The sequence below is a fragment of the Odocoileus virginianus genome, chromosome 23 (assembly GCF_023699985.2).
Source record: "Odocoileus virginianus isolate 20LAN1187 ecotype Illinois chromosome 23, Ovbor_1.2, whole genome shotgun sequence".
NCBI lineage: Eukaryota > Metazoa > Chordata > Mammalia > Artiodactyla > Cervidae > Odocoileus > Odocoileus virginianus.
The window spans coordinates 15,627,042-15,697,233 of NC_069696.1; the positions used below are offsets into that span (position 1 = coordinate 15,627,042).

The 70,192-nt window shown below is 58.6% G+C and overlaps 1 protein-coding gene and 1 long non-coding RNA gene across 3 annotated transcripts; one reads left to right on the forward strand and one right to left on the reverse strand.

Moving 5' to 3' along the window:
• Positions 1-33,142: 33,142 nt before the first annotated feature.
• LOC110130237 (uncharacterized) lies at positions 33,143-54,745 on the reverse strand. Of its 2 annotated transcripts, none has more exons than XR_011483087.1 (4): positions 54,659-54,745; positions 40,347-40,796; positions 40,145-40,258; positions 33,143-34,429 (listed from the first exon to the last, which is right to left on the reverse strand). It is a non-coding gene; the product is annotated as an uncharacterized lncRNA (long non-coding RNA). The 2 variants fall into 2 exon arrangements; XR_002311784.2 differs by lacking the exon at positions 54,659-54,745 and adding an exon at positions 41,347-41,428.
• Positions 54,746-54,924: 179 nt separating this feature from the next.
• Positions 54,925-55,680, forward strand: LOC110130188 (palmitoyltransferase ZDHHC3-like). The gene has a single exon (XM_070453061.1). It carries the CDS (start codon positions 54,925-54,927, stop codon positions 55,678-55,680), a length of 756 nt encoding a protein of 251 aa, XP_070309162.1.
• Positions 55,681-70,192: the final 14,512 nt, after the last annotated feature.

The following is a 70,192-nucleotide window of genomic DNA, read 5'->3' on the forward strand; positions in this document are numbered from 1 at the left end:
GTGACAATGAGACATTTCTACGCACTTATTTGTTGTGGTTCAGTCGCTCAGTCGTGGCTGACTCTTTGCAACCCCGTGGACTGCATCATGCCAGGCCTCCCTGTCCTTCACTGTCTCTCGGAGTCTACTCAAACTCACGTCCGTTGAGTTGGTGATACCATCCAACCATCTCATCCTCTGCCATCCCCTTCACCTCCTGCCCTCCATCTTTCCCAGCATCAGGGTCTTTCCCAATGAGTCAGCTCTTCGCATCAGGTGGATTGGAGCCCACACACCTGTGAGAATGGCCAACACTCAGACACCGACAACGCCACACACTGGCGAGGACGCGGAGCAGCAGGACCCCTCATCACCGCTGGGAGGGACGCAGCGGTGCAGCCCCTGGGAACAGTTTGATGTTTTCTACAAAACTTCACACTCTCGCATATAATCCAGCAATCACCCTCTTGGGAATTTACCCAAAGGAGTTGAAAAATCAAGTCCACGTAAACACCTGCACGTGGACATTCATACAGCTTCACGCATAATTGCCAGGCTTGGGGGCAGCAAGATGCCCTGCAAGGAGAGCGGGTGAACAAACTGGGTCCATCCAGGCAACGATATTAACCAGCACTTCTCGGACTGAGCTCTGGAGCCGTGACAAGACGTGGAAGAACCTTAACTGTGGCATCAGGCGAAAGCGGCCCGTCTGAAAGGGCCACAGGCCAGCCGAGTCCATCTCTGTTAGGCTCTAGAACAGGCTCAGCAACCGACAGACAGCAGGTCCGAGGGCACCTCCATCCTCTCAGGTTCCTTTTGTGGCTCCCAAGGGGACCGTCCAAGGCCCTACCGAGATCCGTGAGGCCTGAGGGACACGGTCTCTGCATTCCTGCCACTCTCATCCTCCCCAGGGCATCTTGGGCCCCGCAGCCACCTGGTGAGATGATGGAAGAGACCCGAACTAGCTTCTAGATTTTGTGACAAATTAACATGGAGTCATAACAACCTGGTTATCATCTCTCGGCATCCATGGGTCAGAGCTCTGCTGTGGCTGGGCTCTCTGCTCAGGTGTCCCAGCCTGAAACCAGGTGGTGGCCTGGCTGGGGTCTCGTATGAGCCCTTCTGGGGTCCTCCTCCCAGTAATTCAGGTCGCGCGGCTGTGGGAGCAAAGCCCCCATTGACCAAAGGCCACCAGCTGCGTCCAGGCCAGCGGGGAGCTCTGCCCCTCGTGAATTGCTCCCAGCTGGGCCAGGGACTCAGAGCTGTCTCCTGGGGCTGTGGTCAGGTGAGGGGCCCACGTCTCCAGACACCCCAACAAGGCCCCCCGACGAGGATGATGCCCAGCCATTCACCCCTCAGTGTCGGGCCTGGGGTCTTGCTCAGGACAACGTAGGAGGCAGTGGGGGTCAGCAGTGTGAGCCTGGGCAGATGCACACTGTCCCCGACGGCCCCCACCCCGAGCCCAGGTGGGCAGCTGCGTCACGGGCGCAGCGAGGGGCCCTTCAGGGCGGTCAGGGGAAGTGCGAGAGATGGGGACCCTCCTGGGTTCCTGGGGGGCCCAGCATCATCCCAGGGCTCCTTGTGAGGGGGCGGGGGTCAGAGCCAGAGAAGACGTGCTGACAGGAGGGGAACGGCTTGGGGGCCCCTGAGCTGAGGACGGGGGGTCCTGGGGGCTGGGAGGCTGAGCGTGCAGCAGGGCCCATCCGCCGGCTGCAGGCCTGGGCCCCTGGGCCCCTCCGGAGCCTCACCCTCCTTACCGGGGGCCCAGGGACAGCGCCCCAGCCCCGGGGCAGGACCCTCCTCGGGGAGCAGCGGGAAGAGCCGTGTCCCTGCGGGGGACACAGGGAGGCTCTGCTGGGCTGCCCGCCGTCCGCGGGGGCTGGGCTGACACTGGTCCATGCCGCCTGCCTCCATGAGCCCCCGAGGGAGCAGTTCTGCTGTCAGAACCGCGCCTCTGAAACCAAGCGACCGAGGACGTTAGACCCAGGAGGTCTGCACACCCCTAGGTCCAGCCACCACCTGCAGCGTCACCGCCAGGTGATGAGCCCACAGCCGGGTGTGGCGTCCTGGATGGATGAGAAAGGGCAGCGGCGACTTCCTCCTCTCTGGCCTGGCCAAGCGGCTCCCCCACCCCCAGCCCTGCCCCTCACCTCTCCCCTGCCCCCCCACCTCTCCCCTGCCCCCTCACCTCTCCCCTGCCCCCTCACCTCTCCCCTGCCCCCCCACCTCTCCCCTGCCCCCCCCCTGCCCCCCTCACCTCTCCCCTGCCCCCCCACCTCCCCCCTGCCCCCTCACCTGCCCCCTCACCGGCCTGGCCCCCAGACAAGTCCCATCTATTCCGAGGTGAGCGCTGAGAACCAAGCTGTTTCACAAGCCACCTGCTCCCTTCCCTCTGGCTAGAAATCTCGCGCCCACTAAGAGCATAATTACCATAATATCTTTGCAGTTCATCTCATAATTACAAAGATAATGACAGTTTAAGACACATTATTTGAAAACGTTAACCCTTTCAGACTGACTAAGGAGCTGAGCGCTGAGGACCCCACCCTGGTAGACCTACTCATTCTGTTTCAGCCGCTGCTGGCAGAGGCAGGGGCCCCCGAGCGCCACTCCCAAGGGGGCCACACCCCTCGTGGAGCAGCCCGAGCGATGGCTGAGGCCGGAACACAGAAGGACTTTGAAATGCAAGCTGTGCTGCTGTGGAGGAGGGGCCCTGGTGCAGTGGGTGGTGTGCACCGGGGCAAAACCCCCCCTCCAAACCCCCCCTCCAAACCCCCCCTCCAAACCCCCCTCCAAAACCCCCCTCCAAACCTACCCTCCCCACCAGCACGACCGGACAGCACAGAGGCTGGAATGAAACGCAGTCCACCTTTCCATTAAACTTAGTGAGAACATGTCTTTTACTTCATGGTGTTTTAACTGATGGCAGTTTCAGGGACGAATTAGTGGCGGACGTAAAGGCACAAGAAGCTGCTGACAGGCTAGTGGGGGCCAGAGCCCGGCGCACATGAGCCTTGGTTCACCCAGGACCTGGTTCTGGGCGGGACTGTGAACCTGGGTCTGGAGGTCTGGATTCCAGAGCCTGGGGACATGTGAGCCTCAGTTCACCCAGGACCTGGTTCCGGGCAGGGCCCCTGAGCCTGGGTCTGCAGGTCTGGATTCCAGAGCCCGGGCGCACATGAGCCTCGGTTCAGCCAGGACCTGGTTCGGGGGGCGGAGCTGGGTCCTGGGTCTGGATTCCAGGAGCCGGGTGGGCGCCACACGGACCCGGTTCCGCCAGACCTGGATCGAGGACGGGAGGCCCCTGACGCTCTGGGTCTGCAGGTCCGTTCCAGAACCGTCGTCGCACAATGCTCTCGGCTTCATCCAGGAAACCTGGGTCTGAGGCGGAGGAGCAACTCGAACCTGGGTCTGGAGGTCTGGATTCCAGAGCCCGGGCGCACATGAGCCTCGGTTCAGCCAGGACCTGGTTCTGGGCGGGGCCCCTGAGCCTGGGTCTGGAGGTCTGGATTCCAGAGCCCGGGCGCACATGAGCCTCGGTTCTCCCAGGACCTGGCTCGGGGCGGGACTGTGAGCCTGGGTCTGGAGGTCTGGATTCCAGAGCCCGGGCGCACAAGAGCCTCGGTTCACCCAGGACCTGGTTCTGGGCGGGGCCCCTGAGCCTGGGTCTGGAGGTCTGGATTCCAGAGCCCGGGCGCACAAGAGCCTCGGTTCACCCAGGACCTGGTTCTGGGCGGGGCCCCTGAGCCTGGGTTTGGAGGTCTGGATTCCAGAGCCCGGGTGCACATGAGCCTCGGTTCAGCCAGGACCTGGTTCCGGGCGGGACTGTGAGCCTGGGTCTGCAGGTCTGGATTCCAGAGCCCGGGCGCACAAGAGCCTCGGTTCAGCCAGGACCTGGTTCTGGGCGGGGCCCCTGAGCCTGGGTCTGGAGGTCTGGATTCCAGAGCGGGGGTGGGGCGTCCACAGCCCCGGGGAACCCGGCTTCCGCCCCAGCCCACGGCTGCAGCGAGTCGCAGACGAACACCGGGAGGCCCTCCGGGTGACGCTCTGCCTTGACCGGCCCAGTCCTCCCAGAATCCGTCCGTCTGCAGACACTGCTCCTCACGGGCACCTTCCATCCTCAGAGAAGGGATCCTGGGGGTCTGAGGACCCAGGAGGAAGTCAAGACTCGACTGCCCGGGACTCTGTCTCCCCAGGAACTCCCCATCTCCTCTGGAACACCCCATCTCCCCAGTAAGGGCGGAGGTAGAAGGGAGAGGGGAGGGGTCAAACGCTAGGAATCTTCCCACGAGGGTCCCCGGGGCCAGAAGGAGGACCTGGGCCCCACGGCGAGTGCAGAGGAAGGTCATCAACAGAACGCACAGAGGCAGGCGGGCAGGGAGCCGGCTGGCTGCCAGGCGGGAGGGCGCCCCAGAGCTCCAGGGCGGGCGGTGCCCAGATGGGGCTGTCACAGCGGTCAGGAGGGCCCCGGGGCCTCGGGGAGAAATCGTGCCCAAAAGGTGACTTTAAGAAGTGTGTTCTTGGCTTTGGAAAAAGAGAGAAGCCAGCAGATTGCTCTGGTTCCCTGTCTCTTCAGACATGAAGGAGACACACAAAATGTGCAAAATGTTCTGGAAAAAAGACCAGCCCCAATCAGAGTCAGATGCAGAGTCATCACAGGCCTCAGCCAGGAAAGCTGGGGCTGGCAGCTCCTCCTGACAGTACCACCCAGGGACCTCCAAGAGCCCGGAGGATTGAGGTTCCCAGGATGGCAGGGGGTGCTGGTAAATTAGAGACGGTCCGGACAGGATGCCAGGAGCTGGCAGGGACTTCAGAGCCAGACGCGGCCCGCCGTCACCACGGCAGCTGCAGGGCCCCATGAGGCCACTTTCCTCCTGGACGAGGACACGGGGAGGGTGATTCTGGAGGGCACCTCTGAGGCACAAGCCCTTCCCCAAGCACAGGGCTCGCCAGGACACGCTGACCTCAGTTCTAGGGGCCACACGTCCAACACACGCCAGCCACCCAGCCCTGCAGGAGCCACCGCCTGGGAGGTTTAGTAATTTTCCGTGAACATTTCCGACTTTGGCGTCTTCAGGAGAGTGCAGTTGATTTTGGTTCAACATCCTGTGGGGAAATTAGTTCATTTTGCTAAAGTATCTTAATAATTACAGTGACATCAAGGTTAATTGCTTAATCTGGGCTGCCACCGTGCAGGCCGCCAAATTCCCCGCGCAATCTGCGCTGTAATTAGTGCCAGGGCCGCCGCATTTAGACGCTGTTTTCACTGGAGCAGCAGAATCAGCAAGGTGATCCTTGGGCGTGACCCAGAGGACTTCCGGGACAGGTGCGCATCGGATCCACGAGGCTGCGTGGCCCGAGCTCCGAGGGCGATGGACCGAGCTCTCCAGGTCGCGGAAAGTGCCAGAACAGCATTCCCGTCCCCCCACCGGAGCAGGACGGGACCCCCCCACCTGAGCGGGACGGGACCCCCACATCCCTTTTCAGGCTGTTCCTCCTCGGCCTCGGGGGGGCGGGGCACGATGACCTGAGGACTCCTGCTGACCGTGATCACAGACGGGGCCGGGATCTAGAGGCCGCTGTGAGAAGGAGGCCACAGGCGGAGCTGCGATGACCCCCCCCCCACCGTTATCCCAGACCCCCAACGGGAAACGGCGCAATGGGACTTGCCAACTCCGCCCCCAGCCCCACCCCGGACGCAGGTGACCTCGGGGCTTCAGAGTGAAGGGGCGGGGCTGGGGGCGTGCCCACCCGCGGTGCCCCAAATCACCCGCCCTCCTGGGAGGGGCCTGGCGCCCACCTCCCGGAGCGCCAGGACCTGCTCTCAGCCGCTGCCCTCTCTGAGGGGCCCGGCCCACAGTGGCAGAGGGTAAACTGGGTGCGCGTCCCCGCAGCCCATGACTAACTTCCTGGTGAGGACCCTCTAGGCGAGGTCACCCTGCGAGCTTTATCCTTCCGCCCCTTCCTCCACCCCACCCGGGAGCGGCCCGTTGCGAGGCTGTGACGGAAGGCAGCCGTCCCAGTCCCCGGGGGGCCCCAGCACTGGTCCCACCGTCTCGGGGCCCCCGCACCCCCTCCTGGGATCACACATCCCTGCAGGCAGCACCCTCCTTATGACCAGCCATGCTCCTGGACACCTCCCAGCACCCTCCCGCGACCCTACCTGCCCCAAGATCTTTGCAGAGTCCAATTTTTTGGTAAAATACAGCTGTGTTGTTGTATGTATAACCTCCTCAGAGCTTGAAATAGAAGTGAAAGGTAGTGTCCGTTTCACCCCACCCGTGAGAACAGTACAAAGCTCCACCGCTTGGGTCCTTGGAGGCTCACACATGTGGTCAGGAGGCTCCATCATCAGAATCCGCCTGACTCTAAGCTTTTCCAGCTGAAGGGTCCAGAAGACACGCGTTTTCCCCAGGAGGGAAGAGCCAGTGTCCTCCTGCCCAGGAGGGTTCAGGTGATGGGGTACGGGGCGGTTCCCACGCCCTTGACGAGGAGCCACATTAAGCTGTCACGAGCAGAGCCCGCTGGGGACCGGGGGGTGGCCAGGTGCGAGGTTCCTGGGCCCATCCGTCCACTCCATTCCTCCCGGGCCACAGACCCTCTGTGTACCTCTGACAGCTTTCCTCTGGACTGCTGGTCTTTCTCTTATTCATTTTTAGGAGATCTTGACATGTTTCAGAGATCGTGCCGCCTTCTCTCCAAAGACAGCTGCCTTCACTCTCTCCTCTCGAGCTCCAGCTGGCTGGCCGGTGACCAGCAGGACGTGGGGAGCCCGGGGCGGCAGCCTCCACGTTCTACCCTTGGAGCCCGAGCCCCCATCTGGGAGTGACCCCAGCCTCTCACTGATCCCTGCTGAGTCGCAGGACAGAAAGTGGCTGTTCCGAAGGCCCCGTGAATCTGAGCAAACCCCGGGAGACAGTGAGGGACGGGAGCCTGGCGTGCAGCCGTCCACGGAGTCGCAAAGAGTCGGACGCGACTGAGCGACTGAACAGAGGCAGCAAAGGCCGGCGCTGTGTCACACACCTGCTGCTGCTGCTGCCACGTCGCTGCAGTCGTGCCCGACTCTGTGCGACCCCATAGACGGCAGCCCGCCAGGCTCCACCATCCCTGGGATTCTCCAGGCAAGAACACTGGAGTGGGCTGCCATTTCCTTCTCCATGTGACACACCTACATGCCGCCAAATCAGACTGAACCCCGTGGGGCAGACGTGTGGCAAATACCTTCCCTCATTTTTTCCTTTTCATGTTAAGTTCCTGATGCTGTTTTGGGATGAAGCAGTTTCTCACTTTCAATGACGTCACTTCGTTTTATCAGGGCCTTTCCTTATTGCTTATGTTATTTGTGTTCTGATTGAAAAATCTGTCATCACTTCAAAGACATAAAGCTTTTCTGCGATCCTTTAATTCTTACAGTTTTTATTTTCAGTTAATCTCATAATCCTCCTGGAACTTATTCAGTGTGTGATGTGAGGTAGGGGTCCAACTGGATTTTTTCCTTATAAATGATCGGTGCTCTCAGAGCACTTGCTGAATCACCCATCTATCCTCTCTGCTCTGTGAGGCAGAATAAGAGGACTCATCTCCTTTGCTTCAGTGTTTCAAATTTCTGCTCACATATCATGTTCAGTGTTTTCTTCTCCTTTCTTGCATTATTTTGAAGGATTGAAGCACTTCAGGCTTCCCTGTCCCTCACTGTCTCCCAGAGTTTGCCCAAGTTCATTTCCATTGAATCGCTGATGCCATCTGACCATCTCATCCTCTGTTGCCCCCTTCTCCTCCCGCCTTCCATCTTTCCCAGCATCAGTATCTTTCCCAAAGAGTTGGCTTTTCATATCAGGTGTCTAAAGTATTGAAGCTTCAGCTTCAGCATCAGTCATTCCAAAGTGTATTCAGGGTTGATTTCCTTTAAGATTGACTGGTTTCATCTCCTGGCTTTCCAAGGGACTCTCAAAGTTCTCTAGTACCACAGTTTGAAAGCATCAATTCTTTGGTGCTCTGCCTTCTTTATATTTATAAATGTTACCTTGCACATGTAACAAACTATAATTTTAATTAGCATCTTTATCATGTTCCTGAACAAAGAAAGATCGTAGAATGGCTGGATTCCAAGTATCAACTGGCTGATACGGTCTTATTTTTGTTTAGGTCTATCTCATTTTCAAATTCTGTCATAGACATTATTTTACTGTCATGTTTGTTTGCAATTTGCTTTGTTAATATTTTCATCTTGCATCTCAGACTTTTCTTCCAGGGCAAAGTTTTCTCCTTCCTAAGTACGTCTTTGAGGCATTCCTTTAAGAGGGTCTCTTTTTTGAAAAAACTTTAATTTTAACTGAAGGGTCATATGCATGCACTAAAGTTGAAAACTCATAAATGCACAACTTGGTGGACTATTTTCAAAGTGAACACACCCAAAGAACCATCACTCAGGTGAGAAACATCACAGAAATACCTGCCACCCTCCCTTTCTAGTCTCAGGAGCCACTCTCTCCCCAGAGGTCTCCACTACTGTGATTCTATCACCATAATGAAATTTCTCCTTTTCTGGCATTTTAAGCTCCAGATTAACTGAGATTTTGAGATTGCTTATTGTACTATTAGGTTTACTTTACAGTTTTTAACAGTAATTCATTGTAGGAATATGCTAAAAGCTGTTTATCCACTCTACCACTGCCTGATGAACATTGGATTGGTTCGGTTTGGGTCTATTACAAACAATGCTGTTGATAATATCTTTGAATGTGTTTTTGGTATTTTCCTATTGAGTATATGCATAGGATAGAACCAGTAAGTCATATATATGTATGTTTACGGCCTTAGCCAGTATAGGCAAACAATTTTCCAAATTGATTGTCTCCACTGACTTCCCATTATCAGTGTCTAAGAGTTCTAGTTGCTCCAAGTTCTCACCAACATTTCCTGTTGTGGTTTTTTCATTTGGGCCATTCTGGCAAGTGTGTGTGTGTGTCCTATGTGATATTAATTTTCATATCTCGGATGACTTACAGGATTGAGCATCTTTTTATATGTTATTGACCATTTTGGATGTGGAACTCAGCCTGAGATGCCTGCTCCTACCTTTGTCCTTGTTTATTATTAAATAAATTGATTTTCTCCTACTGATGTGAAAAAGTTCTTTGAATCTCTGAGAATCCAGTCTTTTGTTAGTTTCCTGCACACACTGTTTCCTGCTTTGTGATTTTGTCTGTCACCCTCTAAGGTGTCTGTTACTGAAGAGAAGTTCTTAATCTTATTGAAGACCAGTTCGTCAATCTTTTACTTTATGTTTAGAGATTTTTGTGCTTAAGAAGTCTTTGCTTGCCCCGGGTTTATGACACTATTTTCTTATTTTATATCTTAAAAGCTGTATCGATTTGCCATTCACAAAGTGACTTTTATAATGCTATAAAATAGGGTCAAAATACAAATGTTTTCCATTGGGAAAAATATGGATGAGGAGGTATTTTCTCCAGCATCATTAGTCTAAAATTCCTGCTCCTTCCCCAGTGATCTGTGGTGCCCTTCATTTTTTCCCTAAGCTGAATGTACATATACACGTTCATCCGCTCCTGAGCACTTTATAATCTAGTTGTCCGTCCTTTCACCACAGTTTTGATGACTGCAACTTTATAATACATGCTGGTATCTTACAATCTCCAACTTTGGTTTTAATCTTCAAAGCTGTCTGTATGTTTTTAATCATTTGCCCTTCAAACAAATGTTATAATCAATTGCTAATTTCCACAAAAATATTATAGTGGAATTTTACCTGGAATCTTTTTGTACCTGTACAATTTGTCCATAGATCAATAGATATATATACAGTATTTAGTCTCTCGATTTTTAGCAGATATTTTAGCATTTTCATTGTAAAAGCTTTCCACATATTTCATAAGATTTATTGTTACTTGAAGTTTTGGATGATACTGTAAATGATGTCACTGCCAAATTTTCACTTTCTCCTTTTATTGTTGCTGATATATAAAAATATAATTAAATTTTGACTACTGACCTTGTATCTAACAAACTTGTTAAATTCTCTTATTAGAGGTTATTTTACATTTTCTACATGTCGTCTGCTAATAATGATGGTTTCCTTTCTTATTTCCATTCCTTATTCTTTTATTTTACTATATTTCACCCAGTTACTATTTATACATTCATTCATTCAGCCAAATTCTTTTCCAAAATGGCTGTACCATTTTGCATTCCCATCAGCAGTATATACGATTACCATTTGCTCTGTATCTTTGCTTGCACGTGGTATAGTCATTATTTTTCATTTTAACCCTTCTTCTTGGACTGCAAGGAGATCCAACCAGTCCATCCTGGGGGAGATCAGTCCTGGGTGTTCATTGGAAGGACTGATGCTGAAGCTGAAACCCCAATACTTTGGCCACCTCATGCAAAGAGTTGACTCATTTGAAAAGACCCTAATGCTGGGAGGGGGTGGGGACAGGAGAAGGGGACGACAGAGGATGAGATGGCTGGATGGCATCACTGACTCAATGGACATGAGTTTGAGTAAACTCCGGGAGTTGGTGATGGACAGGGAGGCCTGGCGTGCTGTGATTCATGGGGTTGCAAAGAGTCAGACATGACTGAGCAACTGAACTGAACTGAATGTGTGGAAACCACCCTTATGGCAGAAAGTGAAGAGGAACTGAAGAGCCTCTTGATGAAAGTGAAAGAGGAGAGTGAAAAAGCTGACTTAAAACTCAACATTCAAAAAACTAAAATCATGGCATTCAGTCCCATCACTTCATGGCAAATAGATGGGGAAACAATGGAAACTGTGGCTAACTTTATTTTTCTGGGCTCCAAAATCACTGCAGATGGTGACTGCAGCCATCAAATTAAAAGATGCTTGGTCCTTGGAAGAAAAGCTATGACAAACCTAGACAGCATATTAAAAAGCAGAGACTTTACTTTGCTGACAAAGGTCCATCTAGTTAAAGCTATGGTTTTTCCAGTGGTTGTATATGGATATGAGAGTTGGACTGTAAAGAAAGCTGAGTGCCAAAGAATTGATGCTTTTGGACTGTGATTTTGGAGAAGACTCTTGAGAGTCCCTTGGACTGCCAGGAGATGAAACAAATCAATCCTAAAGTAAATCAGTCCTGAATATTCATTGGAAGGACTGATGCTGAAACTGAAGCTCCAATACTTTGGCCACCTGATGCGAAGAACTGACTCCTTGGAAAAGACCGTGATGCTGGGAAAGATAGAAGATAGGAGGAGAAGGGGACGACAGAGGATGAGATTGTTGGATGGCATCACTGACTCGATGGAAGTTGTTGTGACTGTATCTGGAGATGGGGTCTTGAAGGAGAAAATTAGCTTGAGCAGGGGGCCCGGGTCTAAGAGGACTGGCGTCCTTCTCAGCAAAGGAAGAGACACGAGAGCACCCCCTCGTGTGAGCACTCTCTCTCCCTCTCACACACACACACCGGGACAGAGAGAGAAAGGGCCCCGTGGGGACACAGCAAGGAGGCACCACGTGCACGCCAGGAAGAGACCCCTCACCAGGAATCAGCCCTTCAGGCGCCCTGACCCCGACTCCCGGGCCCAGAGCTCAGAGCGAGCTGAGCCCTGTGCTTGTGGAGTTGAGCGGCGGCAGCCCGCAGGTGGACGTAACGTCTTTACCAGTTTAACGAAGTTTCTTCTATTCCTGTTCTGTGAGGTCTTTTAATTATGGATGGATACTGAATTTTGTCAAATGCTTTTCTATTTCACTTGAATGGCCAGATGCTATGTGATTGATGAGTCTCACTGGTTGGTTATTTAATGTTGACCCAGCTTTGAATTGCTCTGTTTTGAGCAAACTCCCGGAGATGGTGAAGGACAGGGACGCCTGGCGAGCTGCAGTCCATGGGGTGGCAATGAGTCAGACACGACTGAGCGACGGAGCAAGGACAAGCCTTGACTTCCTGGATGAGCCCTCTTAGCCACAGTGAAGCGTCAGCCCTTACGCATCTCCCCAGGTCCTCCAATCTACCTAGGAGATTACGCTCACGCCACACATGTGCACGTGCACACACAAACACGCACATGCACACATGTGCACACATTCACACGTGCACACACATACACATACCACACACGTGTGCACATGTGTGCGCGTATTCGCACAGGCACACAGAGAAACAAACCACACATGTGCGCATATTTGCACATGCACACACATGCACACAGAGTGAGAGGGCTGGAGAGCGCTCCTCTACACTTTCTCGCTCTTTCTCTCTGACTCTCCACTTCTCACCAACTCAGAAGGCTCACCCACTGGGGTGGGGTTGGAAAGACCGCTTTTACACCATCTTCTGCACCTTTTCCTGCTGTGTAACTCACCCTGGTTTCGACTTTCCGAACATTCTTTTAACCCAAGGAAAGAAAACCTCTGGCAAATCAAAGCTCCTTGGCCCTCGGGCTGTGGACCCTGCTGTGACGTGAAACCAGTGCTGACTCAGGACCCAGGCCCCTCGCCCCCTTCCCCCCTTGAGAGCGGTGTTTGCGCAGGAACCACACCCAGCTCAGCAACAGCGCCGTCCGGAGAGGGGCCGGGAGGAGGGGGCGCGATGGAACGCCAGAAGGGAAACTCAGTCTCTCAGCGCCTGGCCTGGCCCTGGACATGACGGGTGCTGGTGACCCACGTCCTGGTAGGGCTAAGCTCTGCCCCGTTTCTCTCATCCACTCACTCATTCATTGCTGCATGTTCTTGTCCACCCGTCCATCAAGTGCCAGCAGGGTCTCTGGGATGAAGCTGCCAGCAGGGAGGAGGCAGGTACCTGGCCGTGGTGCCTCCTCTGACCTTCCCTCCCAGGGAGTTTCCGTATAAACCAGGCGACCATGCACACTCCTGTCTGGGTCAGAACACGCCCTCCTGTGCACACAGGTTCCCCGGGGCGGCCTCTGTTCAGAGAGGAGGAGGACAGGGCACCTGACGCTGCTGCCCTGGGGGGCCCATGTCCCAGGCGAGGACACAGACCTGGGAATTGCAGCGACACTCATTAACGGAGATGGACACAGAGGTGTGGAATCATGGGAGCTTTCTGGGCATATCCATGGCGACAGAAGGCAGCAAGCAGGAGGATCCTTCCACAGAAAGCAGGGAGTTCATTTAAAATCACCCCTGTCTTTTCAGGGGTTGAGGGCACTTCTGGGGTCATATGGCGAGCTGATGTCTTGATGTCCAGAAGAATCAGTGACTGCACCACGGCCAGAGGGGACTCCGCTTCTGGGGGACGCATGTCTCCAGGAAAGGGCTCTTCCAGAGGCGAGAAGCAGTTGGCCTCTGTCTCCCACGCGAGGGTGCAGGCACCCCATGATGCAGCCTGCCTCCGTCCAGCTGCAGAGATGTGAGCCCACAGCCCCGTCCATCCATGCTGGAGCCCACGCCGTCACCCTCTGATGCTGTGAGTCCCAGAAAGAAGCAGAGAGGAGCCAGGGTGCTGGCGGGGCTGCCCCACCCGAGGCCACAGTGAGGGCGAGAGGCAGCTCTGGGAGCTGGGGGTCGAGGACGGGCAGCCAGGAGGCCCGAGGCGCGTGGCCTGTCCCCAGGGGGCAGAGCAGGAGGATGGCCTGCCCGTGGCTCCCGGTGGCCTCCTGACTGGTGGCTCTTCAAGCTCCCGGGTGACAGCTGATCAGTGGGATGTTTCTCCCCCAGACGGCCGCACATGGACACGACAGACCCCGCGTCCCACCGGTCCACAGGCCACGCGGCCCATGCTGGTCCCCAGATCCCTGCTCTGGTCTGTGACCCGGGCTGGCTGCAGGGTGGCTCAGTCAGTGTGTGAACCCACTGGGGTAACCAACGTATAAAGTGCTCCATGGACCCGGGGTGCATCAGCACGAGGCCGTGGGGCCCGTGAGGCCGGGTGGCCGGGGGCCGGCACCAAGCGTGCGTGTGGGCATGTGCGTGACCCCTCCGCTCGCCCGGGGCCAGGTGGCAGGCTCGGCGGGAGGCAGAGGAAGGGCAGCTGAGCAGACTCTAATGAGCTTCAGGGCTGCATTCCGGGGACCTGACGGTCAGTACGGGGACGACAGTTAATAAAACGCTCTACATGCTCGGGAGCTGCTAAAGGAGTAAGTCTTAGGAATTCTCACCGGACGCGCGGAGGCGGAGGCCTCAGCCAGCCCTCTGCCATAAGCCTTCTGCACCTGAAACAGACAGCATCGCACATCCGTTACAGCTCAGTCAACCCCAGGGAGGTGGGGTCGCCAGCCTGCTAAACCCACTCCCCACCACATGGACCGGAACATTCGGTCGCCCAGCAAATAAAATGCAAATGTCAAAGCTTGGCGCCCAGAAGTGGACGACACGTCCCCTCATCCCGGCCATTGTCTGCAGGAGCCTGTGTCCTGGTCCGACCCACTCGGAGCCTCAGCTCGTGGTCCCCTCCTTTCTGAGATTTCCCTGGGTCTAAGAAAACCACGAGGAAAGGAAAGCCTTGTTTCACAGAGGCATCCTGCCGCTGTGTTTGCTGCAGATACAGCTCGAGCATCACAAATGAGCTCTTTCTTCGTCTCTACTGAACTAAGTGAAGCTGATCCTGCTGTAACCTCTGGGCTCTGTTCCGGGGTGGACTCCTGACAAGGTCCCCTTGCTGGCTGGGCCGTCGGGTGCGCCCCTTCCATGGAAGCGGTGGGTTTCGTATTTCCAGGACGGCATGTTTGTTTTCAGTGTTCTTGGCTGGTTCCTGCTGTCTCTACCTGCGGACAGAGAGAGGGAGTGATTTTAAAGCCCTTTCCAGGCGACTCCGTTACCTGGCTTGTCTGAGTCTGGCGTCACTGTTTTTCCCTCTGAGTGTCTCCCTCCGTCCGCTCTGCGCGGTCGTCTGAACTGGGGCTGGGAACCTTGTCCTCCTGGCTCTTCCGCCGCCCTCCCGTGCGGGGGTCTGGGGTTGCTGGGTCCCTCGAGGTTGGGGTCCCCAGCAGAGCTGGCGCCCAAAGCCCAGGTGCACATGCGGTGGCTGCCCCAGACGTGCGGTGAGGGAAGCAGGTGAGACCCCGCGTCCAGTTCGGGCCCCACGGACGTGGCGACGTCCAGCAGCCTCTGGACCCCGGCAGCGGGGTCTGTGTCCTCAGCCCGGCAGGGGGTGTCGGTCCCGCAGCCCCTGAGACGTCTATCCTGACTCTGGCTGCGGCACGTTTCGTGTGTGCTTGCGTTTTGTGTGCTGTCAAGCCCTGCAAAGTGTCTGCAGCCGAGGAAACCCTCGAAGCACAGCTCACAGTGCCTTCGTGAACCCAAGTGGCTTTTTAATTGAAGATAACAAGTAGGGAAGTAACAGGACTGTTGAAGTTACAAGTAACAAAAAAAGGCAAGTGGTTCTGGTAAGCTAAGACGAAAGACAGAAGTGGGAGCATTAACAGAAGCACAGACAGGAAGATGAAAGCGGTGCCGAGCTCCTCTGCCTTCAGGTGGCCAGTCGCTCAGTCGTGTGCGACTCTGCAGCCCCATGGACCACAGCATGCCAGGCCTCCCTGTCCGTCACCAACTCCTGGAGCCTGCTCAGACTCATGTGCATCGAGTCAGTGATGCCATCCAACCATCTCATCCTCTGTCGTCCCCTTCTCCTCCCACCTTCAATCTTTCCCAGCATCAGGGTCTTTTCCAGTGAGTCAGCTCTTCGCATCAGGTGGCCAAAGTATTGAAGTTTCAGCTTCAGTATCAGTCCTTCCAATGAATGCTCAGGACTGATTTCCTTTAGGATGGACTGGTTGGATCTCCTTGCAGTCCAAGGGACTTTGAAGAGTCTTCTCCAACACCACAGTTCAAAAGCATCAATTCTTTGGTGCTTAGCCTTCGAGTGCTCAGTCCAGCTCTCACATTGGTGCAAGACTAATGGAAAAACCACAGCTTTGACTAGACAGACCTTAAACCTACAAGTCAGGACATCTCCAAAAAGGACATGTGCAAGCAGCCAGGCCTCACGCCCCAGGGTCTGCGTCTCCCCTGGTCCAGGCTCCCAGCGCCGCTGCCCCAAGGATGCCCTGCAGGAGGAACCAGCACCCCAAGCCCCCGTTCTCCTCAGAGCCCCTGGGCGTGTTTCCAGGAATCTTTCAGGGGGAAGCTCCCATCTTTATCCCCCATGGACCCGGCACAGCCAAGCAAGGGACCCGGCCTGGCAGCCTTCAGAGCAGAGGAGACACGAGTCTGGTCCCGAGTCCCGGGGGCGCTGCGTGCAAGGCGGGCAGTGGGTTTCCCAGACCCACCGACGCGGATTTCCGTTTCAGAGCGCACAGCGAACCGTGTTACCAGTCCATGTTTATTCGGTGATTAGCATGCAGTCACCCTGAAGCGCTGTAATTGCAAACGCTGTTTCCTCGTGTGCGGAACATGCCGTGATCTGTTTGTGTTGCCACGTGTAGTCTGCATACTGGCTGATGTAAACACGAGGCGCATAACTACCATACAGCAGAGTCAGCTGTGGGAGCCCCAGGTCGGCTCCCCCGGGATCTAGGGGAGGCGGCGCAAGCTGGAGGAGCGGGCTCGTGGGGCCCACGGGGTCTCCCTGCAGAGGGGTTGGCGGGGTCAGGGCTCAGGTGGGCGGCCGGGGCTCAGGTGGGCAGCCGGGGTTCAGGTGGGCAGCCAGGGCCCAGGTGGGCGGCTGGGGCTCAGGTCAGTGGCCGGGCTATGCAGAGTCAGGGCAGGAAGCCAGGCAGGAAGGGCCCAGGTGGATGTGGAGGCGGCCTGCCCAGGGCAGGCAATGGGGCAAGGCTGGGGGTCCGCCTGCTGTTCTGGAAGCCTGTCTGGACAGCCGTGGTTGGTCCCCGGGCACGCAGGGGGTGGGCAAGGGTGGGGGCCGTAGGCAGAATGCCGGGGATGGCCCCAACACCCCAGGAGGGCAGGGACCCCAGAATCGTGCCTGAGCCAGCCTCCCGGAGTCCCGGCTGCCCCCCCACCTGCCCCCCCCGCCCCGCCCTGTCGGCCGCTCCCTCCATGCCTACGCTCAGAGGCCTGGGTGTCTTGCGAGAGTCAATCTTAATCCACGGCTTTGAAAGTTCCACCTGCTGTGTCACCGAGCGGAGCTGCCCGGGGGCTCCCGGAAGTCGGCCGGCGGCCGAGGCTCCCAGCTCCCAGGGGCTGCCGCTCGGCCTGCGACCCCCAGCCTGCACACCGCTCGCCCTTTCAGGGCAGGAGGGGCCCACAGGGGGAAGGACACCCCCAGGCACCCCTGCCTCCACGTCCCGCCAGGCGGCCAGAGCCTGCTCTCTCCTGGACAGAGGAGGAGGGTCAGCATCTCCACGCGTGATGAAGGGGTCACCCTGAGGGCGGCAGGGAGCCAGCGGGGCCTGTGTGCTTGCCAGGGCAGGGCTCCTGGAGGAGCCCACGTTTGCCCTGAGGCCTGAGGGTGATGGAGACGATAGGGACTCCAGGAGGCAGAGGGTGTCCCTGGGTGAGAGCCAAAGGGATGCCCAGGGCCGTGGTGTGGACGGGGGTGCCCAGGGTCTGTCAGGGTGTCTAGCTCCCCCTGGGATCCCCGGACCAGAGGCGAAGGGAGGCGTCAGGCGTCCTCCTAGGGCAGGGCTCCCGCAGCATTTCCCAGGAGCAAAAGCAGCAAAAACATCGCCAAAAAAGGGAAAACGGCCAGTCTTTCGAAGAAGAATAATTAATTGAAGGCAAATGGGAAGCCCTGAGAGTTTTGAATAAACGCGGAGACGCAATTATAAGAGCAAAATATTATCATTTGTCCAACGTGATTATTTTCTTGGAAACAGCCAATGATTAATAAAGCACATTATAAATATGCTTTTGTGCCTCCAATTTCATCTCTCCAATCTAATTAACATGCAAGGGAATTGCCTTTTTGGTGGGTAAAGACATTTAAAATATATATTTCATGAAATCCAAGTTATTTGTCATAAGCTCCAAGAGGAAAAAATAAAATATGAAGAATGCTACAGCCATTTAAATACTTTATTACACAACTGCGCTCAAATAAATAAGCTCCTCGGGGCCTGCAGTGCCTTGGGGCCCCTGGGACACACAGCCCGCAGGCAGCGGCACGCCTGCCAGGGAGACCCCTCCCACAGCCAGGCGGTGGACGGGCCCCGTCTTTGCCCGCGTGTCTCTGTCTGGGCCGCGGCCACTGACCCGGCTCCTCGCCGGCTGAGCTGCAGGCCCCGGGCGATGTCGAGACCCCCACGAGCTTGGCAGGGGCGAGAGGGAGAAGAAACTCAGAACCGAGGAGCTAGAGACTCACCTGCAGGGACCCAGGTCCCGGAGGAAAAGTGGAGTTTAGGGCGGGGGTGGGCATCTGAGGACAAACCGTCCACTGGGGTCTTCTTATTCCAGGGAAAGGGGGGTCCAGGGCGGGTCAGGGGTCGTGCCCAGGGCCGACCCGTGTCCAGTGCTGCCGCCTCCAGAAGGACGGACGTCAGCCCCGCCCCCTTGGTGAACTGCTGTCATAACTTTGAGTGGACAGCGGGCGCCTGAGACCAGCCATGAGCCGTCCAGCAGACACGACCTGCCCTCTGGCCAGCCCCGCGCCGTGCCGCTACGGCAAACACGGGGGGAAGGCGTGAGGATGAAGGCCGCCTTCCCCTAGCTCGCCCGGGAAGATGAAGAGCATCGCGGGCCCTCGTCCTTCGGGCCCCGGGGCGCTCCCTGGACTCCAGCCCGGCGACGGCTGCTCCGCAGCCTCCTGAGGGGCCTGCAGGATGGGGCCGTGGCTCGGGGCCATCCCGCCTTCCGCTCTCAGTAGATCGAGGGCTCCTGGTCAGCGGGGCTGTGTCCTGGGTCCACCCAGCCTTGCTTCGAACCCTGCCTCCCCCGTCCTAGAAGGTGCGGTGTGTCCACAGCAGCGCTGGGCATTCTGCAGGCGGCCTCAGACCTGCGGGAGGGGCTGTAGAGACCCCGCTGCCCTGGGGAACGGGGCCCGAGACCGCCAGCTACGTGTCAGCCGACGGGCCGCGGGCGCACAGGACGCCTGGCCGTGTCTGGGGGGTTCCTGGACGAGATCACGTTTGAGTCGGTGGCCACCGTGAGGAAGACTGCCCCCCCACCAGGGTGCGGACCTCGTCCGTCCCCCGCAGGCCTGAGCAGAATGGAAGGGAGCCTGCTCTCCGCCTGCCTGTCCTGAGTGGGGACGCGTCGCCGCCTGCCCTGGCACTCAGGCTGGACAGCCCACCTGCACGCCTGTGTCCCCGACAGCCGTCCGCCGGTGCCAGGACCCACAGCCTCGCCCCCTGGGACAGCCAGGCCCTGCAGGGGGCCTGTCGCTCCTGTTTCTCCATAGAGCCTGCGGGACCTCCCCTTCGTCCCTGAGAGGGTGACTCTAACCACCGGCTGGGTTGCACGCTTGGCCACGGGCCAGAGGTACCCCTGGCTGTCCGTTTGCGAGAAGACACCCAGGGCTGCTTGTCTGAGGATGTGCTTCCACCCTGGGAAGTGGTGAGTGAACCCGTCTCCAGTGGCCACAAGGGCAGCCTTGTTAAAACTCATGATGTAAACACACTTTAATTTCTTAAGCGGCCTCGGAGGCCTGGCCCCAGCTGTTGACACTTCAGGGCGTTTGTCTTTAGGTCAGAAATCCTCTCAGCCACTGCCCCGCTGGCATCTTGAACAGGCCTCCAGCAGAAACCCTCAAAACGGTGCAGAAACATCTGTGCCGCAGCAAGAAGCGCCAGGCAGCGTCACCCCCATCACTGTGTGGGATCTGCCACACCTCGCCCGCCCTGTCCCCACACATGTGGTGGGCGTGTGCTCAGACCACCTTCCTTCCAGGGGACGCAGCGTGTAACCACAGAACTGTCTTCTCGTCCACGAGAGCAGCCAATTCTGTGAAGGCCGCTTTGGGAGACAAGCCCACTCAGGGGAGGATGTGCAGATGAGGGCAGAGAGCAGCTGGGCATCGGGAAACTGTGTGGACGCGGGTGGACCGGGCGGGAGCTTGCCCCGGGACCAGCGCCAGGCGCCCCGACGGCGGCACCCAGCCCCGCGCAGGTTCACCCCGCGTCGCTCCGGGGGAGGTTTCTGTGGACGACGTGTTAATAACTGCGCTGACGGGGACGCTCTTCCCTGGTTCCTCAGGGCCACACTGACAATTCTGGGCAGGAGTCAAAGAAGATGTAAACAAATAGATCACGCGCTGTCTACAAACAGGAGCTGTTCTCAACGTAATTAAATGTGCATTTCATAAGCCACGTGGGGGAAGCACCCATGTCTTCAGGACACGGCGCTAATGCAGACTCGGGTTCCCGTCAGTGGCATGTCCTTCGTGCAGCCCGAGGCCCACCGGCTGTTCCGGGCTGGACCCTGTTGCCCTGGAAGTCCTGCACTAGGCAGCACCTTCCTTGCAGATTCCCTGGCCGAGGAGCCGACCAGAGAGACGGTCACCGAGGGGCCATGCTGCGTGGACACGTCCCAGGACCCCAAGAGGCAGCTGCTCACTCTCGGGGCGGCACGGGGTCACCCTCTCTCTCTGGGTGGTCACGGTCTGTCCTCGGCACACACCCACGTGTGGAGCTGAACCGGGAAACACTGACATCACACCCAGCGCCTTGAGGATGCTCCCAGGGAGGCCTTGCCCCCGTCCACCCACACTCGGCGGGTCCCCCTGGACCAGGAGCTCCCGACGCCGACGCCAAGTGGCTCCTCAGAATCCCTCCCCCAGGCCCTCGGGTGGACAGAGCCCCTCCCAGGGCAGGGGCTGCCTGGAAAACTGCCAGGGATGCACCGGGACGGGGCCTGTTTGTTACGCAGCATGGCTTGGCCATGCAGACTGGTGCACGGCTTTAGAGCTGGGTGAGTAAACCGCACCCAGATGCTGCTGTTGGGGGAATAAAGTTATATTGGTCTCAGCCACACCATTCATTTATCTTCCTGGCTGCTTTGGACAGGCAGTGGCCGAGTTCAGACAGGGACCCCAAGGCTCACAAAGCTGAAAGCACCCCCTATCTGGTTGTCTGCTCCTTCTGTGAAAACACAAGCGCCTGGCATCTGCTGGGCATGGGAGACGGGCAGCTCGTTCATTCCCGGTAACCCACAGGCCATGCCATCCACCCCTCACCTCCAAGGCAGGCTCCTAGAGGGGAGAGCAGTGGCTCCCAGCCCCAGACAGAGCACCACCCCCCGCCCTCCTGGCTCCTTCAGGACAGGGCCCGTCACCTGCATGGACTCAGGCTCCGTGAGGGCCACGGGCCAGATGCTCCCTCCCCAGACCAGGGCTCAGGGCACCCACAGGCCCCACCCACAGGTCAGGGGGGATCAGGTAGGTTCAAATGGAACCGGGGGCGGTTGGCTGTTTTACCAGGAACCTGGCCCCAGGCCTCATGGGGCCACCTCTTGGGCAGTTGTGTTCGTGGACAGGAGAGCATTTGTCTGAATACGGTCCATGTGAGCTGGCCTCCAGGGGCTCCGAGCTGGGGTGCAGACCCTCCATCGGGAGGGGTCCCGACTGCAGCCCCCCACAATCCACCCTCTTCTGTTTCCGTAAGTCAAGCAGATGTGGACGCACAGGTGACCATGGCCAGTCCATGAAGCTCTGTCCCAGGAGGGGGAGGCTATCGTCCTCTGCCTCTTCAAGCTGCCTGGTCCATCCAGCCTGCGGGCAGGGCCATCGCAGCCAGACATACGCCCACACGGCCTGAGACCAGCCCCCCGGAGGCCTGGGCTCTAAGAGTCTCGGGGGACAGTGTGGAGGGGGCTGGCGAGCGGTCTCAGGGCCGACGCGCCGGGTAGGCCACTCCTGTGCCTGGAGCAGAGTGGCCAGACCCTCACTTATCATCGGCCCGGCTCTGCCCAGGGCCCCTCATCTCCCCCAGTGGCTGACGGCCCCTCCTCTCGTTCAGATTTCAGCCTGCCCACCCACGAACGCATGGCAGGCCCGCTGTCTTTGTGTTTGTCTCAAGCGGGAGACGATAGAAGAGAGAAAGGAATTCATGCATCAATAATTTAATATAAAAACAGAAGAAAGCAAGAGAACACACAATCCACACATGCAAATGTGGCTAAAATTCATTACTTACGAGATGAAAAAAACTATTAATTAGGAATCAACTGTCCTATTTTCAGGCAGGAGTAGACCTGGGACATGATCCCTGTGTCTTTACATAGCAGTCTTAGGAAGACATAACTTCCGTAAGAAATATATCAAAAAAAATTAACAAGAATTGTCTCTGGGCAACTATATTCTGGTTGATTTATTTCTAAGTTTCTTCTCTGTGTATTTCAATGTTTTCCAAACCCTCTATAATGAGCATTTTTCAGCTCTATAACAAAGGCATGTTTTAAAATAAGGGATAAGTCAAAGTCAAGGTGTATTCATTACTGTGTCGGCCTGGGCGAGTCCACCAACATCTCACCACAGACTTCTCCCCACAGAATTTTCAAGGGCAGGAGAAACACTGCCAGCCTCGTTGCGTGCTCCTTCTGAATTTGAGCTCCATCCTCCTCAGCACGAAGGTGACCCCGGCAGCAATGGGGGCCCCAAATCTGAGGTCAGGAACCACCAGCTCGATGGAGGAGGCGTCCCCAGAACACAGGGGTCTCATCCAGGAAATGCAGGGAGGAGAAGGGTGAAGCCATGCCTGGAATCACGTGCTGGAACCTGCATCCCCAGGGCGAGGGTCCAGTCCTGGGAGGCGGGGCGTGGGGTGATGAGGTCATGAGGATGAGGCCCTCATGACCACGATTCGTGCCCTCGTTGCGTGACAGACACCAGCAGGCATGTGAGGGCACAGCAGGAAGGCCCAGAATCGGGCCCTGGCCAGACCCGGGAGCTGCAGCACCAGGAACCCCGACTTCCAGGCTCCAGATCCTGAGAAAGTAGACGTTTCCGTCCACGAGCCGCCTGGTTATGGTGTTTTGTTGCTTCAACCCCAAAGGGCCAGGACAGGTGAGGCCCAGCCACCCTCCACCCAAGGACCTTCTGGTGCCAACACTGGTCTGAGACACAAGCAGGATGTTCACGAGTGTTCTGACAGCCGTCCAGAGTGCGCCCGACGCCCGCAGGGGCAGAGGACCGGAGCCCGCCGCACACCCCAGCCTCCCCGCTGGACCCCCCTGTGGATTCAGGCCGTGTGGACAAGGACACTGCTCATCCTGCCGCCTTGCGAGAAGTCGGGGCTTGTGCTGGAGCCCACCGAATCCAGCCTCTGGGGCTGACGGGCACAGTCCCCTGTGGCGTCTCCTGGTGGCCGCAGCGTCAGGGACGTGAAGGAAAGGAGGTCGCGCCCCCAGGGCAGGGGGAGAGGGACGGGTCTCACAGAGACAGAATCCAGAGAAACTGCATCAGCCAGAGACCGGGAGGAAGGGAACGGCCCTGGGATTCTTCCCAGAGCACAGCCTGATCCCGCTTCACAAGCAGACGCTCTCCTAAAAAGACAGCATGGGAAGACGCTTCCCAGCCTCTCGGGGTGGTCTGTGAACCGGGACACATGTGGCCGCATCTTCGGAGAGCTGGTCCCACACTCCTTGACTCCTCGGTAACACGCAACTCAGATGGCAGACCCCAGAGACGCGGGGCGCTACCTGGAGGTCAGGAGGGCGGCCCAGACCACATGCTGGCCGGACAGGGCCTCCACCTGGGGGGTGGCCACGCTGCAGGGCAGGAGCCCCTCCCCCAGACGCCCAGAGTGGGTCCAGCCCCTGTGGACGCAGCTGAGGGGGCCAGACCTGCAGGATATCCGGGGCGACAGCCTGGGGGTGTTTCAGCTGCAGCAGCAGAAGATCAAGAGATAGACCCAAAGCAACAGGAGACCAAGACCAGGGGGTGAACATCCGGGTCACAGAGGCCTGACTCACAGGAAGACCCTGGGGCCGGGGGGTACGCTGCCTGAGACAGAGCAAGGAGGCCGGGGACCCCACAGCACACACACCCCCAGGCTCCCCCAGTCCCCGTCATCCTCCTCCCCCAGACACGACCCGACCCCTTCTCCTCTCGGCGCACCCACAGGGAAACGGGTGCCCCCTGCTCACCACGAGGCCTGCAGCACGGACTTCACGTTTCCTGTGTCAGACGCCCACCCCCAGCATCCCGTCCCCAACGCTGACCAGACCCCCACCCCTGAGCCTTCATCTGCGGTCTGCACTTTCACACACCCACCTTCACCTTCTCCCAGGGGAGCCCAGGCGCCCCCGGGAAGGTCACTGTCCCCACGCCCTGGTACCCGGCCCACCTCCTGCATCCAACTGCCCACGCCAGGCTGTGCCCTCAGACTGTCTGGGTCACCCCCTCACCCAGAGACCCCGGTCCCTCCCCACCTCTGCCCAGTCATCAGACTCAGAGGGAGACGCAGCCACAGGGACGTCCGTCCAACACGTGGGCTCCCTCCTCCCCACACCTGACCACCTGTGCTCCACTGGAGACTGACATCACAGCTCCCCGGGGTCACACCCGGTCGTCACCACCGTGAGCAACACCTGAGCGCCTCTGAGGCCTGAGCACCCAGCAGGCTGAGCAGGGCCGGCTGTCTGGAGATGAGCCGGAGAAGACGCTGCCCCCCACCGCCCGAGTCGTGGGGGCCTGACAGCTCCGCAAGGCTCATCTCCCGAGAGAGGCCGAGGACGGGCAGGCAAGTTTGTCCTCCCCGCACCTGACGTGTCCCCGGAGGAGCAGCCCAGCACCTCCCGGGCACACGGGGCGGATGCCCCAGGAGCGGTCACATGGGGGTGTCCACAGAAGGCCGCCCTCAGGGGGGCTGCCCAGCCCCACTGCTCAGGGTCCAGGTCCACCGGCGGGCAGGGTGGACAGCGCACCCTGCCCCGTGGCCAGTAGCCACTCCAGGCCATCGGCAGGCGGTGAGCAGGCCCTGACCCCGGGTCTCCCACCCACATGCCCAGCCGCGCCCAGATAACCCCAGGAAGCCAGCAGACGCCCCTCGGAGCTGTTTGCAGTGGGTCATCTGGAATCTTCCTCAAAGACTGATCTCGTCCCGGGAGCAGACCTGAGTCCTGGCCTCAGGCACCCAATGTAGACGCGCACACCGCACCTGCTTCAGGCTCACGGCCTGCAACGCCCATTTATCAATAAGCAGAAATTACCTCCTTGATAAATGAGGACTCCTAAAGAACTTTTCACTGTTTCCATTAATTCTGGAGGAGAAAACCCTCCCCCACTTTTAAGGCAACTTCTTAATGTAAACGAAGTGCTCAATTAGACAATTTTTGAGCTATTGAAAATGAATTCTGCTTTAAAAGAACAAATAATCACAATATTAAAATTCACAGCATTTCTAATACATCAACTAATTCTTCCATCATACTCTTAGAAAAATGGATTCACATAACTTATTAATGCGCCACCTCCAACTTCATTCATAAATAAGTCATTGCATCTCAAGCCCCATTTGATGGATCGGAAAGGTTGTGAGAGCTCCATGCTCTAGGAAAGCAGTGGGTAAAAAGGGGCCGTGGCATCTCAGGACCAATGTGGACTTTTGTAGGAGTTACGTTCCATGCCACCCCATCAGAGACCATCATCCTCTTCCTGGGTCAAGGGCTCTGTCCGTGGGTGTAGCCTCGGCCATTCCTGGCAGCAGCCCAGGCTGTGGGACACACTCCGACCTTTCCTAGGAGGAGTCACAGACAGGACATCGCTCTAGAGGTGGCATGACAGCTCAAGTTGTAAACCTGACCTCTGCACGCCCGACCTCTGCCCACCCGACCTCTTCCTGGCCTCTTCCCAGGACCCTGCTCTGGTCACCCCCTTTGGAGGGAGGTCCCTGTCCCAGGCCGTGGAGGTCTCCCCTCCTGGCCCCCTCGATCGCACACGGGACGTTGCCAGTGCAATTCTGGGACTGAAAGCAGACGCGCCAAGGACCACCTCGGCTCTCACGTCCCCTCACCCTCCAGTCACTCCTCTGGGGGCCAGCCAGGCCAGGTCAGGGGCTCCATCCATGGGTATAGCCTCGGCCATTCCCGGCTGTAGCCCAGGCTGCGGGACGCACTCTGGCATTTCCACGGAGGCGTCACAGAGAAGAGAGGAGGCTGCAGCCCGCCAGGAACAGGGGGTGGCCTGTAATCCCCAAGATTAGCGGGAGTCTCGCTGCACTGATGCTGCCCGGGCAGGTGTGTCCCCTGTGCCCCTGTCATCTGTCTCGGCCGCCCCTGGTCACTCCCGACGTCCACAGCTCCGCCACCCCCACCACTGGGGTTCGACCAGTCTGTCCCTGGTGGTGGCGTGCGCAGCCTCGGCCTGGACCGACGGCCCCTCCCTCACGGCCCGAGGGCTCCGCCTCCTGCCCCCTGGGGCCCTCTCCTCCCGGCCAACCCGCCATCCATCCAGGCCCCTGCATGTCCCTGAGTCACCTGCACAGGTTCCCTGTGACGGGGGCCTGGTCAGGTCACAGGTGACCCTGGATGGGCTGTTCTGTCCAGAGCTCAGAGGAGCACCCCCACGCCAGGAGCTGCACCCCGACGGCATGGTCCACACAAGCGCCAGCCCCGCCCCAACCCCCGCCAGACTCTGAGCTCCACCGGGGGGTCTGCACTCTGCCTGGCCAGCCCCCAGCTCCGCCGCAAGCCCCAACAGGCACGGGGGTCTCTGGGGCCCTGGGAGAACTGGGGTGAGGCTGGCCCCCACCCCCAGGCAGGCATCAGAGAAACATGACCACCCCTCCCCGGGCAGCGGCCCCCCATCCACAGATCCATGCCCGCCCTCAGGGAGTGTGGGGGCCTGGGCCACCCCGGCCCTGGCTGGGCGCGGAGGCCGCTCAGAGGGGTGGGCGGGGACAGAGTCTGCTGCCTCCGGCCAGGGAAGGACCCAGCTGCTCTTCAGAAGCTAAATCCGCCGTCTCCTCTGTGACTTCTGGACTCCACTCCCACCCCAGGCTTTGTGAAAGTCTCCTCCAGCTCTTTAATGTCTCAGCACGGCCGCTGTGGCTCAGCTTCTCTCTGTGACTGTGCCGTGGGGACCAGCCCAGATAATCACTCTCACACGGTCCAGCCCATCTTTATTCCCTCAGATCAGAAAGTCCCTCGCTGAGGTCGACCAAATCCCCGTGGATGTGGGGCTCGCGGCCACCTGAATTAGAGTCCAGCATGCCCTTCTTATGTGGTGAGTCAACTCACTAGAAAAGACCCCGATGCTGGGAAAGATTGAAGGTGGGAGGAGAAGGGGAGACAGAGGATGAGATGGTTGGATGGCATCGCCGACTTAATGGACATGAGTTTGAGTAAACTCCAAGAGATGGTGAAGGACAGGGAGGCCTGGCGTGCTGCAGTCCCTGGGGTCACAAAGTGTCAGACACAGCTGAGCGCCTGAACAACAGCAGCAATGCCCTCCCACCCACCCCACCCCCGAACCTCCTGCTTAAAATCCTTCCCAACTCCTGACCTCCCCTCTCCAATGCCCTCTGAGCCTCCATCCCAGGTCAGGGGGAAAAACAGCCAGGCCCACAGGTGAAGGTCACAGCCCAGGGCAAGGGCTCCCCAGGGGCCGGACTACCAAGGACCCCCTCAACACACTTCACCATCCGTCTGGCACAGTCGGGGTCACCCAATGAAAGGACAGGAGTCCCAGACCTCAGTTACCATGGGGAGACATGATAGAGAATGAATGAAAGTAAAATAATCTCTTGTCCTCTTCTAATCCTCAAGTGATCGAATGCGTAAGAGTTTGTTCAAAAACCCGATAGCGGCGGCCGTGTGTTTGGTGGTTGTGGAGTTGGGATAAGTGACTAAGCAGGGACTGGGGACATCCCCGCTGCAGGCGCCTGCACCCCCAGGAAGTGGGGAGGGCTGTGCGGAGTGGACCTGTGTTCCCGGTGAACGGATGTTGCAAACTCCAGCCTGCCAGTTCGCGCTAAGGTGCTCAGCCGTATCCGGCTCTTTGTGACCCCAGGCACTGTAGCCCACCAGGCTCCTCTGAGCATGGAATTCTCCAGGCAAAAACACTGAAGTGGGTTGCCATGCCCTCCTCCAGGGGATCTTCCTCCAGATCCAGGGGATCTTCCTGAACCAGGGATCAAACCCAAGTCTTATGTCTCCCGCATTGGCAGGCAGGTCCTTCACCACCAGCACCACCTCAGAGGGCCGTCCCCGGTGGCTCAGCTGGTAAAGAATCCGCCTGCAATGCAGGAGACCTGGGTTCAACCCCTGGGTTGGGAAGATCCCCTGGAGAAGGGAACGGCTACCCTCTCCGGCATTCTGGCCTGGAGGATTTCATGAAAGCCCATTGCAAACTCCAGTGCAACCACCAAAAAGTTAAAAAAAAAAAAAAAGTGCATTAAGATGTGTAAGAGAGGAGAGAAAGTGGAGTCACGTGAAATGCTGTTAAAAGCGGAGCCCATAGAAGGAAAGAGAAAGATCCCAAAAGAAACCAAAAGGACAGCGTGTCGCGAGCAGGGAGGAAGGCGGGGTGGGAGCCCCCACATTAGTAAACGTGCGGGTCCGAGTTCACCAAGGCCGTCCAGGCAGAAGCCCGGGGGTCAAGGGGTCAAGACATGACTCCCAGCCCCACTTCTTCCCAGAGCCCCCACTAGGAGAGGAGTCGGTGAGGACATGGCCCCCTCCCCACACCCAGCAGGGCCCATGAGAGGCCCTGGACAGTTCCTTGGCCTCCAACCTCCCTGCCCAGTGTCCTGAGGCCACCGACCCCCGGCCAGCAAGGGACCAGCCTGGGGAGAAGGCGCCCAGACCCTCTGCTCCCCTGAGGGTCTGAACCAGGCGCTGCTCACCTGGGCCTGAGCACCCGGGAGCAGCACAGGCCACGACAAGGGCCCCGGAGGCCCCGTGGCCGCCTCCGGCCTCCCCTCCACCCGCCCCGGAGGCCCCGAGGCCGCCTCCGGCCTCCCCTCCACCCGCCCCGGAGGCCCCGAGGCCGCCTCCAGCCTCCCCTCCACCCGCCCCGGTGAAGCCGCCCCGGTGCTGCTCTTTAGAGCTCCCCAAGCCCAGTGTCCTTGGAATGAGCAGCCCTGGAAGATAATCAAAGGAAATATGCCGCTGGTCGGGGCCCAGCTTCCCTCCTGCAGACAAACAGGTGAGGTTCAGGGCAGGGCCTGAGGGCTTCGCCCCCAGTGAGAGGCTCGTGAACCCACGTCCAGGACCGAAGCGGGGGTCCGGCTCCGGGCGCAGTGGGGCCATGAGCTGGGGCGTCCGCCCACATGGAAGGCCTGCCGGCCCCCAGCACCTTCCGCGCCCTCGACCCCGAGCAGCTCCGGCTCCTGCAGACGCGTCCGGGCTGGGGGCTCCTCGGGACGGTGGGGCAGAGCCTCAGCCGCCGCCCCCGGGTCGAGGCCAGGAGGGTCTTCCCTGCTGGGATGCCGGCGAAGGACCGTCGTCGAGAAACAGCGGATCCAGCGTCACCCAGGGCGCCGGCCACAGACGCAGTCACGTCGCAAGGCAGAGACGCCCTGTTCCCGTGTTTACCCGGCCTTAACTCAGGACCCCCGAGCCCTGGATCAACCGCAGGTTCCGCGGATCACGGCGCGAGACGAAAGCAAAGTCAGGGCGGCAACGCGGGCAACACGGGGACACAGCGCCACCTGCAGACGGTGCGGCGCCTCGCAGGGTCCCGGGTCCAGGGGCCGGAGCGTCTGCCCCGGGGAAGGGCAGGGGGCTGCCTCGCTCAGGAAACCCCCGGAATCGTCTGCAAGGAGGAAACTCGGAATAAGAGCCTTTATCTAGCAGAACGTGGTTTTAGCTGCCTTTGAAGAGCAGCTCAGCTGACGGCCGATTTCAGGCTCAGAGGTGAGCTCCCGGCTGGCCCGGGGGGCTCACAGCCTGGAAGTGCCCCCAAGGCCCCGGGACCCCCACCTGAGCTGCTTCCGGTCGGGGGGAGTCCACCCTGGCTCCCACCTCAGCTGTAACGCCCCCCGCCCCGCCGCACGCCCAGACCAGCAAACGCGGACCACTGCTGACCCACCGCGGCCCGGGCTCCCGCAGGAGGGGCCCAGCTGGGGGGCTGCGGGCACAGCTCCCACTCACACGTGAGGACCACGAACACAGCCCCCCGAGTCCCCTTGCGAGGGAGCGAGGCTGAGGTCGCCCGGAAGGCACAGGCTCCCCACATCCTGCCCCACCCCCAAACGTGCCCTCGGCTGCAGCAGCGCTGAGTTTCCTGACAGCAGTCTGACCTGGGGCGCGGGAAGCCGACACAGGGCAGGACCCGCCGCCCACTCACTGTCCTCACAGAAAGCAGAGGGTGTCGGGGGCCCAGACCCCCACCCGCTGTCCCCAAGGATACGCCTGGGCCCTGGTAGCCCCCACCCCACCACAGAGACCCCGGTCTGCAGCGTAGCCCCCTCGCCCTGCCCCTGAGGCCTGCAGCATTCCAGGTCAACTCCAGGGCCCACCGACTTTTTGCCTGACAGCTGCTGCATCCACACCCCTCAAGGGGCCCGAGGGAGACCCTCACCCTGACCGGCCCCGGGAGGAAAGCTGACCGCTGAGCGTGTCCGCCCAGGACTGTCCGTCCTGCAGTGAATGCGCAGAGGAGGGGAGGGGAGCTCCCGACAGACCCCTGGACACCCAGGGCCGCCCCGTGCAGGCAGGAGCCCCGACCCGTCTCGCAGAGTCCGTGAGCCCAGGCTGTGTCCCTGCAGGACTCAGCGGCCTCCCTTCCTGGCAATCCCCCCCGCAAGCGCCCCCCAACCCAGTGGCCCGACCCCCGCCCGGGCACCAGGGGCTCAGACACCTGGAAACGGGGGAAGTAAACTCCGAGGTTACAGCGGGGACGCTGGTCTCAGGGAGCAAACTCACTCTGTTTCCCTAATGACTCCATTTACTACCTACTGAGAGTTTATTTGAATCTCTAGTGGTTTGAAAATTTCTCTACTTTCCTGTTTATCAAGAAACACGATTCCCAACAGAGTGGCTCCAAGCTTACAGGCCGAGCTCGTATTTCACTGGACCTGCAGGAGTAGGGGGCGCCCAGACCACCAGACCCCCCAGCTTCCAGAAGCTCTGTGGGGCCTCCTCACCACCTGGGGACACAATGTCCCCAGGCCCCCCACCCCGCGGTGAGCAGGCTCCGGGACCATGGCCCACTCTGGACCTCTGCCCCCTGCCCACCCCCTCCCCGGTCTGGGTGTGAGCCCCCTGGGGCATCTGGCTGGGGGTCTGTAGATGTGCGCTCCCCGCGTCTCCATGTTCCAAACAGCCTGTGCTGAATGCAAGCATCCCGTCCTCCCACAGCTCATGAGCAGACTTCCCATCAGCTCTGATCTAATCAGCACAGAGAGGGGCAGCGACTTGCCCGAGGCCACACAGCCCTCCAGCAGCAGCCTGGCTCCGGAACCAGCTTCCCAACGGTCCCCTGAACTGCCCCGGGCTACGCAGCCACGGGCGAGCTCTGGGCGGGGAGAAGGCCTGAAGGTCGCAGTCCCTGCCGAGAGCTGCCAGCAAGGATTGGGTGCGGATGCGGCAGGCGCAGGGGGACGCAGCGGGTGGGATGGGGCCGGGTGGAGGCTCCAGGAGGGGAGAGATGGAGGACAAGCCTGGAGGCGCATGGGGACCCAGAGGGCGAGCGCTCAGGGCTTGAGAGCCACAGAGTTGGTGATAGGGGACTCTGGAATGGCAGAGCCTGGGACGTGCGAGAAGGGGGGCCCCCCGTGGAGCAGCCCGAGTTGGAGGTTCTGCCCGGAGCTGTTCTGACCCCAGACTTGCGCTAACCCTGGCGCTGGCGGGAAACGAGGCTTTGGGTTGTAATAAATTGAAAACAAAACTTAAAGCTCCAGCCCCCTGGGTAAAGTTTTCCTCGGAGTTAATTTCCAAGATAAATTGTTTTGGAATTGTGTGGTCCATCTCCCTAAGCCCCTACTGTTTCTCTGATTAGACATTTTCATCTAAATGGACCTGGAGTCTGAATGGCACCTCCATCCCACCCGTATTGACATCTGCCAGGGCCGCTGGCTTATGGGGAAAGTATGAATTCCTCGCCGATGGCTTTGCTCAAATTGAGCTGTGTTCCCAGCGAAATTAGATGAGGCCCTGGGCTGTCTGGGGGACGTTCACTCAGCTCGGGGTTTAGGGAGCGATGGGGCTGCAGCAGGACGGGGCAGGGAAGGCAGACGCCCTCCTTCGGGAGGACGGAAGGGGAGGGGGGCCCAGGGACGAGCGCCCAGCTCCCGCCACCCTGGGGAGCCCAGGACAGGCTTGTGGGTGCCCCCATGTGCAGGCTGGCCCGCCCCACAGACTGGCTTCCTGCAGCCACAGGCCTCGTCGGAGGGGCTGCTCTGAGAACGTTTTCTTTAAGGTAACAATTCCTCGGTGAGACAGGAACCCACCAGCTGACCAGCAAAATCTGTACAGAAGCTGGGTGCCCAGCATCCCGCCAGCGGGTGGACAAGGGCTCCAGGGAGGTGGTCTCAGAAGAACCTCTTCTGCACCTGGAGGGGTGAACCGCCGACCTGGCAGGATTCCAGGAAGCTCAGGGGCCAGGCGCACATGGGGGCACCCACCCAGCCTCCCGCCACACGTCTGGGCAGCTGAGCGGCAGGAACGCCGACGCGGCCTCCGGCTGGGAGTCGGAAGCTATGCACAGTTCCAAGGCTCTGAGAAGTTCCTCGGGGTCCGGACCACCTCCCAGGTTTCACTGTTAATGAAAAACAAAAGGAGGGGGGATGGGAGAGGGAAGTAACAACTCTGACGCAGGTCAGATCCATAACCAGGGACACGAACCGGGACTCGGGGCTCGAAGCACAGACTGGCTGCCGCTCGCCAGCCCACCTGAGCGACGGACACGCAGGGGGATGGTGCCGCCCGCATCACTCCCTGCAAAGCCTGACCCTGGCTGGTCCCCGTGAGTCCCACCCGGCACAGACAGCCGAGCGTGTGGTTGTGTCTGACGGTCAGAAGAGGAGTCAGCCACGAGCACGGGAGTGCAGCAGAGAGTGGGTAACGCGGGGCTGCAAGTGAAGTGAGGAGCAAGTAAACACACGGAGTCACGGAGAAGACGGCCAGAGGATGTGCACGCAGCAGCCGGGGAGACGCCGGACGTGCGGCCGCAGGGGCCAGCGGGGCGACTCGGCCGGGAGGAAGGGGTGTGATGAGGACAGGTCCAGAGAGAGTGGTGCCTGCAGCACCCTCCACCTCAGAGGAACTCAGAGACCTCCCGGCACGGGAAGAACCACAGACACAAGCCTGGAAGCTGGTCGCAGCTGAGAGAAGGGACCACAGCTCCCCGGATGGGCCCGGGACCCAGGTCGTGGGACTGGGCTGGGGGCTGGTGGCCCCAGGCAGCTGGGCTTGGTGAGGTTATTAGAACAGAAACTACCTCAATTCTCAAGGTGTCCAGTGTTTTAAATTAATGACCGTGAACTGAGCTGCTTTCTCTTTCCTCATACGTGGTAACCAAGAGGAAAACTGAAGGAGTCTTTGGGCCTAGGAACAAGAACAGCAGTCTCAAAGGCCCCTTGCTGAATCGTCTAACTGCGGAGAAAACGAAGCACAGCTTTAGTTCCATCCCGATGCTCCAGGCCAGCTGCATCTATCTGGGACTTAACTCCCCCTGTCCGGAAACCTACCACCCCCTCCACCCGCCCAGAAGACTCATCACCCCCTGCCCAGCTACAAATGTCATCTCAACAAAAGAATACTCAAGATATCCCGCCTGATCGACGTTTCCCTTATTGCTTCCACAAACCTCCCTATAAGTATGAAGCCTCCCTGACCCCTCTCAGCGCTCAGCCTGGTCGTCAGGCCGACTGTCGCCCCTCCTTGCCTGAATAAAGGTAACCTACTTTTGTTGAGGTCGTCTTTCCTTTTCTGCCTCGCCGAACTATACCCTACAAAGACAGTGTTTAAAGTTTTGACAGAAAGTCATTTGCTCAGTTCTGGCCCGTGAGAAACAGCCGTGTCTTACGCTCTTGTGTTGCGTGCAAAGTGTGGACGGCTCCCGGCCAGCACACGGCTTGTGTGTCAGCCTCCGGGCAAGGGTTTGACATTCATTTCCCACTGGAAGCTCAAAACAGTCTCAGGGGAATCCTGACCGTCCCCAATTCACAGATGAATAAACTGAGGCAGGAGAGCTGAGGCAGGGGCAGCAGACACACTGGAGGCCTGGGGAGCGGCAGACGCCCGAGGTCTCTCCTGCGCACGTCTGCGGGTGGACCGCCCACACCTGAGTGGGGCTCCCGGGCCCTGGTCCCGAGCTTGTTCTCTGAATATTCGTGCCTGACACCCTGCCCTCAGCGCCCTTCAGCCAGAACAAGGGTCCAACAGGCCGCAGTTCAGTGGCACAGAGACCTCCCCTGTGCACACAGGCCACGGGGCCGTCAGAACCTCACCACTGGATTAGACCCTCAAGTGAGACCACAGCTCTGCACACGAGATTCCATCCACGGAGTGACTTGGTTACTTCCTGCGTCACAGCCGTCCCTTCTTGGAACTTTCGAAGTCCTACTGACACGTTTCGCGATGGATTTGGGGACAGAAAGGACCCATGTGGGGACGCCGTCTCTGCGACAGGGAAACCGAGGCTCCGCCTGAGGCAGCCCGCCTTGTACCACGTCCCATCTGTTCTAGAATCTCCCAGCCGGCTCCAAGGACAGAGTCCTCCTCTCAGCCCTGCGGGAAACAGAAAGTTCAGAAAGATCAGAAGTCAATTAAAATAAGAATATGTTGTTTTGAGGGGACTTCCCTAGTGGTCCAGCGGTTAAGACTGCACTTCCAAGGCAGGGATTTCAGTGTCGATCTCTGGTTAGGCAACTAAGATCCCACATGTGAGATGCCAAAAAACTAATAAACGATTATCACTGTCACCCCAGCTTCCCTCCCCCACAGCGAAAAGGGTGTGCTGACCGGTGTCTCAGGGTCACTAGACAAGACTGGCTTTGACCTCCTCCCAGCCCCAAGATCCCTCCTCAGCCTGCCCCGTGCAGACCCCGCTTCCTGGGCACAGGGGCCTCTCGGACGCACCTCCTGCCCCAAACCCACTCTCGGGCTCACCTCCTGCCCCAAACCCACTCTCGGGCTCACCTCCTGCCCCAAACCCACTCTCGGGCTCATCTCCTGCCCCAGACCCCACTCTCAAGTTCACCTCCTGCCCCAGTCCCCACTCTCGGGCTCGCCTCCTGCCCTGACCCGCTCCCGGGCTCACCTCCTGCCCTGACCCACCCCAGGCCCCAGGCGTGCCCCCACCCGGCCTCCTCCGCCCTCCTGCTGCTTCCCCTTCCTCTCTGTTCTCAGCTCTCCCTAATCACCCAAACCTTTCCTCCTCCAGGAAGTCCCCCTGGCCTGCACCTCCCCAGCCAGGCTCCCTTCTGTGGCTGAGATCCTGCCATGGGCTGGGGGGCAGGAGGAGGGTCTCGGCGCTCCCCGGGGGCACCACCACGTATCTGTCTTCAGCCCCCCACACTCAGCTTCTGGGCAAGGAAGACGGCTGGACAGGCGCTTCCAGGGCCACCCCCTGCGCGGCGGCTCTCTCCTTTCGCCTCCCTGGGCTCTGCCTCCTCTCGGGGTCCATCAGTGCCCAGAATAAACCGTGCCCCATTCTTGGAGGCTGGGCGGTCCACCCTCAGAGGACCCCCGGTGGACTTGTAAACAAAAGAACAGCTGCCGCAGAGCCATGGGAGCGGTCAGCGAAGGCCGACGGCCGCCAGGCGTCAGGTCCCGCTCGCCCCTGGGCCGGCCCGCGGTGTGTGCTGCAGCCGGAAGTCTCCGACGGGCGTTGGTGAAGTTCCTGAGTGGCCGAGGGCACGGGGCAGGCCTGCAGGTCACCCCGCCCCGGCCGAGGACGCCCTTGTCCATGTGTCCCCCCAGCCACGGCACCTGAGCTTGGCTGCCATCCAGCGGGACTGTGTGAGCCAAGCGCGCCTCGCTTATTCAATTGCATCTGTAACTCTGAGTTAATCTGCTCCGTAATTGGGTTTTTGCAGGTGACGCTTGAGATCATTGGATTTACAGGGTCTGTGTTCTGTCTCCAGCCTGCTGTCACCGACACTCACGGGGGCTTCACCCACCTGCCCCTCACCCCCCACGCCAAGGCCAGCGGGGCTCCGAGCCAAGGCTTTCAGAGGGTCACAAAGCTGGTGGGCCCCCTGGCCGGCTCCAGGCCTTCCCCTCACGGCCTCCTGTCCCCCGGCCCTGGCAGATCCCACTCCTGGGCTCTGCAGGTGCCCCGGGCCTCCAAGGCGTGCAGCTTCTCTGCCCCGGCTCTCCCAGGGCATCTGGTCTGCAGGGCTCGGGGATCCCTCTGCCAGTGACCCCACCTTTGCCCACCTGGCCGAGCCCAGAGCCCTGGCCTCTGACCCGGGCAAGAAGCATGGGCGCAGACCCCAGGCACGCGACCGTGCAGCTCCCAGGCTGGGTCTCTCCCGCCTCCCCGCTCCCGCTGGGCCTCGTCCCTTGTCTCCACACCCAGGCCCGGCACCGCCCTCAGCTGCCCCTGACTCCCAGCACCCGACCCCCACCGCCTCATTCAGCATTCACCCACCCAGCCTGGACTTGTCTTCGGGGCCTGTGATGCTGGCCCTGTGGCAACCACCCAGGGGAGCAGAGGGTGGCGGGCGCGGGCGGAGGGCTGGCATCTGGAGCTCCCCGGTGCTACCCCCTCTGGTGCCCACTCTGGACACAGGGCTGATCAAGGTGAAGAGAGACAGCAGGAAAGCAGGGGGCAGGATTCAGGCTCAGAGACACGGAACGAGAGGGACCTCCAGGCCAAAAGGCTCAGGCTTCGAGCTGGAACCGGGGGGTGGGCGGAGGCCTCTGGGGGGCAGCAGGGAGCCCGTCCCCGGGGAGGAGCCCCCCTCCCCAAGCTGGGTTCACACTGCCCTGAGCTTAAAACCAGAACCACGGAGCCCACATGTTCCTGGCCCCGAGTCGGCCCCCCAGGGTGGCCGCGCCAAGCAGGCCCCTCCGTCCCTGCCCTGTGTCCTATGCGGACGCCTCACGGATGAGACCAGCCCTCGGACGTGACATCACTGTCTCCTCTCGGGTCAGACCTCTGCGCAGTGGGGGATGTTTACCCGTTTCTAGTTCTTCTGTTTATCTGATCTTACCCCTTTTCCCTATTTCTATTAAGTCATTATTGTTGTTGCCACCAATTATCTCGGAAATTGGTGGGCTGGCTCCGGTAACTACAGAGGCCTGCCCTTCACTGGATGTTCTCAAATCTATTTGCCCCTCGGCTTCTTTCCGAGGACGTTGGTTACGATGCATTTCTCACAGACTTTTGCTTGCTTGCTTTACATCCATATATGCAGGTCTGTTCCTTTTGCCCCAACTTCAGAACCACGTCCTGCTCAGGAAGGCCCCCACTTCACACCCCACAAATTCTCCCTCCTCCTCTGGTGAGCAGCAAGACCCCGCCTGGCCAGCTCCACAAAGCACGCTCCTTCCAGAGGGTTTGGGCCAAGACCTGCTACTTGACTTTTATTCTCTAATCACAGGTCCAATGGACCCGAACCGCGTATTAAACAATCCAGTCTATCCCCTCATTCGAAATGCACTATTGATTATACACTAAATCCCCATCTATTCATCCCCGACACCTTCAATCCAACCCTATTGACCAAGAAAGCTGCATGCGGTCTGACTGATGAGAGAAGGGGGAGAACTGAAGGAAGCACCTTCCTGGAGGATGCACTGGACCAGAGCGGGTGTGATGGGCCAGGGAGGATGCTCTGGACCAGGGCAGGTGTGATGGAACAGGGAGGGCACTGTCCAGCGGGGCAGCGGCCCACGTGTGGTCCAGGGACCTCTCAGAGACCTCGGACAGGGAGGCTCCACCCAGCAACCTGGGGCAAAAGGAACAGCTTAGGAGGCTCCTAAGCTGACACTCGGGATCCCTCCCAGAGGCGCAGGGGCCTGGGGCCCTGCTGAGGCCCCCCGGGTGCCCAGGGTCCACTGCTGGGTCAGTCAGCACCTCGCCAGGCTCCCTTCTAGGACCTGGAAAAAACGGACAGGAGACCCTGAAGACGGAGCCCTCTTGCCAGCCTTGGGCCAGGCTCCCAGGCTCCCGCCTCCCCACAGCCAGGCCCCTGCAAACCTGGCCCCACGTGAACAGACATGGGAGGTAGAAAATATTGGGGGTGAGACAGTCTCAAGGATGTATTACACAACAAATATAGCCAGTATTTTATAATAACCATACATGAAGTGTAACCTTTAAAAACAGTATAAAAAATTCTCTAATTCATCAATCCATGTGTTTCCCTGGTGGCCCAGGGCAGGATATGAGGGTTCGATCCCTGACCCGGAAGATCCCACTTCCACGGCACAGCAGAGCCTGGGCACCACAACTCCTGAGCCCGGGACCCTGAGCCCAGGAGCCGAACCCACTCAGCCCACGTGTGGCAGCCACGCAGCCCGCTTGCCCCAGAGCTGGCACCACACACCTACAGGAGCTGCTGCAACGAAAGCCTGCGCGCAGCCACAAGAGGAAAGCCCACGGCACTGAGGACCCAGCGCAGCCAAAAGTAACAAAGAAACAAGTAAAACTGTTTCTAAAAGTCATCAATCTGGAGGCTTCAGGAGAAGAATCACGCCCCACCCCCGTAGCCGTTGCTGCCACAGACAGGTGCTCTCCAGGCAACGAGGGGCAGGCGACTCCTCCTCGGGGACCCGCCCAGGAGCCCGGCGGTCAGGGCGCTATGCCGTCCCCACTGGAGCCATCGCCCTGTTGAGCTGTCTGGGGAGGGGGGGCAGAATCAGGGTTAAAACAGGAAGAAGGAAGTGAATTACGATGACGTGCCACATGAGCTGACACCCTCAGGCTCCCGGAAAACCCACGAGAATCAGACAAGAAGAACCACCACGAAGATCACCGAGCACATGGCTGGGAAACAGAACTAAAACATGAAAATGAATCGTCTTATTACAGCCGGCCACGAATGAGAAGCCAGCATGGCAGAAGGAAGCGCAGGTGACGGTCGGTCCAGAAGGACGGGGTCAGCTCAGGAGTGGACTCTGGGAAGGACCCCACGCCTGCAAAGGGGCCTCTCTCAGCCCTCCTGAGGACACACGGTCACAGGCAAACACAGAAACACCCGCACAGCCCTGGACGCCGGGGCAGAACCCTGGACACCAGCCTGCAGCCTGAGCGAGTCTGCGGAGCTTCCGAGCCCAGCGCCGCCTGGAACGGCGACCGTGGGTGGACTTGAGAGATGCTCCTGCAGGCAGAGAGAACCAAGGCCGTGGTCTGCAGAAGGCGCAACCACACCAGGTCCCCGGAGGAGCTGCAGACTCCTCATGCTTTTCAGGCTCATCCACTTAGCAAGTCTATGAAACCCAAATAGACACCACGATAACGAGAATAAATTTATTTTCTACACAAGCGCTGTTTGTCTTCCACATGCCGCTAACATCTGTTTGATATTTATTCAATATCCAGTAAAACTAGTAATTAATCTAGGTTATCTTTAAAAAACTAGAGACGTGGCAATGATTCCATTTGGTCCCCAGAGAAGATGGAGGACACTGCGCGGTGTCTGCCGGTCTGTCCCCTTGTTCTCCGCCGGCAGAGACGCAGCTGCAGGGTCACAACACAAGTGTGGTCCCGCCCAGACACCACCCGGCAGATCAGCAGCCTCTTCCGGTGCCTGCCTGCTTCCTTAGCACAACATGCTCACCCAGGCGGGCACCCCAGATGCCTGCCCAGGGCCCAGCCCAGACTCTGCATCCAGTGGTCCTGGAAGACCCCCATGCCAGGAACAGCCACTGACCAGTTGAAGGCCATGGCCACTTTCCAGGCTGAGAACTTGGACCTGCAAAGCAAAGCCCTCTCCAGTTTCTGTCCTGGAGGGTCTCAGACGACCCCCCTCCTGTCATCCCAAAGGGGCTCAGGGACCCAGGTCTCGCCCCCGGCACTTCAGGAGTAGGCGGGGGTCTTGCCAACAGCAGGCGGTCGGGCCGGCCCCCACAGTCAGAGAGCAGGCTGCCCCGAAGCGCACTCGGGCCTGGAGGCCAAGGGCACACCCGCCAGCGCAAGGCTGGCCGCCCCACAGTCCAGACTCGGCGACGCCCCCCACGGAGCGCACCCTGCACCCGACCCCCTCCCTCCCCAGAGACCCCCTCGCCCTCGGCAGCTCAGGTGCACAGCAGCTGCTCTCAGCCGCAGCTGTCCACCGCCCTGGATCACTGACGACCCCCTCGGGACTTCTGACTTAGCAGATGGGTTAGGCCGGCTCCTGGCCCAGGTACAGCCAAAGACGCCCCCTCACCCCAGGGAGGGATGCCAGGAGGGTCCCTACGGCCCCTCCCCGTCCCACTGGCAAGGGTTAATCAAAACGCATGTGGTTCCCGAGAGGTGACTGGAAGGGGGGCTGTGATCTATTAACTTACCGTCTCCACTTCCACTGGGTGCGGGGTTCACACATCTGCAGATCTTCAGAGCGGAGATTTCTGGCAAAGGACGGCCTTGATCCCCAGCAAGATGGTGTTTCCCAAGCGAACGCCCTAAATGGAGTGGTTAAAAATGAAAAGCATAAATACCCACCCACTAAACGGAGTAAAAATGGAAATGTCTCCTGAAAGGCATAGGTACCTGCTTGTGGAGGTGAGTCTGGAGCTTTGCATCCATTAACCTTTCCCCAGTGGCCTGTTGTCCGTTGCGATGATGGGCGGCCACCCAGACGGCGGATGGCCTGACCTTTATTCAGCTAAAAGCACGGGGCCCTGGGTGTTAAGTGGATGTCACTCGGGAATGGAATTGATCCTAGGATGAGAATCTCTGGAGCTGTCTTAGATAATGTGACGGCAAATGGACTCAGTGCGCTGGGCTCGGGGCAAATTAAACAAAGCCCAATGCAAATAGTTCTTCCCCTGCTGAGCTGCTTTAGAGACAAGCAGCTGCTCTCCTCAGAAAGAAGGCCTGGTCCTCGGAGACCCAGCGGCTTCCACAGGATTCGGAGGGAAATCCATGGGCTCGCTGCACAAGGAGCTCCTGGGGGCAGTCAGGTCGACCTTACTTCACTCTGAAGCAGTGGGTTTGAATCTGAAAAGATAAATACACACATGTTAAAATAGTTAAGGATGCTTTTAAGAAGAGCCATAGGAGAGGACTTGCCCCACCAAAACCCAACAGAATGCTGGGACCGCCAGAAAGAATGGCAGGAGGTGACGTGGACACGGGGCCCTTCTCAGAGACTGCAGCCATTCACACTGGGTAAGACAACCAAACCCACGCAAGGACACCGGGAAGCCCGCAGGGCAGACGGAGGAGACGAGGATCCACCCTGGGGAAAGGCGTCTGGGAAGAGGGGGCGTCAGGGTAGTCTTCCTGGACCACCATCTGCAGGGGGCGCAGAAGGCAAGGCACGGCCGCCCGGGGAGACGGGCTCCCCCCATCCAGCAGACTCCCCTTCTGCTCGGGGCAGCCTCCAGAGCCCCGCAGCCCCCAGCCCCCAGCGTCAAGGGCTGAGCTCCGGGCGGTGGGGAGCAGGCAGGCAGGACAGGGACAAAACTGGCGGGGGCGGGAGGGGTGGCACACAGGAATGGGGGAGGGGCAGGGCCCGTCGAGGGGGTCCCAACAGCAGGTCCCCGACCTCGTTCCCAGGAATCAGAGGAGGACCCTGTCCTCTGTGGCCGAGATGGAAGACAAGGCTTCAGACACTGCAAACACTTCGGTCGTTAACTTTGTTCGTCGCCCATCGATTAAAATTAAAAATTAAGCGTGCGTGTGGTTTGCCGCTGCTTAATTATTAAAATCCACTGGTGTTTCGTAATTTGTTAGGAAAACACAAAGGAGAGTTAGGACTGAAATCCTAGGAGATTCTGAATGAGAAATCTTTTCAGGACGAAGCCAAGTCAACGCCACAGCATCGTGATTTCTGATAAGTTAATGCTGTATGCAGAAGTAAAGACGGGCAAAATCAAACGCGGCTAGGGTGTGTTTTAAATGTGTCGCATTTAATTCATTTAAGTTGTGACTTGTTCCTTTTGCTTTGCTGAAAAGCTCTTCCCACTTTTTTTTTAAGCTGTCAAAGGAAAGCCAGCAAAGGGAAATTAGAAACACAGTAAGAAGGGCTTCCCTGGTGGTCCAGTGGTGAAGACTGCACTCTCCCAACATAGGGGCCCGGGTTTGATCCCAGTCGGGAAACCACATGCCGTAACTAATCATGTGCCGCAACGAAGACCCGGTGCAGTCAAATAAAGCGATTAATTGACATTTTTTTAAAAAGAAAAATAAAATAAGAGATTAGAGAGTGGTCTGGCTGTTCTTCCAAAAGATACACATAGAAATGCCACATGACCCAGCGATTCTACTCCTGTTTTACCCGAGAGATGTGGAACAGACTCACACACACACCAGACGGTGGGGACAGCCCCAGGGTCCTCAGCTGAGGACACACAGGTGGTCTGTCCATAAAGCGCATGGACTGACCATCCAGCCTTAAGAAGGGATGAAGCCTCACACTCGCTACAGCACCGTGAACGCTGCCGACAGTCGGCTCAGTGAAGGATGCTGATGCAAAGGGCAGATACTGTGTGAATCCCTTCATGGGAAATGTCAGGATGGCAAACCCGCTGAGACAGAAGGCAGGCTGTGTGCCAGTGCTGGGGGAGGAGGCGAGGGGCGTCAGAGTTCCTGGCAAGGGAGTGGCCCTTGGAGCAATGAAGCGTCTGAGAACTCCATGGAGACGGTGGTCCCAGAACACTGTGAATGTGCTGAACGCCCCCGAGCCGTTCACTTTAAAACGGCTGGCAGAGCGGCCAGCGGCTCGGCGCCCCCATCCACGCCGGCCTTCCACGCGGGATGACGAGACTGCGAAAACCCACATGTGCTTCCTTCCCCGACGCGGCCCTCTCCTCGGGGCCGCCGCCCTTCCCCACGCCATCCTGCGCCTCTCGCCCCCTCTCCCACCATGGAATCTAAGACCTTTCAGCCGGCCGAGCCAGAGGCGGGGGTCCTAAGCGAATGCCTTCCGCCATCACCGGGCCCCGCAGCCTAAAGGGCTCCCAGGGCAAACTTAACTCCCCGCAAATCTTGAAGCGGGGGGTGCTGCGGTTACACATTCCACAAAGTGCTGGCACTTACAGCCATAACCCGAAGGCGGAAGACTGACTCACAGGTGGTGACCTCCCATCACCAACGCTGTCATGGTGTGCAAGGTTCCGTTATCAGCCAAGGACCTGGTTAGAGATATAAAGACCTTTTTATTCACCCTTACCTAATTGTTTTTTTCCTTACGACTTTTTTTGGTGTGTTGTACAGCGGTGTGATTTTTCACTTATTTATTCCATCAGTAGATATGGTTTGTACAATGTACAATGGTTCCATTTCAGAAAATAAAAGAAAAATTCAAATCATGAAAAAATAAATAAGTAAAATGGTCGTGTTACATGAATCCCACTTCAGTAAAATGAAACAAGCCGTGAAAGTTACGGGGATGATCATAAGACCTGCCAGAGCGACGTGCAAACTCAGAAGCCTCCCCAGGCCAAGGTGCAGGCAGTCCCTGGCCCCAGGTAGTGCCCCGTGTCCCCCAGGCCTGAGCCCCGTGAGGGTGGCATCCTGACGGATGGGCTCCCGCCCCTTCAAACTCACTCAGTCTGGCAGGGACACAGTCATCGGTGCTCAGCCGCCAGGCTGAGAGCAGGTGGAATGCTGGGCCCCCTCCGCTGACCCCCTGGCCATCCCCACACTCCCCAAATAACACCCCCATCCGTTATACGCAGAGATCTCTCACTTGATGACTGATAACCCGGTAGAGGTCAACGTCTCATCTGCCATGAGTCCTTCCCCCTGGCATCAGAGAACTGGCTTATGGTTTCAAGAGTTTGCTTGTGGTCCCAAATTATCTGTCTGTCTGTCTGTGGGGCCGGCAGGGCAGCCTCTCTCTCTCCTGGTCTCCGAGAAAGTTCCTTTTGGTCACAGGAGAGCCTGGGTTTGCCATCTGAGCAGGCTCGGCCCGCATGCCCACTTAATCTAAAACATTAAGATGTTCTGGGTAGATCGGATCATTTTGGAGCTACACGCCGCCCCCGGGCCCGGGCACCCGACAGATGCCACGTCTGATTACACGGTGCTGCATTGAAGCTGACTGTCCATGCAGGGCTGTTCGCGCGGGCGATGAGGGAGCAGTGATCCAGAAAGAACGCGGGCCCAGGCAGGCAGCTTTCTCTGTAACACCCTGCTCCCATCAGGAAATACAGCTGCCCGCGTCCCTAGGGGTGTGAACACTGTTAAAACCAGCAATCAGGAGGGAAGAGATCCAGAAATGTGACCGTGTCGTGGATGTAGAGTCGGATACCCCTGTGTCCTGCCTCTGAGACCCTGGAGTCGCTGCTCCGATGGGCAGGCCGCTCGCCCTAAGGAGACTGTGGGAAGCCGTGAGCACGTGACCCCAGCTTCCGGCCTTGCAATGTCACAGCCCAGCCGCATCAGAGGGCTCGGGGCCCAGGCGCTGCCCCCAGGGGACGGCAGAGACCCCACTGGCATGGGGGTCCCCAGAGCCCAGCCCCTTCTCGGTCAGACCGCCCACCCCGCCTCGCTGCCTGCCTGCCACCCTCGAGGAGGTTGCAGGGGGTGACCGCGCCCTCCTGTGAGCATGCCCGTGGGGGCAGCCCAGGGCAGGGAGGGGCCAGACTGCAGGTGGCAGCAGCCTGGGAACCCCTGTCCAGAGCCCCAGAAAAAGCCCCCAAGTGTGAGGGTCGGGGCAAGCATCCCGCAGAGGGGACTGAGGTTTCTATCACCCCAGGCTCAGCAGCCAGGGTCCCAGAGAAAGAGCTAAGCGGTGAGTGGAAGGGGCAGCCGGCAGGCACCAGGGCAGGGGCGACCCTCCTGGGGAAGCAGACCCCCCCCCCAGCCTCCCCAACCAGCCAGCACCTGGTGAGCTGTGCTTGGAAGCTTCGTTTCCCTGACACAGTCTGAGGGCTGGACAGAGGCTGGTGCATTTGGGGGAGCGGGGAGATGAGCCCTCAGCCTCAGGGGCTGGGTGATCCACTCCTGCGTCTGGGTGCTCATGTGCGTCTGTGTGTACACGTGTGTGTGCACGTGTATGTGTGCGTGTGTGCATTGTCGGTGTCCCTGTTCACATCTGTGTGTTGCACACAGGTATGTGTGCATGCAGCATGCATGCATGCCTATGTGTTCCTGTGTGTGCCCATGTGTGCATGTGTGGTGTGGACACACACATGCACTGGGCTGCACATCTGCAGTGAGTCCTCCGGGAGCAGGGCCGCCCCCAGAAGCAAGGCCCATGAGCCCGGCCTCTCCCCACCCTCTCGGGGAGGAAGCCCCAGGCAGACACCCCGGCCCACGTCACACGAGCCACACGGACACACGACACAGCCACAGATCGCAGAACGCCAGCTTGTCATGTCTGTAACTAATTCAAGCAGCAAAGCGCCCCATGAGCCACACCTGCTGGTCAGAGGCTCTCCTGTGGCCAAGGCCACGTTGAAAGTTGTTTGGGGCAGAAAGTGGCCGGGAGGGCCGTGCCCTGCAGGCCTGGGGAAGCATGCATCTTTCAGACATGGAGAGGTGACCCCCGGGGAGCAGTGACCCCCACCCCAAGGAGCAGCTTCTTGGGCACAGAGAGACCTTGAGGGGCCACCCCCATGGGGGCCACGGTGCTGAAGACACCGACGCACAAAGGCGCTTTCCCGGGGAGCCCGGGGTCTCCGAGGAGGATGCGATGGGGCTGGAGCGGCCCCCTCAGTCTGGGCTCAGCAGGTCCTTTGGAGACTTTGGGTAAATTAACTGTGAAGCAGTGAGCAGCTGGATGAGCCATGAGTCACCTGCTAACACGCAGCCCGGCAGCACGGACGGGCCTGGCTCCCGCTCATGGCTGCTCCCAACAAAGACACAACGTGCGGAGGGGCCCCCACCAGCCCCACACAGCGAGCCACCACAGGACACTCGGCCATCACGGGACACGGGACCCCTGCGGGGACCGTCACAGGACGAGACCGTGTCCGACCGCCTGAGCACCGGCTCGGTCCCTGCACCCAGAGCTCCCGGGAGAGGGGCCGGCCCGGCTCGGACGCTGCTGGCGGATATGGGATGGACACAGGGCCAGGGAGGCTACAAGAGCTCACACCCCACACCCTCCAGAGACACAGGAACAGAATCCAGTGGGGCTGAGGACTGCAGGGACGAAGGGGGACCCGCGTTCATTCACCCCAGGCCTTGGAACTCGGCCTTATTTGGAAACAAGATCTTTGCAGATGTAATTAGCTGAGGATCTCAAGATGAGGCACTCTGGGGTCAGGGTGGGCCCTACGTCCAGGGACACGGGTCCTCACAAGAAAAAAGGGAGCAGGAGCCAGGTGACACCGGAGGCAGAAACTGGGGAGACACAGCGGCAGCCAGGAGCCCCCAGGACTGCAGGCAAAGCCCAGAGGCTGGGAGGGGCAGGGGGGACCCTCCCTGGGGACGCCTTGACCTTGGGCTCCTCCACGCTGCCAGGAAACGAGTTTCTCTTGTTTTGAGCCCCCAGTTGGTGACGATTTGCTCTGGAAGCTTCCAGGGAGCAGGGACACGTCCGCCCGCAGGCACCCTAGGACAGTGGGTCCCAGGCAGCCTCGGTCGCGGCTCCTACTGGCCCAGCCTGGCCAAGACAGACCCGGCAGAGGTGACAGGTCGGGCAAGCACCAGGCGGAGTCAAGTGATGTGGAGACACAGGGAGCGCAGGAGCAGGAGACAGTCCACACAGGTCTCTGGAACATCAGGAAGTGCTTATAAGCGAGAGGCTTTGTGCGTGCACCTCGGGGACATCTGAGCTCCGAGAGACGGGGCTGGCGGGAGAGGGCGGGGGCTTGCTTTGTTTGAAACACGAGTTTCTGTAGAACCTGAAACTTTAATGCTCTGACACATGTATGGGCTTCCCAGGTGGCTTAGTGGTAAAGAATCCGCCTGCCAATGCAGGAGACATGCGTTCAATCCTTGGTCCAGGAAGATCCCCTAGAGAAGGAAATGGCAACTCACTCCAGTGTTCTCTCCTGGAGAATCCCATGGACAGAGTGACCTGGTGAGCTGTAGTCCATGGCGTCACGAGCAGTCAGACACAACCGAGCGACTGAACAACAACGTGTGTATACGATTTCCATCAGTCTCCTTGTAAACGTGACAATTAACACATACGACGGCGTAAACAATACAGCCGTCATCCAAATCCCTCCAGGACGAGCCCGCAGAAGACACACAGGGCGGGTGAGACTCTGGGATTCCTAACAGGAGGAAGAAGCCTCCGTGCACACGCGTGTGAGCCGTGAGGGCCCGCGGAGCCCCTCCGGTGGGGAAACCCGTGATTCTCCCACCCTCGCGCACCGCCCCCAGATCAGGGTCCCGGACGCGAGTGTCTCTTCTGAACAGAGGGCTTCCCACTTCACCTTCTCTGCAGCTCAGGGTACGCGGACAAGGGCATCGATGTGATTTCTGCCCCAAATCGAGACTCCGCTGTTGGCCTGGTGAGTGGAGACGGCACTCTCTCACGCCCGCCTGGGTGTACCAAGTGGGAGGCCCTTCCAGAAAACATTTTGACAACAGGTTTTATAAATTTTCAAAGAAATTTCACTCTTGGAAATCTGTCCTGAGGGACTAATCTTGAATACATGAGAAGTTTTATCCACAAGGACGCTCCCTCTCCAATCACAGTTTCTGGGGTCGGGATGATCAACTCAGAGGGGTCTCTACCCACGTCCCAGTGCCCCCAGACCCCCCGTGAGCCTGGCCCTCGCTCTGAACGTCACAGAAGCCTCCAGGAGTGTCCCCCATGTGGTGACGCACAGACAAACCCGTCTGTCCACGCGGAGCTCGGCCCTCCCGCCCTAACCCTCCAGTCACGTCCAGGACCATCCCCCCGCCCCGCCCCACCCAGCCTCTCCTAACGCCGCCCGCCCAGTTTGGGCCCCGACGCCCCCACGCCCAGGCCCTTGGCTCACGCCCAGGTCACACTCCAGCCCCCTCAGAGCCATCTGCCTCGCGAGAGCCAGAGTGACTGACCCCAGAGAGGAAGACAGAGCATCTCCCCGAGCCGTGACCGCACTCTGAGGCCCACAGCCCGCCCCAGGGGCCGCCCTGTCTGGAGGGCTGGCAGGCCCACCCCTCTAGTGGAGCCCGGAACGCACCTTCGTGACAAACCTGAGACGCAGCTCCAGAGGAAGCCAGGGGCTCCGCATAGAAACCCGACCCAGGGCACCTCGGAGTGTCCAAGTCCCCCAGGCGGCCCCAGACAGACCCCGAGAGCAAGCAGCCGCCCCAGGAGGAGACCTGCAGCCCCAGACGGGCTCGGGGAGGGCGCGGGGGGCGAGGCAAGCAGACGCAGGGGGAAGGCGGGTCCCGTGACGAGGCCACGCCAGACCCTGCTGGGTGCCGAGCATCCAGGGCCCGAGGGAGCGGGGGACTCACATACCAGCACCCGGGGCCCGAGGGAGCGGGGGGCTCACATACCAGCACCCAGGGCCCGAGGGAGCGGGGGACTCACATACCAGCACCCGGGGCCCGAGGGAGCGGGGGCTCACACAGCAGCACCCGGGGCCCGAGGGAGCGGGGGGCTCACACAGCAGCACTGTCCTCTGGGGCGGGGGAGGCGGGAGCTGAGTCTCCAGCTGGGTGGAGGCCCCCCAAGGAGGGAGAAGCGGGCGTCGGGAGCTGGGGTGCATCGAGGTCACCCCAGGCCTGTTCACCTCCTCAGGACCTGCCCTTCCCCTTCAACCCCAGCCGGAGGCTCAGCAGGCTCCTGGAGGAAGCGGCCCCTGTCCGCTCGCACCCAAGGCCAACCTGGCTGGTTCCCAGGGAGGGGCCCTCTCCAGGGGCCGGCACCCTTCAAATGCCCCAGACGCCACGGACCAAGTCCCCCGTCTGCGTCTCACGTGTGGGTCCTTCATGTGTTCACACACGATGCTCACAAGCCTGGGGACCGCCCCCAAATGCAATACCCATGTAATACCCGTGTATTACCTGTGTGTTACCCGTGTAATACCCACGTCATACCCGTGCGTTACCTGGGTGATGCCCGTGTAATACACGTGTTACCTGTGTAATGCCCATGTAATACCCATGTAATACCCGTGTAATGCCCATGTAATAACCATGTGTTACCCGTGTGATACCCATGTAATGCCCGTGTAATAACCATGTAATACCTGTATAATACCCATGTAATGCCCATGTAACACCCATGTAATGCCCGTGTATTACCCATGTGATACCCATGTAATACCTGTGTAATGCCCATGTAATACCCATGTAATACCTGTGTAATGCCCATATAATACCCATGTAATACCCGTGTAATGCCCATGTAATAACCATGTGTTACCCGTGTGATACCCATGTAATGCCCGTGTAATAACCATGTAATACCTGTATAATACCCATGTAATGCCCATGTAACACCCATGTAATGCCCGTGTATTACCCATGTGATACCCATGTAATACCTGTGTATTGCCCGTGTAATACCTGTGTTACCTGTGTTACCCGTGTAATGCCCGTGTTACCCGTGCAATACCCACATAATACCCGTGTGTTACCCGGGTAATGCCCATGTAATACCCATGTATTGCCCGTGTAATGCCCATGTATTGCCTTGTAATACCTGTATAATACCTATGTAATGCCCATGTAACACCCATGTAATGCCCATGTAATACCCGTGTCTTACCCATGTGTTACCCATGTAATGCCCATGTGTTACCCGTGTAATACCCATGTGTTACCTTTGTTACCAGTGTAATGCCCGTGTATTACCCGTGTGATACCCATGTGTTACCAGTGTGATGCCCATGTAATACCCATGTAATGCCCATGTATTACCTGTGTGATACCCGTGTGTTACCCGTGTGATACCCATGTATTACCCATGTAATGCCCGTGTATCTTCATTTCATAGAAATTATTTATAACCAACTTCCAGTGAACAGGTGTCCTCATCCACGCACCACACGTCCCCGACGTGACCCCGAGCAGAGCCAGATGTGTGTGTTCTCGCACCCTCCCTGGCTAAGCTGAGCCCGTGCAGGTAGGAAGCAACGTGTCCTGCCGCGCAGGGAATCAGACCGGGACGGGTGGGTCTCGGAAGCCTGCCTGCGGGCTCGGCGGCGGGCGGTGGTTGGGGAGGGAGGACCTGGGCCCGTCAGTGACCCCGGGGCCGTCTGGGAATCTGAGCCACTGCCTCTCTCTGGACCCAAAAGCCACGCGCAGGCAGAGGCTCTATGAACAGCTGAAGCGCTAGGGCCTGGCGGCCGGACGCCCTGGACATCGGCGAGCGCGGCACGGCTCCAGCTGGGGCACCCCCCACCCGAGAAGCTGAAGGGGGACAGCGGCCTGAGGCGAGGGCACGCGTCACTCCTGCCTCAGGGGACGGGGGTCAGGACGTGGGGAGAGCGGGGGTCTTCCCCAGGTCAGAGACTCCCATCGGGCACCTGACTGCCCTCACAGCCCAGGGACCAAGCTGGGGTTCCGCCAGCATCCCCTGTGTTGGGGAGAGGGGGGCGTCCACTCAGAGCAACGCATCCTGTCCCCTCCACCTCAGGCAGCAAGGGCCGAGACGCCCACAGGTCCCCGCCGCACAGAGAAGCTGACCCAGGAAACAGACATGGCGCCTGGGAGGACTGTGCTGACGAGACCCCTTCAGTCTCGGGACAGAATAAGGGCTCGGAGGGCAGCTCGCTGAGCCGCTGGATTTTAAAGCATTTCTTGCACCACTAAGCGACCTCAGGAAAACACGCCAGTCCCACCCAAAATCCACGCGGATTCTGCCGGCAAAGTCGCCGGACGCTGCCTGAGGGGACAGGACTCGCGGCGGCGGGTTCCCCGCCGACGGCCAGAGGCAGACACAGTGGACAGAGCAAATATCATTTCACATGGACAAAAATTACACCCCGACCGAATGACGAAACCACTACAGTGAACTTGGATGAGCTTAAGAATAAGGCACTGAAATTTTTATATGAGACCAAAGACGAATAAAAATATTTTCAGGTTTGACAGAAAAGCAATTAGGGTGAAAGAATCGAACCTACAATTCAATCTTCAAACACTGAAACGGACAGAAATAGATGCGATTGTAGGGAAAAATGAATAAAATGATTAATAAGGTTGATTTAATAAATATCCTGTTCAGACAGAGCACACGCTTTTCCTCCAAAATTCATGAAGGGTTTGCAAATGTTGATCGTAAATAAGATCCCAGAATAAAAACCACAGTAAATTGCTACAGAGAGAAACTGCAAGTCTTATTATCTCTAGACAGTACAATTAACACCAGGAAACATCACAAAAATGAATAAGGTTTAAGGGAAAAGTCCAACCATATGCAATTTAGAACACATACATGAATAATTCTGCATTTAAAAAGGAAATCAATATTCCAAACAGTAAGTTTTCTGAAAATTACAACAAGAAGAGTTTAGTGAGTAGAAATGCAAACAGCAGCGCCACCGTCCATTCAGAGGGAGGCCCCAGGCGTCAGATTCAACAAGCAGAAAGGGAAATGGAGGTTTTGAATCAAAGCTCCCAGAGTCACCAGGAGAACCAGAGCAGCAGCAGGGAGGCGCTCACGGAGACGTGCACAACTAGAACTTCAGATCTTTGAAAAATCGCCAGTTCTTTGGGGGGGGAAAAAAACAAGAAAGCAGGTAAACCTCCGAAAACCAATGGAGAAGAAAACAGAGCCTGAAATCGCTAAGACATTTCATCACAACAGGACACGCAGCCAGCACGCTGATCCCAGGAAAGGGAGTCCCGGGGAGCCAAGTGCCATCTTCCAAAGGAGGCTCCACGCGCAGAGAGCCGGACCAGGCAGGAAGCCAGGCAGAAAGATGATCCAAACCCACCTCGGCAGTGGCTGCGAGCCCAGAGCCTCACAGAGGAGAGCTTGCAAATATTCAGCCACAAGACAGGAGCCGCTCCCCAGCTGGGAGAACGGGAAGCACAGCCCAGAGCATCCGAGGCTGGGACGGCTCTCATCCCCAAATCTGACAGAGAGAAGGACAGGAGAGAGGAGGAGGGCTGCAGCCACGGTCCAAGCCCGCACACAAGTCAGTGAGCACTCAGTGCGGCGCCGAGCACGGAGGCTGGGGGCTGACCGGGCCCGTGCCGACCCGAGGGTCGTCTTGGGGCACGGCAGACAGAAGCTGCGGGGGAGGCTGAGAGTCGGATGAGAGCTGTGGGGACATCATCAGATTCATAAAAGCTGTTTGGTTAAAATCAACATCTCCTGATGAGGAAAAAGGAAAACTTTTTTAAGCTTGGGATAAAAGAGCCTTTTCCTAATTGCAAGTATTATTTTTCAGTTTGGGGCTTCCTCACACACATGGGGGAAAGCCCTTTCACACACAGGGCCAGCAAAGGACAGGCAGAGGGAACAACACCCCGGAGACCCGGCCTCACCTGGGCCAGGATCCACGTCCGGCGGGAGAGGGGAGCCTCCCACTTTGCAGAGAAGCAGAGGCTGAGAGGCTGACGTGGGACCCTGACCCGGCAGGGTGGGGTCAGCAGGGTGGGCGGGATGCCCCAGAGCGAGAGTGTGGGGGGCGTCCTGACAAAGCCCAGGGTCCTGACCCGCCCAGCCACCCTCCCGGGGCTCCCCTCCCTCCTGGACGCACCCCGAGGATGGCCTTCCGGCCAGCGGGATGTGTCCACAGCTACAGCACAGGACGCTGCATCCCGAGGGGGCAGCGTGACAGACGGACGGGTCTGCGGTCCTCCCCTCCCAAGGCTGCCCCCGGCCCCCGGCCCGCAGAGACCCTGGATCTGGCTTCCTTTCTTCAGGGACACCTGAGGCTCCAGCTAACCAGCGCCCGCGGCCCACGGGCAGCCGGGGGTCTGTACGGGGCACTTGCGTTGCTGGGTTATCTACAGCCCTTGAAGAGGAACTAAAGGTCCTTGACTTTGCTCAACAGCTGAAGTATTACTTTTCGTTGATGGATTTCCTTTCTGCGTGTTCTCACTTCTGTGACTGAATTTATTCTGGAACTAAAATTTTTCTGCGGACAGAAGGTAGGTGGAACACGTGAGTGGGGGGTCTATCTAGAAAGAAGACCCCATGGGGTACTGTTCGGTTACACATCAGGCCATCCTGCGGCTCTGAAGGGGCTCTGCTCCCAAGAGCTCTGCTCCCCCGGCCTCGCTGAGCCGCACCCCCTTCCTATCCCCCTCCCGGCTCCTCTCCACCCAGAGCTGACCCTTTCAGGCAGGTGCCTGACCTTTCCCGGCTTCTCCTAGAGTCCTTTATTCCCTCTTCCCCAAATCACCTGCCATGATTGCTCATACCCCATTCTGTTTTCAGCATCTGGTTTTCAGTTAAAAAACACAACAGACATCAAGCTATCAAAAGACACAGAGGAAACGTAACAGCGTGCCAGCCGGTAAAAGACGCTCATCTGAAACGTCTGCACACTGCATGCTTCCCACGGGAGCACCTCCTGGAGAAGCAAAACTGTGGAGGCCATGAAAGACCAGGACCACCAGGCTTGGGGCAAGGGCCCCGCACAGGGGTTTCTCGGGCACGAAGACTTCTCTGTCTGACCCCGTCACTGCACACGCGCCCAAACCCACGGAATGTCCAACACCACGCGGGAACCGCGACCTAAACCGTGGATTCTGGGAGACGACGGACGGCAAGGAGGTGTGGGCGCAGCCGTCGTGACAAACGTCCCCTCTGGTGGGGAGGCTCTGAGTGCGGCGGGGAGGGGCGGGGAGACGAGGCGTCTCTGTACCTTCTGCTCAGTTCTGCTGTGAACTGAAAACCACTCTTGTGAAGTCTGGTAATTATTTTAAGACAGAATAAACAAAGAGGCACATCAGGCCCTCCCAGCAAGGAGGCTGAGCTGTGCCGGCGAGGCACACCCCCTACCGCCCGGCGGCTCTCTGACACCTGGGCGCCAGGTGTGGCAGGTGGGCTCCGGGGCCTCTCGTCAACACGGTGACCGTCAGAAGAACAGGACAATGACCTCAGAGCCCCCGCGGTTGAGGGAGACCAGCACCGTCGTCCTGCCTGACTCATCGTCTGACACCAAGAGGTCCACGGGGCACCCGGAAAGCGCTAGAATTCCTCTTGAGACAGAGCGTCCACTCACCCTGGGATGCCCCCGGATCACCAGCAACACCCTCCTCTGTGGGCGCTGACCCCCGCTCTGCACCCCGTCCTGGGCTCCAGTCCCCCCCCACCACCGCCCCCGCTTCTCGTCGCCTCCAAACCCGGCGCGGCCACTCCTGAGCGGCTCTTCCCCGCAAGCCCCTCACACCAGGAGTGCTGCTCATGGCGACGCTCGCCCAGCCGTGTCCCCTCCACCCCCCCGGGGGCTATACTCTCACTAACGCGGCCAGGCGGGCGCGCCCTTCACAGGCAGCCTCCTTTCAGCTCAGACCCAGCGCCTTCCTCGCTCTGTTTGCTGTGGGCATTTGGGGGGCGGCCACCCTGGCCTCCGTGCAGCTGTCTTTTCTCAGGACCCACTTCTTAGACCAAGAGTCCAGAGCGGGCCTTCCCGAATGCCGGCCCTTGGTTCCGTCCGAACCCATCCTAACCTCTTGTTCCCCGGTGTCTGAGCACCCAGTGCGGCGTCCTGACCGCGGGAGGCAGACAGGGCGGAGCGCAGACCTGATCCGCTGTGTGCAGCTCCTCTGGGGGCAGGGGCAGCCGGCTGGGATCCTGGCCTGCCACTCACAGACCATTCACCCCATCCCCGGCTCAGCTTCTCATCTGCAAACTGGGGAGTAAACCTTCGTGCTGTCAGAGTTGTGAGCATCAATGAGCTAGTGTGCAGAGGAGCTCCGCGGCGGAAACACACGTGTGCTCCCAACACGCACACACAAGAGGCGCCCCGGCGTTTCCTCCTCGCCCACATTTCCTGCGAGGACCTTAAAAGGGCCACGTGCAACAGCCGGCTCACGCCCCCAGCCCCCACCTCCGCCTCCTTGAAGGGCCAACGCCCCGTTCGCCCCAAACAGAAGAGTCACCGCCGGGAAGGGGCTTTTCCCAGTCAAGGGGGGGCACCTTTCTGTGTTCACAAAGCCCCCATTGGAGGGCACATTCTAGAACACTGCGGCAGGGAGGAGGGGAGTCCCAGACGGAGCCAGGCGGAGCCCGGGAGGGGAGGGCCGAGGCGCAGGCACTCGGGGTCCAGCCGGCCTGGCCCCGCGGAGCCCGGGCGCTGCGCCGAGCGCACCTTGCATGTGGTTCGTGCCCGACGCCCTGGGCATCGTGTGCGCCTCGGCCACATGGGCACTGACGCTGAGCGAGGGCGCGCTGCTGCTGAGCGCCTGGCTGCTCCCGGCGCGGCGGCCGGCCTACAGCGCGGTGCACGGCTCGCTCTTCCACCTGCTGGCCTTCCTGGCCCTGGCCTCCCACGCGCGGACCATGCTCACCGACCCCGGCGCCCTGCCGGTGGGCGTGCTGCCCACGGGCGCCGCGCCCGCGCCCGGCCTGGCGGCCCGCTGCCCGCTCTGCGGCGCCGCCCGGCCGCCGGGCGCGCACCACTGCAGCGTGTGCGGGCGCTGCATCCGCAAGGCGCACCACCACTGCCCGTGGGTCAACAACTGCGTGGGCGAGGACAACCGCAAGTTCTTCGTGCTCTTCACGCTCTACACGGCGCTGGCCGCGCTGCACGCGCTGCTGCTGCTCGCCGTGCCCGCGCTCTGCGCCTACGCGCGCGGCGAGTGGGACCTGCAGACCCCCGTGCGCCCGCGCGCCTCGCTCTTCTTCCTCTTCGTGGTGGCGCTGAGCGGCTTCCTCTTCGCTGGCCTGATGTTCACGATCCAAATGCACAGCATCCTCACCGACCCGCAGACTCCGCCGGGCGAGCCGGGCCAGGCGTCCGTGTGGACGAACCTGAAGGCCGTCCTAGGCCCGCGCCCCTCCGCGGCCTGGATCAGCCCCTTCGCCTCCATGGGACCTCGGGCCGCCAGCGGGCTCCAGGCTGAGGTCTGAGTCCGCCTGTGCGAACGCAGCTCCCTCCACGGAATCGGAACAGGTGGTCCGCAGAAAATCACAAGACTGTAAACGCCAAGCCGCCTTTTCCCGTGTCCACTGACGAGACCCCCAGAACAGAGAATAAACGCGCCAGGTTCCCCCTCTGAGCAGCGCGGGGCCGGGGGGGCGGATTAGGCCCTCCGAGCTTCCAAGGAAATACACAAGACCGGCCCCTCCCCCCGAAAGAAACGCGACATGTGCCCCCTCTTTCACTCTGCCAACATTCTCCTGGGGAAAGCTATTAAATCTACAACATCTGTGAGCAAACTATGCTGAATCCGTGCAGAACCCCATTACAGCTGGTAGCGACACACGTAGGCAAGGGTGTGACCGCCTGCCCGTGGCCCGTTGTGAGCTGCCTTATCTGATGGGAACCATCCTTGCATCCCTGGTTATCTCAGCTCCTTAATGAGGGATTATGCTTTATTATCTGTCAGTTTTGGTGAGTTCCTATTTTATTTAGGATTTTTGTATTTATGGTCATCGATGAAATGGGCTTAGAAATCTCTACTCTTTTGCTAGCTTAATCTGTTTGTAATTTACTCCAGATCCCACGACCCATATAAAATGAGCAGGGCGGATGTGGCTCTTTCTATGTTTTCTGACAACTTTCCTGAGGTTGGCACCAGCTATTGCTTGAAAATTTGGTAGACCTCACCTGTCAAGCCATCAAGGTTGGGTTTTCTTATTTAACTTTTTATTTTGAGATACTTCTAGGTTAGAATGAGATATTGGATGGCATCACTGATTGAATAGACATGGGTTTGAGCTAACCCTGGGAGGTCGTGAAGGACAGAGGAGCCTGGCTTGCTGCAGTTCATGGGGTCGTGAAGAGTCAGACGTGACTTAGCAACTGAACAACGACAAACGCAGCGGTAAGGGGTCATAAAGAGCCCCCTGCCCCCTTCACCCAGCTCCTCCCGTGGCGCCGGGCAGCAAAGGCGCTTCACCGCAACCTCACATCTGACGGCAGTGCTGGCACACGCCTTTGACCCTGTTCACAGTCCCTCGGTTTTACATGCACTCGCTTGTGTCTAACTTGCTCATCTTCACATCAAGCCTGAGGCAGCTAGAGTCTTCAGCCCCGCCTTAGACACGGGAAGACAGAGAGGTCGAGCAAACTCCCCAAAGTGACGCAGCAGGAACTGGTGAGGCTGGGATCTGGACCCAGCCAGCCTGGCCCCAAGCCGGGCACCTACCCACCACACTGCCACGCACGGCCAAGCAGAAACCCGAGAGTGACCGCCCCCGTGAGGACAGCCCCACAGACGTGAGCGCAGGGCGGAGCTCTCTTCTGATGCAGATGGCTGACCTGTGACCCTCCATCCCTTGGGTGCCCACAAGGCACGGGGGAGCGGGGTCCGTGCGCGACAGTGAGCACACAGCCCTTCTCCCTGGAGGCTTTTCAGTGATGAACCAGAAGCCATTTCAGGGAGATTAGGTAGAGATGAAGCTGGTTGGAAGTCTGTAAAACAGAGTGAAAATGTCACGGGGTGAGAAGGCTTAGCCAGGAGATAAAATCTGTGTCCCACAGCCCAGATCTCAGCCAGCCGCTGGGAGAGTTCCCAATGAGACTGGTGAGGAGGGTGATGACCCGCAGAGGAAGCATCACTGCAGGTCTCTCGGCTGCCTGGTGAGGGTCTGGAGTAATCAGCAGGTCTGGTCGCAGGTTGTGAAAAACATGGATGCTTTCAGATGGAACCACGGTCTGGATCGCTAAGTACTCATGGGATTATAGCTTTTTAAGCAAAACTGTACTTGTACAGCTTAAGTAGTCTATGCAAGTGAGGCGTGAGGGCACCAACTCTTACTGAGACCCCCAGAGGGGCCAGGAGGGGCAGAGCCCACCCCAGCCCTTCCAGGGCCAAGAGCACTGAGGAGCACTCACAGCCCCCGCAGCGAGGCAGCCACAGAGACCCCTCTGGTTAGCTGCCTCCAGCCCCAGTGCAGACCTCACATCAGCTCACCTTCCCGGGGTCCTTCTGCGAAGAGCACCGAGGGCTGCAGGGCGTGCATCCGGAGCGGGTCAGCCGTGGGTGGGGACTGGGGCGCCTGGACCCCGGCTCCTGTCCAGGACCTTGGCGTAGATTAGCGAGGCAGGTGAGACGCGGTTGGGCACCGCTCGCAGCCATCAAGGTGAGGACGTGATGGCCATGGACCTGGGGATGTGGGTGGGGAGATGAGTGAGTCTGCAGGAGCCCACCCAGACCTGCCCTGTGGTCCCAGTAAGTGCCCTCTGCCGGTCCCCAGCTGCCCAGCTGCACGCCAGCAGGGGCGGTTGGGATGGAGCAAACACAGAGGATGGGGCAAAGCACTGTCAGTGTCCTGCCCAGCCCTGCATGAACCCTGAGAGTCACACCTGGAGACCCCAAATCTCTCTCCTCTCCTCCTGCCCCCCGCAGGTCTGAGCAGAACGGTCTCCCATCTCTGGGCCGTGAAATCAGAGCCGTGTGTGACCTCGTACGCACGGTCCAGCCACAGGCGTGCCCGGAGGGCCGGGCTGCCCCGTGTTCCCCGTGAATTAAATGCACGCCCCCCGCACCGCCCACCCAGGGCTGTCTGCCAACTCAGTGTTACAGGCAACCCCACGCCTGAAAAAGAGAAACCTCCACAGATGCTTCCGTAGGGGCTGCTTTTCCTTACGCAGCGCATTGTGGGAAAGATTTAAATGACATTTGGTATAGATTCTAACTGGTTGCAAGATAATTGCTAACACTGAAAATGGCCAGTCTAGCCGTCAAGTCCTCAAACTCTAATTTTATGCGAGAATTAGTTCACAAATATATAATTCCAGCTAGCACGTGCTGTCACTTTTATGTCTGTACGATTCAGACTTTCACCCCCAAAGTTATTTTAAATCTGTCTCGGGAGAATGTTTAATATGAGTTTGGCAAATGACGTTTCTGCGGACTCCTCTGGAGATGTCATTTGTCAAGTTGCTGTCTGAGAAGTAATTTGTGTCATTTGTTGGGGTTCATTATTGCAGATATTAGCAATCACTATTTCTTCCCTCAAACAGGACAGCAGCTGGCCTTTAGGAACCCATGGAAAGATTTCTCCTGTGCTTTAAACTGTCGAGAGGGCTTTCCAAGTGGGCACTGATCACCCCTCGGGGACAGGGACAGTCATCTCTCAGTACCTGGGGTCTGAGGGTGAGACAGAGGCAGAGAGATAGAGACAGACTCTCAGAGGGATGGAGCTGCACTGACAGGACCCCGTGGAGCCGAGCAGGGTCCCCACCACGCAGAGCGCGCGGTGGGCGGAGGACTCGGTGAGGAGGGAAGGGCCCCCAGGCCGTAGAGCTGAAGCTGAGTTCAGACCACACAGGCCCCAGCGGATGCCCCATCCCCAAGGTTGCAAAGGCCAGTGCCTGTCGGTCGTGCCCACTAGGTCTGCAGGCACCGTGCAGCATGGGCCGCTTGAAGCTGGGAAGCTTTGGGGCCCATTTGTTATGCAGCAGAGGCTAACTGAATCACGGGACGTGGGACTTGGGTGGGTGTCCTTCCTTTATTACTCAGTAGATAAGAAGACTCTTCAGACTATATGTAAGATACAAGTATTAGCCATCAATGAACCCTGGATTATCTACCACCCAGGCTAAAAAAAAAACAGAACTTCTGAAGCCCCGTGAGTGACCTTCTTCAAACCCACCCCTGGGTGAAATGTCACTGTGTTTCCTGCTCTCTGGAATTTCAAGTCCTTTCCCCACACCTGCAAGGAAGTCTGAGGGATGCTCTGGACCCATGCTGGCATTCTGCGATGCTGTCTCCAAAGCCGTCTCCTCTCCTGTGAAGTCCCAGAGAGCCACGCTCCCGGCGGTTCACCCACTCTCACGGCTGTGTGTCCCCCACTGTCTGAATCTGTCACACCTGGCTTGTTCACTCCACCACGCCAGGTAGTTTGCAAAATTACAAACATGGCCGTGAAGAAGAGTCCAACACCCACCCCCGTCTCAGACTTCCTACAGGTGCCCAGGGGTCAAGGTGTGGAGCCCTCAGCCGTCCACTTCACGTGCACACCCGTCCACGTGGGCCGCGGTGGGGAGTCTGGATGTCACTTACGTGGATCCGCATCTCAACCCTGCTCCTTCTCGCTGAATCTCCCTCCAAAATCCCCGCAGAGTTTACATCCCCAGCCCAGCCTCCTGCCGCCTCACCAGTGCTCCATGGTATCAGAGTGTGGACAGGTGTGGGAAGCGTTTTTAATTACAGTTTTAGTTTGCTTTCGGCCGAACACTGGGAGCTTCCCCACTGGGTGGTCCTGTTTCTCCTCCAGGCTCAGACCCTTTGCTCATTTTTATCTGGCTGTTTGTCTGCTTCTTACCGACTTGGGAGAGTCGGTTACGCATCCTGGACACCAGTCCTTTGTCAGATGAATGCATTGAAAACACCTCCTCCCGTGGGTGGCTCCTGCGTCCGTTTATTTACGCTGTTGCTGATGAATTTTAATGGAGCAGAATTTGTCAGGCTTTTGCTTTGTCTGTCACTTCTGGGGTTTTAAGGAACTATTTCTTAGTCAACGGTCATAGTATGTTCTCCTATATTGTCTTATAAAAGTGTTACAAACATTTATATTACCATTAAGTGCTTAATCCCTTCGGAACTGATTTTTACGTGTGCAGTGAGGTAAGAGCCCCTTTTCTTTCTTTTTCAAGATTTTAACCAATTTCTCCAGCATCAATTACTGAACACCTCCTTTCCCACTGAAGGGCAAGGCCATTTCTGTTATTAATAGAAATCACACACATATTACATCACACAGATACTACAGCCCACATATATCACATATTACTTCACACATTACATCATCAGTTCCTCCCCAGACCCTCCACATTGACGGGACTGAACTTCGGCCACCAGGGCCCTCTGCACCCTCAGTAAAATTCCGTCACTCACGGGCTCCACTTTCTCTGCACTCTGGCCTCTGAAGTCTCCTTGCTGGGCTGTGCTTGGTTGCTCAGTCATGTCTGACTCTTTGCAACACCAGGGACTGCAGCCCACCAGGCTCCTCTGTCCACGGGATTCTCCAGGCAAGAATACTGGAGTGGGTTGCTGTGCCCGCCTCCAGAGGAGGCTGCCTTGCTTCCCTGATAGTCCAGTGATGTGATGAAAAGACCTTTTACACAGATTGCATCTGGCATTTATAGCTGTTTGTGGTCAGGTTATATTCAGGGTGTTATGAGCCACACTGCCAGGTTGGACATCCAGAATTGGGATAAACACCTGAATCAGCCACCTCCTTATACTCACTGTCATTCAGACTTAATGTCAGGTTTGCCAGATGGCTCACAATCTTTTCTGGCATTTCATCCTGAAATACACCCTCTTGAGTTCCTCCGGTGAAAGCAAATTCCTGGTCTTGGCCTCAGACTGTCAGGCTTGAGTATTTTAGCTGGGTATAGAATCTGGACTGCCGGTGACTTTCTATCAGCACATAGAAGGCAGCTCACTGCCCTCAGCGGCCCTACTGCTGATGAGAAGTCTTTCTAATTATCTCTCCTTCTTTGGCCAGTAACATTTTTACTCTCTGGTGAAGTATATTTTTATGCATGTATGTGTGTGTGTGTACATTTGTGACTTTGCCTTGTGTATGTATGTATCTATATGTGTGGATGTTTGTATGGATGAATGTGGATGGATTGTTTTCAGCCACTCAGTCTTGTTCCACTCTTTGCAGCCAGCCCCATGGACGGCAGCACACCAGGCCTCCCTGTCCTTCACTGCCTCTTAGAGTTTGCTCAATCTCATGTTCATTGAGTCGGGGATGCCATCCAACCAGCTCATCCTCTATCACCCCTTCTCCTGCCCTCAATCTTTCCCAGAATCAGGGTCTTTTCCAATGAGTTGGCTCTTTGGATCAGGTGACCAAATTTTTGGAGCTTCAGCTTCAGCATCAGTCCTTCCAATGAATATTCAGGGTTGACTTCCGTTAGGATTGACTGGTTTTGTCTCTTTGCAGTCCAAGGGACTCTCAAGAGTCTTCTCCAGCACCACAAGTTCAAAGCATCAATTCTTCGGTGCACAGCCTTCTTAAAGGTCCAACTCTCACATCCATACATGACCACTGGAAAAACCATCATTTGACTATACGGACATTTGTAAGCAAAGTAATGTCTCTGCTTTTTAACATTGTCTACATTTGTCATAGCTTTTCTTCCAGGGAACAGGTATCTTTTTATTTCATGGCATGTATAGGTGGGTGTGTCTGTATGTGTCTGTATGTGTGGTGGATCCCCAGCTGTGTGGATGTGCATGCATGTTCTTTGTATGTATGTATGTGGGTGTATGTATGGATAGATATGGATGGATGGGTGTGTGTGTGTGTCTGTGTGGGTGGATAGATGTGGTGTGGATGCATGCATGTGTCTGTCTGTGTATGTATGTGGGTGTGTGTATGGATGGATGTGGGTGGATGGCTATGTGTGTGGGTCTGTGTGTGCGGGTGGATATATGTGGGTGTGGATGAGTGCACACGTGTGTGTATGTGTTGGTGTGTGTGGATGTGTGTGCACACTCATCTCTAGTGTTCTACCATTTCATGTCGACATGACCAAGGTGCATATTTGCTTTCACTCACTCAAGGAGCAGAGGATGCTTGCTTCACTCTGGTGGAACTTTGCCCAGCATCTGTCCAGACACCGCCCACTGTCCCCCTCTTTTCCCTCCTCTGGAATCTCAGCAAGTGGGCTGGACTTTCTCATCCCACCGCCCTTCCCCGTGAGTCTTCTCTTTGTGAGGAAAGTGACTTTCTCGGGTCGACCGTTAAATTCACTGATCTTCTCATCAGCTGTGTCTATCGGCCATTTAACCTGTTTATTTCTCACATTAAAAGGCTCTTTTTCATTTCCACACATTACATCTGCCTCCTTTTCATTTGGTTACAATCTGCATGCCTCCTCCACTCAGATTCCTGTTCTTGCTTTATTGTTCCCGTGTTACTTTCTCTCCTTGTGTTTGCTGAACGACCCACTTCACAGGAGCTCCTAGAATGCGCTCCCATCTCTCATCTTTGGGGCGCACACTCCATTTATGTCATCAGTTCCAGGGCTGCCCTCGGGGGCTGGGCCTTCATCTCTCCTTGCAAGTTCACCTCCACAGGGCTCTTCCTCGGCAGCCCCTTGGGCCTAACTGGTGGAGCTAATTGGGAGCTGCTGGGGTGGATCCCCAGATGTAGGGTCAGGCGCTCCTCTGTGAAACCTGAATAAATGAGCCTCTAGCTCTCCTCCCACAAACAACAGGAAAGTTGCCAAAAAGAGGGGAGAGTGTCTGAGCGGGCATCTGTGGGAAGCACAGGCCACAAACTCAATTAGAAGTTTCTCCAGAAGCTGCAGAAAGTCAACCTCCTTTCTTCGTGGAAATGATGAAATTTCCGTATTCCTTCTGAAATATGAACACAAAATACGGTGGCTCCCAGGGGTGCCAGGGCGTGCTGGTGGAGTCTTAGGGGGGGCCCGGGTGGCAGGCAGATGGGCTGGAGAGCAGGACATGCCAGGTGGCTGAACCCAGCCACTCACCTGAGCTGTCCCTGGCCGCCTTGTCCCCCGGGGCCACGCACAGGTGAAGGGTCAGGCCCCTGGGAGGGGTCAGCAAGGCCAGGTCAGAGACCCACCCAGGACATGATGTCCACCTGGCCCCGTCTCCTCAGCCTTCTCAGAGCTGTGACAGGAACCCCTGTGAGGAGCAGAGAGAGACTCAGGGGTGTGTGTGTGCGGGAGTGCCCGTGTGTGTGCATGAGGGTTTGCATGTGTGTGCACACACGTGTGTTAGTCCATACATGTGCATGCATGAGCCTGTGTGTTTGTGCACATGTGTTAGGGTGTACATGTCTGTGTGTTTGAGGTGTGCCTCATGCACACGTTCGTATGTGTGTTCAGTGTCTGGAGCACGCCTGGTGTGACTGCATATGTTGTGTGTGTGTGGACCTGTGAACGTGTGTGACCTGTGAACATGGGTGTACACGTATTTGTGTGTGTCTGTGAGGCCCCCAGCTTGGAGCCTGCAGAGTCCTCACCGCAGTCTCACCCCTGGGTCACGCTGGGCCCAGACCATTCACCCAGGAGTGGGCAGCAGGCCATGTGGCCACTGGCCACAGTGACTCAGCAGGAGGATCCCAAAGAGCAGGACTGACCCCCAGGACACCTCACTGCTTCTGATGTCCAGACTGGGGGGCGCCTGGTGTCCGGGGGCCAGGGCCCCACTGCTGCGTAGTGTGGGTCCTGGGCCCCCCTGGGGTGATGGGGCCGCGCTGACAAGGGCAAAGCTCTGGGCACCCAGAGGGTGGGACGCGGCCACCTCAACACCCATCCTCACCCTCCCGCAGCTCAAGGTCACCCAAAGGCGGTCAGGAGGAGGTGCCGACTCCTGAAGCCTGGGGTCACCTAGGTCAGGTTCCAGCGGGCTGGGATCACGAAGCCGGAAGTCTCTGCCCAAAGCCAGGCCCAGCCTCCCAGGACCCTGCGTGCCCGTCAGTGCCCTGCTCCCGCCGCGCCCCCCAAGGGCCCTGGGCCCAAACATGGGCAGCTCTGCCCTCACCCACGACCGCCCAGACCCCGGGGCAGCACGCCCTTCCTCTCCGAAGCACCCTCCGGCGGAAGCCCCAGCGCAGGCCCTGGGCATCCCGACCCCGCTCCCCATCCCCCTCCCCTCAAGAGAGCTCAAGTGCAATAGCCTAGCACCGGAAGGCCAGTCTCAGGCCGCTGTCAGGAGGGTGTTTCATTAGGGTACACAATTAAAGGAGAAATTGATTTCTGGCCAGAAATGATAACAAAAGAGCCCTCCCAGGCCGAAAGAGGTGCTTTTGAAAAGCCAGAGGGAAGGCTTTGAGATGCTAATGCCACCCCGAACTGCAGGGGAGGCCGGAGGGCAGAGGCCCCAGACCCTGTGTCCACATCCGGGGCGTCCCCTACACACCACGGTCTGGAAGCCCACCTTCTCCCCCAGAACCAGCTCTTGGCCACCCCGGCCAGGACCTCAGGCCATGTTCCAGGTGGGTGGCAGAGGCTCCCTGGGGTTGAGGTCTCCAGGAATCAGGGGTGACGATGCCCATCCACAGGGCAGGGAGCCCCAAGTGATGAGTGACCTTCAGAGCGCCCCCCAGGGAGCCCCTGAGTCCCGAGGATGGTGACCAAGGCTGGAACAGCACTCCCTGAGCTTGGGGCAGAGGTGCCAGGCAGGGGGAGGTCCTGGTAGACACCCCGTGGGCCCAGGGAGGGGCCCGATCACCCCGGCACCCAGAGCCGGAGCCCAGCCCAGGGGTCACCCGCAGCGCGGGCCGAGCGAAGCCCCTGGAATAATCTGCATGAGACACCCCCACACCGTGACAGAACACGATCTGGAAACACGTGTGCACAGGCGAGCACACATGCGTGCACACACCATGGCGCCATGAGCCCCCGGAGGAGCCGCCACCGTGCTCCTGGAGGAGCCCCTCCCTTCTCCTGGAGGAGCCCCGCTCTGCCCACGGAGGAGCCCTGGCTCTGCCCCCGGAGGAGCCCCTCCCTGCTGTGCCCTGGAGGTCAGCAGCATTTCCTGGTGGGACGTCCAGGAAGCTGATGGGGCTGTGGCCTTGGAATTGTCACAGCGGCCACAAGCAGTGTTGCGGGGACAGCCGACAGAGCAGAGCAAGGGGCCAAGCAAGGGTCTGCTGCCCCTTCTGCCTGCGCCCCACCCCCATCAAGGGCATGGTTCGTGGATTCTCACCGTTTTACGAACTGTTCCCTTTGCTTTGAAGAGTGGCTTCTGCTACTACAAGCAAACTAAAAGTAGAAAACTCTGAGCCCCATTCCCCCCACACCCCTTCCCCAGGAACCCACCTAAGGTGCTGACCTCCGGGTCAAGCGGCCTGGCCCGCCTCCTCCCTGTCCTCCAGGGCCCTGGGGCCTCTGGTCTGCCTGTGACCGGCCGGGGTGCTCTGTCTGGGCGGCCCCCAGTGGGGAGAGGGGCCGGGAAGGGGTGGCCATCTCTCATCCTCCTCCAGCCTCCAGAGAGCTGGGTCTTGCTCTCTTATGAAACAGGCGCATAAAACCCCAGCCGACCGCACACCAGGCGATGCTGAGGGCCCTGTCCTCAGCAAGCGTGGTGCACTGGTGTCCCCTGACACCCGAGAGGGCTGAGGCCAGAGGCTTCCTGAAAGAGGAGGCGCTGCCGCGTTCCAGAGTCTTCCTGAAAGAGGAGGCGCTGCCGCGTTCCAGAGTCTTCCTGAAAGAGGAGGCGCTGCCGCGTTCCAGGCCCGCCCTTAGGGCCCATGCAGGAGGCCTGCGGGGGAGTGGGCTGGACACAACAGCCCACCGAGCCCTGGAGGCTGGGCCAGGGCCCGCGCTCTCCGAAGCTTCGGGGTGTCACAGTGAAGAAGGAATTCATAGGGCCTGGACTCCATCTCAGGCCTATCTGTGCTGATCATGCTCGGCCACCTCTCCAGTGGACTCTGAACTCTCTGCTTAGTGCCTGTGGGAACAACAATGGAAGGATAAGGCCCCCTCCGCACAGGGGAACCTTGAAGATCACATCCAGGCTACTCATCGCCTAAGAGGAAACAGATACTAATCACCCCTGCCTCTGGACAGTATCTATCAGAATGTAAGCACAGGCTTATCGGTTATTAACTGGTTGGAATGTAACCGCGGGCTTACTGATTATTAACTGTTTGAACACATAACACGTGAATGATGGGGTTATTGTGATTGTATTTACCCTTCCATTGTAAGCATCAAGGGATTGGGGTGGTGGGCTTGGACACGTACACATGGGGCATAAAAGATTTTCACAAATGCTGGTCGGAGTCCTTGGCTAAGAGGAGACTCTGCCTTGGGCCCGCGGGTGTAATAAACTGCATTCCACTATCTGCATTGTCCTTCTGAGTGAGTTTGTTTCCCGGAAAGCGTGGCTATAACAACAGGACTTGTGACCTGCGATCCTGGAGCCCAAAACAGTGCTTGGAAAAGGGTGTGAGTGACCGGTGGGATGCCCACGCTGCACCCTCGGCCTCCAAGCAGCTGGGTCAGCCCAGTCCTGCGGCAGCCAGCCCCGCCCCAGAGCCTCTGCCAGGCCTGGAGCTGGCAGCTGCTCATCTGAATTCTCCCCAGGAGGATGCATCACATAACTCAACCCCTCTCGGCTGGAGAGGTGGAGATCCTTTATGAGTCATGAGTCGGCATTCACGGTACTGTCACAACTTCTCACTGAAATGATGTCATCACGGCCCCAATAATCAGGACATTCCCTCCTCACCCTGGGATCCCAGGCTCCTTGGCAAGACACGCATCCCCTCTTCCAGGCACTCTCTCACATGGGGTGGTTTGCTTTGTTTATGCCCCAAAATGTATTTCTATGGAGAATTGTGATTTCTGTTCTGAGTATAACTAAACAGAATTTTTAACCTACATATCAATTACTTACAGAAAACACTATTTTTTAGAAAGCCTCTCCACCCTGGGAGATGAGGCTGGGGGTGGGGGATCTAATTTTAGCCAGTGAAGTCCTGAGAAGGACCCACGGGCCGCCTGAAGAGAGGCCGGGCCCAGCTGCAGGCGGGGTCGTCTCTGGGCACGTGTTTGAAAGGTGGACACCCTGGGGTCCCGCAGGGCTGGAGTCCCAGAGACAGTCCCTTCGGGGCCCTGAGCAGGCCCCCACCAGGTCTTCCCCTGAGAGCTGGAGGGAGCCGTGTGGGCCGGAGCCTGGGCAGCGCTGACCGGCCCTCTGTCCCCCCACCACACAGCCTCCCCTGCCGGCCATCCCCGAGGGCTGGTGAGCCCCACCCACTGCTGGTGACCAGCTCAGGGGAGGAGGCACCTGGTCGCCTGGACTGCACATCCGTGGAGCCTAGAGCTGACGCATCTGCTGCAGGGAGGGAGCAGGGGAGAGGCTCGTTGTCGGCGGTGGCCCCTTGCTGGGACCACATCCCTCCTCTCCAGGGGGGCCCCTTGGCCAGTAAGTGAGGTGCTCGTCCTCCCAGTCCATTCACGCGGGGCGCCTGCCGTCAGGGAAGAGCACGTCGGCAGGCCTGTTGTGGCCCCCGCCCAGCGGCGTGGGGGCAGCATCTGAGGCCACAGTTACAGCTCGGTTCTCGCGGGTCACGCCTTCTGTCCGTCTACCCAATCCACACACGCAGACAAAGCGGGCCTCCAGGACCCCCAGCTCCCCGCCGCCGGGAGCTCACTGCACTGACCCCCCAGCTGCCAAGCCCATGGCTATGCTCACCGCGCCGGTCCAGCGGGGTCACGGGGCCCCTGGTGGAGGTGGGGGCACTCTGATCACCAGCCCCTGCGCCCCCCTAGGCTCTGGGCTGGGGCCTCCTCTCCCCCTCCCCCCACACCCCCACCGCAGCCCGTGCACGCCCCTGCCCCTTGGCGGCGGGGTTACACGGAGGGCCCGCCCTCCCAGCGGCTTCCGCGGGGCCCCGCCCTCCCGGGACCAGCGGCTCCTGGCTGGCCGCCCCCTCGGCCCCGCCTCAGGCTCCGCGCCCACTGGGGAGCCCTCCAGTCTTCACGCCCGAATACAGCCTCCGGGCCAGCAGGACCGCCTGGCACAGACAGGCCCGGGCCCCCCTTCCCGGAGCGGCCAGGCGGGCCGCGGGGTCACGGGCGGTCCTGGGGAGGGCCCAGCCCCCACCTGGAGGGCGCCGCCCCGCCGGGGCTGGAGGAAAAGCCCGGGGTCCCGCTCAGCCCCGGGAGAGCCTGGCCGCTAGCCCGAGTCCTGGGAGGCGGAGTGGCCGCCAGGGAGTGCCCCGAGCCCCCGCTCTCCCCGCCACGGACCCGGCCACGGCTCCGGGCAGCTCCTCTGCCCTGATCTTCACGGCCTGCGCCCGCCGCGCCGCCAGTCGCCGGCGGCTCCCGGGGCTGGAGGGGGCTCGCGGGAGAGCAGTCCGCAGGAATGGCCGGCCCCGGCCCGCAGGCCTCCGTCCGCTCCGGCTCTGGGGCGGGCGGGGGGAGGGCTGCAGGGAGAGCAGGTCCTCCCACGAAGCCCCCGAACGCGCCCACCCTCGCCGTGGGCCTGCGTCCCCTCCGGGGTCAACGGCCCCTCTGAGCCTGCAGCCGCTGCCTGCCCCCCAGGCCGGCCAGGCGCCAGGGTGGCTGAGGGGAGCAGGAGGGGCCGCCCACCCTCTGTCCCGGCGCAGGGGCGGTGTGCGGCCCCCAGGACCCCGCACGGTGGGCGGCTCTGCCCAGAGCCCGGAGTCAAGCCTCAGGCTGGGGTCGGAGCCCTGGGGCACAGGGCTGCGCGCCAGCGGAGGGGGGAGGGCCCTTGAGGAAAGGGAGAGTGGGAGGCTTCTTTCCCCTGCTGACAAGCCCAGGTGAAGCGCAGGCTTCTGCAGGGCCGGCAGAGGCTGTGGAGCCGTCTGGGCGCCCACGCCTCCCCCGACGACGCTGCGTTCCTTCCATCCTTTGCTGTGGTGTTCACACCTGGCCGCGAAGTTTCCCCCGTGGCTCTATTTCCCCCATGGTCGTATTCTCAGTTTTTTCAAGTGAATCTAAGAACACTGTGCCCTAATTTCAAGCAACAAGCAGATTCCAAGTTGCTGATTTGACAGAGGATGCTCCGGTGGGTGGGGGGCGGAGCTGAAAATTTCAGGAAAGGGGGTTCCCTGCTCCCTGCCCCTCTGGCGGGGGCTCCTGGTGAGCAGCAGCCTCAGGGGTCCTCACCGCGGCACCCTCTCCAGGCCTTCAGAGGCAGGTGGCCCGCGACCATGAGGACGCTCCAGGGGAAATAGGAAACAGAAGATAGGAAGGTCGGACCTGGAGGCAGAAAGCTTGTTCTTGGCTCAGAGACAGCAAGCAAAAGGCCCTGGGGGCTGGGGAGGGGGGAGCCCAGCTGCCCCACCCACCCCGGCGACCGTGGAGCAGGCGGTGTGTCCCAGGGGGCAGGCGCTTGGGGCTGCTGGGGTGGTGCCAGGGGGGATGCCACGCAGCTGCTGAGAGCAAGACGGGTGCTCTGACGCATCAAACACGTGTGTGCCCCTTAATCCACTTTTATTTTGGCCGCACCAAGAGGCTTGTGGGATCTTAGTTCCCAGACCAGGGATCGAACCCCAGACCCCAGCAGTGGAAGCACAGAATCCTAACCACTGGACTACGGAGGAATTCCGTCAATCCATTTTTAAAGTAAATACCTCAAACTACAGGCAGACAAACTTGGGCTCAAAGATAACAACTGCAGTATCGTTTATGAAATAAAAACTCAGAAATAACCTCAATACCAGCAACAGATAAATAATCACATATCCATCCATTCAACCACATACACACTAAATGTCCTGTAGAAGGTAAAATAGCACAGCCAGGCTAATGACAAAATGTTAAAAATTGCACAATGCCTTCAGAACATAATTAGGTCTATGTTTTTTAAAATGTTCATAGAAGAAAATATCAGGATGAAACAGACCAAATTATAACAGAAGCTATCTTTTGCGGATGGATCTATAAATAACTTTTTAAATCCTTTCTATTTTTAAGTGTTTTTCAAATTCTGTTACATAAGCA

Coding starts and splice junctions, on each gene's coding strand:
- LOC110130188 (XM_070453061.1), top strand. CDS start 54,925: ATGTGGTTCGTGCCCGACGCCCTGGGCATCGTGTGCGCCTCGGCCACA.